This window comes from Arachis hypogaea, chromosome 15 (assembly GCF_003086295.3).
Source record: "Arachis hypogaea cultivar Tifrunner chromosome 15, arahy.Tifrunner.gnm2.J5K5, whole genome shotgun sequence".
Taxonomy (NCBI): Eukaryota; Viridiplantae; Streptophyta; class Magnoliopsida; order Fabales; family Fabaceae; genus Arachis; species Arachis hypogaea.
Genome location: NC_092050.1, coordinates 140,817,020 through 140,889,108, shown reverse-complemented (window position 1 = coordinate 140,889,108; position 72,089 = coordinate 140,817,020). Strand labels below are relative to the sequence as shown.

Here is a 72,089-nt window from a genome sequence, read left to right as displayed (position 1 = left end):
ATTTTATTGATTGTTGTTACGATATTTTTTCTTTACTTATTTTGAATTTTGTTTTTGGAATAATGTATATTAGAATCTTTTTAGAGGATTTATTCATGTCCAAAACTCCAAATAGTAACTATTAATGTTTAGAAATACATTTTATAAAAAAATATTTTACCAAAAAAAATGTTTTGAAATACATTGTTCAATGAATTCACATTAAAAAAATTTATTTAAATTAACAGACTTAAAGAGCAGTCATTGTTTCTTGGTAAAAAATTATTATTTAGTGTCCCTAATTTTAAGAGAAAAGCTCTACATCCATGTAAAAATTACATGGATTGTATCTAAGAAACTTTTACTTCACGCCCCACACTCCCGTTTGTTTTACACGCGCCTCTTATAACCTATATAATAAAGATTTTCATACAACGTAAACCTCTTTCTTCTTCTTCTTCTTCTTCTTCAACCTAATTAAATTTGTTGTTCTCCTCTTTCGTGTTTTTCTTCTCTGCATTATGGATCTGGATTGATTCAACGCAATTATCTTCGTTGTTCATCTTCTTCTTCGTTTTCTTCTTCGATCTGCACTTTTGAATTGAAACAATGAATGAATTAACTTCAAATCAGTTGAATGAGTGTGATTTTGATGATTCTTCTCAAACGCATCAATTTGATGAGGTTTGGATTATTGAATTCTGAATCAAATTTAATGGAATAAAATTTCTAATTTTATTTGAAGTGAATTGAATGGACTGAGGTGATCTACATCTGAATTGAATTCAATTGAATTGATAATATGTAACTGTGAGTAATTGTGAGTGTCAGTAATTGTAAGTAACTCTGAGTAAATGTGAGTAACTTTTCGATTCGGTAAGTACTAAAGAGGTGGTTCATCACTTTCATGTTTTCGGTTCGGTCCGTTAAAAGGAGTCTAACAAAAATTAGACCTATATGTTCTGTTTTCTTCCTTAAGCCCTATATAATTGTTTCACCGTAATTAAGATTTCGATTCACCATAATTAAGATTTCGGTTCACCATGAGTATTGTGTTTGGTTCACCATGAGTACTGTGTTCGGTTCATTTTGCACTATTCAAAACTCTTTCTCACCTTCTACTGCTTCTTCACTAGAGAGAGAAGGAGGAAAAGACAAAAAATACAGCAACAACAACAACAAAAGAATGACGATAGGGTTTCAGGGTTTAGGGTTTTAGGGTTTAGGGTTTATGGGTTCAGGGTTCAGTGTACAGGGGTTTAGTGTGTTTCAAACTTTTGGTTCACCCCGTGAATTAATTTCGGTTCACCGTGTTCATGGTTGAGGGTTTAGGGTTTAGGGGTCTAGTGTTTAGGGTTTAGGGTTCAGGGATTTAAGGGTTTAGGGTTTACAGTAGGGTTCAGGATTTAGGGTTTAGGGTTTAGGGTTTAGCATTTAGGGTTCAGAGTTCAGTGTTTAGGGTTCGGATTTAGAGTTTAGGGTTTCAGGTTTAGGTTTTTGGGTGTAGGATTTAGGGTTTAGGTTTTAGGGATTTAGGGTTTATGGGTTCAGGATTCAGTGTTCAGGGTTCTAGTTTTAGTGTTTAGGGTTTAGAGTTTAGGGTTCAGTGTTTAGGGGTTCATAATTTTTTTGGTAAACAGGAGAGCGATTTGGATTACTCTTCTGAAACGAATCAAACTGACAAAGTTTGGATTATTCAATTTTGAATCGAATTGAATGGAATGCAATTGCTAATTTGAATTGAATTAAATGAACGGAGGTGTACTGAATTGAATTAAATTGAATTGATAATATGTAAATTGTTGGCAGAGTTATTTGAATTTGATTTTATATAATGGCTTATGTTTCATTCACTCAGTACTATACAATTGTATTGTTTTCGGTTCACCATGAGTACTATGTTTGGTTCACCATGAGTACTGTGTTCAATTCACTATGAGTACTATGTTTGGTTCATTCTGCAAAAAACTGTTTGAATTTTATTTTATATAATGGATTATGTTTCGTTCACTCAGTATTATACAATTGTAATGTTTTCGGTTCACCAAAACTAAGATTTTCGTTCACCATGAGTACTGTGTTCGGTTCATTCTATATTATTCAAAACTCTTCTTTCTCACCTTCTACTGCTTCTTCACCAGAGAGAGAATGAGAAAAAGACAAAAAAATACAGTAGCAACAACAACAAAAGAATGACGATAAGGAGAAAACACGTGAAGAAGAAGGAACACGAAAAAGGAGGAGAAGGAGGAACGCGAAGAAGAAGAAGACGCTCCGTGCGTAAACGAGCGTGAAAAGAAGAAGAAGAAGAAGAAGAAGAAGAAGAAGAAGAAGAAGAAGAAGAAGAAGAAGAAGAAGAAGAAGAAGAAGAAGAAGAAGAAGAAGAAGAAGAAGAAGAAGAAGAAGAAGAAGCGTTGGGCAATTTCGTGTGTATTGGGCGCGTGTATTTCACGTTTCATTTAATGGTATTAGGTTTTTTTTATATTGGGCCAACTTGGTTACATGGTTACATGGATGTGTAGCATCCCCGTAATTTTAATGATAATAACTAATAGCTATGGGGTGTAATATTTTATTCGGCGACAATTTTTTATTTATTCCAATCAATCTTTTTCATTGATAAGTTGATTTGTCAATATTGTTTGATAAGATTTTTAATATAAATAAACAATTATCAAGAGGCATAAACAAAAATTAAATCTGATTAATTGTTAGAGCATGAATATTATCTAAATATAAATTCTCTAGTATATTCTTTCCTATCATAATATTAAATGAGTAAATAGTCAAATTGGTCCCCGAAAGATAGCCCATTCTTCAAACGAGTCTCCGTAAGAAAAAGATAATAAAATTTGTCCCCGAAAAATTTAAAATTGGTAACGTTAGTCCTTCTGTCAAATGTTTCAGTAACGGCGTGAACATATGCTGACCTAGCCGTTAGTGTGACACGTAGGCGAAGGCTGAAACGGCATCGTTTTCTTAGTTGCTCCTTTACAACGCTTGGTTTTCATCCCTGTTTCGTATTCTCTCTCAAGTTACATCCTTCTTCCGAAAAGAAAGAACCCCTGCAATCCCTTCATCTTAGTTGTTTTCTCCAGGAAGACGAAGCATTGAACAGCGACGACCAGGCTTGACCGACGACGACAGTGTGCTGGAGTTGTTGGTGAGCAGTTTGCGACCACGTTGGTCAACCGAAAAGGGCACTCCATCGCCTTGCGTGAGAGGTAGGTTAGCTATCTTTTCTTATTTTGTGAGAGTGATTCTGGTTTTATCTCCTGATCAATGTGGTTGTATTATCATTGGACTTCCATTGTTACTGTTTGCAATGTTAGGGTTTAGGAGAATGTGTTCAGGCTTAGGGCTTTGGTGATTAGCCATGATATGACCCTGTTTTTGGATTCTTGAGAACGTTGTTTGTGCTATGTGTATGTGCATGTGTGTGTGTTAGATTCATTTTGGGAGTTGATGTTGAATATGCATTGCCTCTCCATGAAATAAATTTGCATCCGTTGTTGCTGTTTTGGTTTCAGATGGAAGGTCCCCCAATGACCTTTGTATTTCACCATGGTGGGAAGTTCCAAACAGATGAATCAGGCTATCTGTGTTATGAACCAAATAATACTGAAGTATTAATAGGTGTAGATTCAGATACTCTAGACGTTTTCTTTGTGAAGGGATACTACAAGGAGCTGGGATATGCTGAGATGAACAACTGCTTGTGGAAAGTTCCTGGAACGCTGCTGGAAAATGGGTTGAGGAAGCTAGAAAATGACACTGATCTGTTGGAATTGGTTAAGGATTGCAGGAGGAATCATCACCTCATCAACATCTATTTTGAGCATGTTGTGTCTAAGCCACACATGGTTTTCTACATGAGTGAGGATGATGATGAAGTACTTTGTTTGCCAACCATCCCTGAAGAAGCAGAGAAACCGAAGAAGGACCACAATGATGCAATGTCCCAAGATTACTGTAAGTCAACAAAAAAATCACCTAAGCCAAAAAGAGCCAAAACTCAGCCCACTCCTAAGGCTACTCCTCAGCCCACACCTAAGCCCACTCCTCAGTCCACACATAAGCCCACACCTAAAGCCACACCTGAGCCCACACCTCAGCCCACTCCTGAGCCCACACCTAAGCCCACTCCTGAGCCCACACCTAAGCCTAACCCCCAACCCACATGTACGCCCACACCTAGGCCCACTCCAAAGCCCAAAACCAAGCCCATGCAAAAGCCCATCCAGCAACCCAAACCTTGGACTAAATCCCAGGCTGCTAAAGGGAGTAGCAAGGCTACAGCAGCCGACAAGATCAGCAAGAAGGTGAAAGCCACAACCAGTACAAGATCTGGAAGGCAGGCTAAGGCAACTCCACTTGCAGATGATAGTCAATCTCATGATTCAAATTCATATGATAGTGCTGAAGACAGTTTGTACAAGCCTCCAAAAGTTGCAGGAGATTCCATATACAGTAGTGACAGCGATAGTGGAGTTGATGGAGTAGAGTCTTCTTGGGCCAAGAAAGTAGATCACAGAGAGAAACATAGGCCTGCTGCTGACAGAAGAAGGGACAAAGCTATTGACACTGATGACTCCAGCTATGAGGACATCGAATCTGATGAATGCTCTGATGGAGGTATTTAGTGATTAATTGTGTGTCTGTTATTGAATTTACTTGTTTAACAGATCTGATTCCACTAATTTATTTTTTCTACACAAATCTTATGGTATTTTCATGTAATTTCAGAATCAGATGACGAATTTGATTGGGAAGAATCATCAGATGGAGATGAATGGAAGTTAGAAGATTCTGCCCATGAGTTAGACTCTGAAGATGAAGGGCTAGCTGTGTATCCACATTATAATGACAAGGCCAAATTTGGTGATCTGAAGTTTGAGGTAAGTATGGTTTTCAAATCCAAGCAACATTTTATGGCTGCCACTAGAGATTACACTATACAATGGGGTAGGAATATTAGGTTCTGTAAGAATGACAAGGTTAGAGTCAGGGCAGTTTGTAAGTGTGAAGACTGTTCATGGGTAGTATATTGTAGACATAACCCCAATGATGGTTCCTGGCAGATAAAAACACTAGTTGACAATCACACTTGCGCAAGAAAGCGAAAAAATAGAGCTGCTACATTGGAATGGACTGTGAACAAGTTATACCCAAAACTTAGGAAGCACCCTAAGATGAAGCATAGGGAGCTGTATGAGTGGTTTGTTAGGAAGTGCAACGTCAAGCTGAATAGTTCATGCATAACCCGAGCTCTTAAGGCATCTAGGAAGATAGTTGAAGGGGATGAGATTGCTCAATACGGGTTGATATGGGATTATGCACATGAATTGCTCACTGCCAACCCAGGTTCGACAATTCAGGTGGGTGTGATTCCCATAACTGATAATTCGCCTCAGTTCGAGAGATTTTATGTCTGTCTAGATGCTTGTAAGAATGGTTTCAAAGCAGGCTGTAGGCCATTGATAGGTCTAGATGAGGCATTCCTGAAAACATTACACGGAGGACAGCTTCTCACTGCATGCGGACAGGATGCAAACAATCACATTTTTGTGATTGCATACGCAATTGTTGATGTTGAGAACAAAGAGAACTGGAAATGGTTCTTGGAGCTGCTCCTATCAGACCTGGGAGAATATGAGGCAAAGAACTTGTGTTTCATATCAGACATGCAAAAGGTGAGGACTAATTTGAATCACGATTTGATTTTTAAGGACTTTTTTTATTTAATGATGCTTCTTTGAGGACTGTTATGACTGTAAATCTTATCGGGCTTGACTTTTTTTTGCAGGGGTTAATACCAGCAGTCAAAGAACTCGTCCCAGCTATTCCACACAGATTTTGTGTGTGGCATTTGTGGAGGAACTTCTTCAAACAGTGGGGCAGCGTCGAACTTAAGGACTTGGTCTGAGAGTGTGCAAGATCGAGGACCCCGATTGAGTTCGAGAGGAATATGAATAGAGTCAAAAGGATTAATCAAAAAGCTTGGGAATACTTAGCCAAGTGGCCGAAGGAAGCTTGGACCAAAGCCCATTTCAGTGAAGGGCTAAAGGTCGACAACATTTGCAACAACGCTTGTGAATCCTTCAATGCAAAGACGAAGCATGACAGAGGTAAGCCTATTCTGAGTCTGGCAGAGGAGGTACGAAGAATGGTTATGAAAAGCATGTCTGATAATAAACTGAAGCTTCTGAGTTATCAAGGAAAACTTGCTCCAGTTCAGCAAAGTAGGCTAGAATCTCTTATTAAGTTATCCAGAAACTGGACTCCCTACTGGTCGGGTGATGCGAAAGAGGAAGTCTACGAAGTTCAAGGATGGCCTACTAATATGGTAGTAGATTTGGGGAAGCATACTTGCTCCTGCAGGTTTTGGCAGTTGACAGGTTGAATTCATAACTTATTTCATCTTTCATATGCATACCATGATTCATACTTAACTGAATGACTTTTTTTTTTCTGAAAAATATAGGCATGCCTTGTATGCACGCAATATCAGCCATCCAAGAAAAAAAAATGATAAGAGGCCTGAGGAGTATTGCCACGAATGGTTGAGCATGGATGCTTACAGAAGAACATACCAATTCAATGTTAATCCTGTCAAGGGACAAGATCTATGGGAGAAAACTGGTTCTCCTGCACCTGTTCCACCTCCTATCAAACCTAAACCAGGCAGACCAACAACAAATAGAAGGAAGGACAAGGATGAAGGACCCACTGGCACGAAGACAAAAATGAAAAGGAAGTATGCTCCAATTCGGTGCATGTACTGTGGAGAGGTGGGCCACAACAAGAGAACTTGCAGCAAGAAAAAGCAAGACAATGCTCAGGAGAAAGCAAGGATGATGCAATTGTAGCTTGCAGCTGTTCAACAACCACAACCTGCACCTGGTCCAGAAGCAGAAAGGGAAGATCACACTCAGCGCATACAGACACCACCTGCAGTAGCAGTAGCTGCTCCAGATGAACAGACTGAAATTCCTGTTACTCAGCATGCTCAGCTTCCACTGACACAACAGTCCCAAACCTCAACCAATGTCACTCAGGTAATCTTGTAAAAAGTTTTAATTTTAGCATTGGTTACTTGTAGCTATTTTTTATTTCAGACAATGATGAAAACTGTTTGATGCAGACTAGAAAAAGAGGAAGGCCTCCAAAACTCCATGTAACCAGGGCCAGGGCAAAGGAAAATGCCTCTCTAGGAGCAGTTGCTGTATCTGCTGAAACCATCAAGGGTAGCAGCTCCGCAACAGCCAAGAAACTTGCCAGCTTCATGACATTTGTTCCAACTCCGGGTTTCAAACCTTCCAGAAAAAAAGACATGGAATGACTTCAAGACTTGAAGACATAAGATATAGGGCATTTAGTATCTGTTATTTTGTCGGGGCTAAATTTTAGTTTTTATAAACAATGTGGGAGTTGTGGTATCTTCAATAGCCCTGTTTTTTATATAGCCCTTTATGGTATACTGCTTTGAACTGTCAGCTACAACCTTTTGGATTATTATCATGTTAAAACAATGTTCTTATTTGAATCTGAGACAATGGAAACTAGTTCACTATTGGTGATGTTATCATGTTTTTCTATTCCTACTTCACTTAATTTTAATTCTGCTTTGACTGATTTGCTTATATTATGTTATGATCAACAACAAAATTGCATGTAAATAACCTTTTTACTAGTAAAGAAACATGAACATACAAGGTTTTCACAACAACAGAAAACTGTCAAGGTTCACAGCATTATCCTTTTCACCTTTTCACAGTAACTGCTTCACTTCTCACTAAAGAACATACACATAATCATAAAAACCACAATCACAACTATTAATCCAAAATACAGTTGCATCCTAAGTGCTTTTACTTCAGCTTCTAAGGTCATCATTCTCCAAGATATGTTATGGTTTAACAAAGCAGCATCACTCTCCATTTGTGCATCAGTTTTAACTTCTCCTAAGTTCTCTAATCCTTCATAGTCGTCGTCCTCAGCCCACCTAAAGTAATTGCAGTGGCTGCCCTTCTGCACAACATCAGGGTACCAAATTGTCAAAATCCAACTCAAATCATTTGAAGCTTCAAGAAGACTACATTGATAACTCACCCGGTATCTTGGACAAGCATGGAACAATCTATCAGGATTTTCTCTTGTCCCAGACTTCTTGATCACTGTCTTCAGCCCACAAAAGCAAACTTGGTCGGAGTTCTTCCTCCGCCACCGCAGCGAAGAGCTTGAGGCATGGCTTCCGTGTGATTGCGACGCTTGTCCACTGCGACCCCCACCTACGCTACCCATCGTGCAACCGGTCATGAATTTTCGGCCTCTGCAGAATCAAGCTCAAGCTGCAGCAACAATGGCAATTTAAAACGAAGAATGGATTAGGGTTTACAGACCTAGGACTAATTTGACATACATATGGAAACATATTTTGTCACCAGTCACTCTGCGCCAAGCTGGCATGCTCATATGCCACACTGACAGCCACCTAAGCAACAGGTAACGGCGTCACTGACGGAATTGACGGAAATTTGACGGAAGGACTAACGTTACCAATTTTAAATTTTTCGGGGACAAATTTTATTATCTTTTTCTTACGGGAACTCGTTTGAAGAATAGGCTATCTTTCGGGGACCAATTTGGCTATTTACTCAATATTAAATATTTTTGGTCTTCCACTTCACTTGAAAAATTATATAGTAGAATTGGACAAAATTTTACAAACGGGTGTATATTAGGTGTACCATATGGCAAGGGTGATGCTAATCACTTCAAACATATTAATTTGGCCTCTTTTAACATTATACTACTCAACAAATTCTCTAAACCATAAACCCTTTATTGTTGTTATTATTATTATATTTAATTATTTTATTAGTATTTATAATTTTATCAAATTTTTAATTAATTTTTTATAGTTTAAAAATTTGTAATTGAATCTATATACTAGATTAAAACTTTTAGTTAGGTCATCTCTTTTTCTTTAATTAAAAAATACTATTTGTTTTAAAAGTAAATATTTTTGAATTATTAATTTTTTTTAAATAAAGTTAAATTACACAGTTAGTTCTTATATTTCACTAAAATTGTAAATTAGTCTCTACACTTTAAAAATTTGTAATTGGGTCCCTAAACAAAATTAAATTTTGTAATTTAGTCCCCACCGTTCAAACAATGTTTGATTTAATAGAATATTCGTTAGCATATTCGCTATTTTAAACATGTGAGTTATACGTGTTTGACAGTAGGGACTAATTTACAATTTTAGTGAAAGTATAGGGACCAACTGTATAATTTAATCATTTGAAATTAACCAAAAACTCCCTAGGCTATCTGAGCCCACCCACCCCTCCCCAGCTCTCTCACTCTCATTTTTTCACTTTCAAAAACAGCACCCCACCCCAGCATTCTCTATCTCTCACCTCGGTTCACCGTCGTCGTTGCTTCACAAAGTTGAGACAGGCTCGTTTGGCTTCGGTATTCCTTCAACACTTTACCACAACTCCCAACACCATCATCCACCTCTCTCCTTCTTCATTGTTGTTGCCACCATTACTGAGAGTCTTTGATTCAGCCAAAACAGCGTCGTGTTTCCGGCACTACCACCATTGATTTCGGAAACAGAATCACATGCCGCGTCCAGGTCCTCCACGGGCCCGGGTGGTTTTGGTGCTGGTAAAGCGAGACACTACAGAGTTCGGTTTGTGTAACACCCTAACTATCAAAATGTCATGCTTTCGGCTGCCCACTCTGATAGCTCGGGTATTATGATCACTCTTACAATATTTAATACTAAAATATGAGCCTGTTTAAAACTTAAATCGTATTACCACCCAAAAGACTTTCTAAAGATGACATATATCCATACAAATATCAATACTTATAAAGGATACATATATATAAATATATTAATAGTTTTACAAGCATTACATAATCAAATCTTATCCCTTTTATAAAAACTCGTAAAGATAAAGGCGAGGGAAAAATAGTAACTAATAACTAAAACAACAACATCGAGTAAACAAGACGCAATAAAACTTTTCATAAGCCTCGTCATCCGTCTCCTGTAAAGATAAAGCTGTAGGGGGTGAGAACCTAACCACACGATCTTGCCACAGAGTTTCAGAATTGTCATGATAAGATATTTAAAGAGAAATCTATTTTTAAGCTCAGTGATTATTGTTTGTCCTTTGAATCCTTTAACAAAAACTAACTAGTCATCCAAAAACCTTTTTCCTCTGAATCTGTTAAAAAACCAACAACTAGTCTTCCAAAAAGAAACCTTTTTCAAAAATCAATATTTAAATATCCAGAAAGCCAAACCTTTCTTTTCTTTTAAGAAAATCTTAATCAGAAACCAACCACGCAATCAACCAACACAATCATCAATTTAGCACCAAAGCTCATTCTCAAAAGTAGCACACCAGGACAATCACAGGAAAAACAAACAAGGAAAGCACAGGTTTAGATAGCAATTACAGCAAATAGTTCAGGTAGCAGTTAATAACAGTTTAACAATTAGACAAACTAAAACAAGTTTAAACCCAAGCAAAGCATACAAATGCATATGATGCATGCCTGTCCTATGGCTAATGAGCTTATTTGTCTGTTATCCAGCCAACCCGACAAGTCCAAAAACCTTAGACTGTCCCCCGATGCGCATCCCCATGAGTCTATGCATAGCTTTTTCTCATATATATATATATATATATATATATATATATATATATATATATATATATATATATATATATATATATATATATATCAAATCGCTCAATGGGGGTACCATTCCCGGGAATTTATAAGTGTCTGGTCATCCTTACGTCATAGGGTCAACAGAGTTTCGAGTTTCAACCTGGAACAAGTGGTGGCAAGCCACTGCGTCTACCCAGGAAAACTCGTGTCTCAGATAATTCAAAATCATAAGCCATATGAATAATCCACTCAACATTCATCAATGTCTAACTCATTCTCAACATCATCATCATTCATCAATCCATGTCTCATTTCCAAATTCATTCAAAATCATATTTCAAAGAAAATCCTCATCATCCTTCTTTCCATTCCGTTCACTAACAATCCCAATCCAAAGCATAATTCTTCCTTTAATAAATAAATTAATCTTAAACTATATAATGTTTAAAACAAAACCTTTTAAAATAACTACTTCAAACGAAACTTCTAATTTTATAAAATTTCGGCAGCATCTCCTCTAAAAATCGGACTCTGTTACCCTTTTCGGGTCCCATCCAAACACTCCTCAAAACCTTTCTCAATCATTTTCAAATCTCAATCATTTTCTAAAATTCAGTCCGTTCTAATATCAAATCATTTTCAAATTGAATCAATCCCAATAATCAATCTTTTCTTCAAAATCAAACCAACTCTAATATTAAATAATTTATAAAATCAAACTAATTTAAAACCGAACCGCCTCCAAAAAAAAATCAGTTCATTTTCATATCTCAAATCATTTCAAAAACCAACTCATTTACATAAACAAACTAACTCCAAAACTAGAAAAAAAACCACATTTAATAACATTAAACCAAATAACTTTACAAACCACACTTTTATCAATAACCACACACCATTGAAGCAATCAATAATTTAGTACAGCCAACAGCCACATCCATAAGACAAACATAAGTTTTAGGAATAACCTCTACCTCGATGTCGCGTTAACCACACAAAAATTGGAAACGCAGCAACCCTCTATGTTCTAACGAGGATAACAGCATCAACCACAACTCAAGTAGCAACAAGCAACAGCAAATTTAAAGGGGAAATTAATAATGGCTGCAACAAATGCAAGGACAAAACAGAACAGATTATCATAGGAGTAATAACCAGCATCAATTCGATTAGTCAGGATAGTAGGGACATCAACGAAATCAGAACAGTGGAACAAAATAAAAGCGGGACAGAATCAAGAAAGGAAGAAGTGGAGTTACCGGTGAATCTGTCCCGGTTTTGGCGACGATGACAAGGAAAGAACACAACTCCTCTCCCTTCTCGTGTTCCATTCAACATCGCTCTCACTTCCTTGACGGGGGCAGAAGCGGCAAGGACGGGCTCTTCCCCCTTGCGTGTTAACGACAGCAACGGCAAAGACCCCTCCGCTACGTGCAACATCCTCGACCAATATCAATAGCAACAACGCATTTCCCCCTTCTTCCTATTCGTCACTCTTCCTCTTCTCTTCCACCCTAATCGGTGTCGACGATAGTGAGGGAAGCTTCGGCGGCAAACCTATGGCAACGGTGACGGGTCGGGCTGGACGGACCGGCGGCGACAGGCAAGATGCGCATCTCCTCTCCTCGCGGCTGAGCAACCTTGTGCACGTTCTTCCTCTCTCTTCCCTCTGCTCTTCGCGCTTTCTCTTCAGCTTCACCCATGGCTGACAACGGCGCTGCGAGGACGACGACGGCGACTAGGTGGCGAAATCTACTCCTCCTCACGGCTCTCTCTCTCTTTGTCGCCGACTTGTGATGGCGGCTCGTGGCGGATCGGCAGCGACAGTGACTTGGCAAGCGCGGCGATGGTGGCGACGAGGCCCACCAGCGCTGGTGCATCTTCTCCCTTCTCTCTTGCTCGGATATCACTTTCTCTTCCCCCCTTCCCCAATCGATTTTCCCCCTTTCTCTCTTCCCTTTCTTTTCCCGTTTCTGCCTTTCCTTTCTTTCTTACTGTCTGTATGAGTTGTTGTGTATGTGTCTGGGTGAAGGGAGGTAAGGTGAGTGGCGGTGAATGTGGGTAGGGGTTAGGGTAGAATTAGGGTTTCTTATTGGAAATTTAAGATTTGATTTGGGGTAAATGTAAAATTAGGGATTTTTGGGCAAATTGAGGTTTTGTTAAATTTTAATAAAATTAAGAGATATTATATTAAATTAAATTTTAAATTAATCATTTAGAATTATTTTAAAAATATTATTTAATTATCAATTTGTTGATTTGCTTTTAGTTAAATATTCTAATTTAAAATATAAGATAATATAATTAATTTTTTTATTTATAAGAATTAAATTATTAAATTCTAAAATCTAAATTATTTAAACCAAATCATATAAAATTTTTATTATTTTACATTTGCTAAATGTTATAATTTAAATATAGAAAATAATTCAATAATTCTAAAAACAAATAAAATAAATTATTTTAAACTAAATTAATCAAAATTTGTTTTAATTATCTTTAATAAAATAATTTCAGGGATTAAAATACTTAATGATAAATAAATCTAAATTAGCTCTTAATACGATCTTCTAAAATTTCTAGGTCTTACAGTTTGTGAAGGTAGGAAGGTTAGGATGGTCCCTGACAGGATGGCGAAGGGCGGGGAGGTGTTGGCGGACGTTATGGGAAGGGGAGAGGATGAGGAGCTTCCTATGTTCCAAAATGGTGCGTTTGAGGTTGATGGCGGTAATGGTGTTGGAGCGGTGGATGGGACGATGCTAATGGATCATGAGTTCTTGGATTGGTATGTGCTTGTGGGTGGGATCCAGAGGAATACTGAAGGTTCCAGAAGGCTTAGAGAAGGGGGTTGAATCTATGACCTTCTTTAACTTTGATAAAGTGAGTCTTAAAACCAGAAATTAAACTTGGCTTTTGTTTAGTCTGCGCAGCGGATTATGCAGGAGACAATTTCGTTTTGTCTCATAAAAAATAGAAAACAAAACTAAAGCAGAGAGGAAGAAGATGACACAGCCATATATCTTAGTTCAGTTGCCTTGTGCAATGCAACCAACATCCAGTCTCCACCACAATGTTGGTGAAAATTTCACTATCTTTTAAGTATTACATACACTAATTCTCTAGGACTCAACGTAATCCTATCTGAGACACATCAAGCTTCAACATAAACTTCATTTAGTAATGCAACTACCTAAACTAGACACACTAAGTGCTTACCCAACTTAGCAAGGGATACCTCTCAAGTACTTGACACAAAACAGAAAAATAACCAACAAAAATCTGAAATTACTCTTGGCTTTTCTCTCAATTGTTTCTCTCAGCCTTTTCACTCTATGGCTTTTTCTCAATGCCTCTCTTTCTTGCTTTTTACCTCAGACAGAATACAAAGAAAAATATACATTGAAATAGAAACACGAATAGTAAAACATGAAGGAGATGATGATTCACAGCCTTGACTCTATATACTGAACCCAACTTCTGAACTCATAATCTTGTTTTCATCTTGGCAGAGTGCTCCTTTTAGTATAGGTGCAATGCTTCCAAGACCTCAAACTCAGTAATGAAGATTTACTCTTGGCTCTTTCTCTCTCTCTCTTTCGGGTTCTCTCTCCTTAGTCTCTAATTAGATTCAATTTTCCTTTTTGTACCTAAGTTAAAGCCACGGTTAGGGTTCCTCCAAAGCCAACTTCTTGGATCTTGGGCTATCAGAAATCATCCATTCTATCTCTTCAATCAACCTTAAAATTAGGGATTTCAAATCTGGTTCTTTTCTTGACCGAGGAGCACAGAGCAGCAAAAATTTGTTTGCTCAGTAACAATCCCAAATCCAAACCCTTGAAATTGTGCTTTGGCTCCAAGTAATAATTTGAGCCATTGACTAACAGCAGAGATAATCAACCACCATTTTCTTCCTCTTTCCCAAAATGGTATTACATAGAGTAGGAGAAGATGTGAAGAAATTAACTTGCATGCAAATAAAAACTATTTACCTTTAACCTCTGACTTAGCTTAACATGCTTTTGATTAATGTAATTGGATATTGCTTTTTTGATTTATTTTCTCTTTCTTTCTTCTCTGGTGTGTAAGATTGAAGATGCAGCTTTCTCTCTCTCTCTCTCTCTCTCTCTCTTTCTTGTGTTTACCCGAAGTGCACATGTGAATCCTAGCTTAGGTTTGGTTCACTAAACCGCGAGAGTATGGTATTAGGGTTTAAGGTTTGGTGGATCTTTGTTCATTTAGCAGCCTTGATTTCTTTGTTCCTTTCCTTTGGGCTACAACAAAATTCATTTGAGCTTGCACCACTAAATGAAATAATTAGACCCAATTGGGTATTTAACCCAATAAATTAATGTTTGTCATCATCATTAAATTAATTGTATTCTTAACTCAACAATCTCCCCCTTGATGATAAACATAGTTTTAAAAGATATAATCAGAGGAATTGAATTAGATAAGATTAAGACACTTCTCTTTAATGGTATCAAGTGGTTTTGATGTGCTCCCCCTTTCTTTCTCTAGGGCTGTCCTCCTGAAAGTGTCCTCTATATTTGTTTTCTGTTCATGTAAATACATATAGAGAACACAACTATACACAACATACACAGGCTTGTGCAAACATTTTTTATACAACATTTTCAACAGCTTTATCAAAAATCCATCATGCATTTTCTTAACACAGACTTGGTTAAAACATCACCCAACCAATGAAACCAAAGACTTGATCATGGTCTAATTGTATCATCAACACATGTTTAAAGAATCATGCAAAAGTTATTAAGGAATGGAGCAATCATCAAGAATTCCAAAACATAGCACAAGAAAATTAATCATTTCAAAACAGAGCATAAAACTAAAATAGAGCATGAGAAAAAAATTAACCAATCCAAAACAGAGTGTGCCGAGATCATTTTCAAACCAACATATCACACGCATCAAAACAAAAACTTATTCTACTATTCTCCCTCTTGTTATCAAGGGAGAAACTAGAAGCAATTCGACCCTGCAGAAAATGTTAGTACAAAAGCAATGTATTAATCGAATTTAGAAAATAAGTGCAAATGGAATTGTTGTTAAAGATTACAGTCATCCAAAACATAAATAGTATTTAAAATAAAAAACTAAATTGTTCCATGAAATACATAGTCAAATAACAGAAACCAACAACTAGGGACATCCTCGAGCATTCGAGCCATCCTCCTCAGAATCAAGCGGTTCCTCTTGGTCCGTGACCATAGTGTCATCCTCATTAATGTTGTCTACATACTTCAGAAGGACAGCCACTCGGTCTCTTGATTTTCTGAGGGCATTTTCATTTTTCATCGCAAGCTTTCTCTGTTGTTGACTTGTAGAGATTAGATGGTTGGATAGGTTCACAAACTTCTGCAGAAAATCCTTCACAACTCCATAAAGGAGGGATTTATGACCAGTTAAAGCTGAAGTTTCCGAAGTTGAAGGAGGAGGGATGTCGTCTAGCTCATCATCATCATCATCATCATCATCAATGACAATCTTTTCAGTTCTTGTCGCCCCATTCTTTTGTTGTTTCACTGAACCACCTCCTTTTAGATAAGAGTGTCGATTTTCATATGATTCATTGGAAAGGTCAACACCAAATTATTCAAAAATGCAGGTTAAAAACATGCCATAAGGTAGAGACACATTTTCATCACCTTATGCAATCAAACATATGCCTCATCATTAAGTATGCAAAAAAAAATTTCAGATTTAGTGATGATAGCATACAAAACTAATATATCACAAAAGACACTCTCTGATAGGAGCCACTTTGAGGTAAAATGATATGGTTCACAATACAGTGCAGTTGAGCACGAAGAGGGCCAAGAGCTTTATAATTAGGAGTAAGGCCATCAATGAGAGAAATGTTTTCACACACATGAGCTAATGCATCTTGATAAGACATACCCAACCCCTCATCTCATTTACCCGAAGTGTAAGCACAAGCACCAACATCAGTATATTCAAGGGAGTCACCAATAGATTCATTATACAACACTAGTTCACGCCCTTTCACATACGAATGGTTCCCTCATGGTAGGTCATATTGGCATAAAATTCACGAACCAAATCAGGATACATTGGCTTGTTTATTTTAAAAAAATGATTCCAGTCCAAAAACTCAATATCTTCAACAAAGACAAAACCTTTCTTTTTCAGATTTGGTAAGTCAGCCAAAAAAGTAGGGCAAAGGGGTCGATGAACAACAACACCATGGTAAAAATATGGTTCATGGCTAAGCAAAAACCGTGAGGGTTATAGTTAGAATGAGAGTTCATAAAGTGTGATTTGTGTTCAAAAGGGTCAACATTTTGAGATTCCTTCACTGAACGAAGAGGAGTGTGAGATTTAACTCGTTGTGGATGCTGAGGGGTTGGCCTTGGCTTCGGCCTTGAGGGCTCAGAAGTGGGTTCCTCCACAGCAGGACGCTTTCCCTTCGAAGTGCTTGGGCAAAAGGGAGTACTTTGTGGAGCCAATGGCTTAGAAGATGAAGGATACCTTGGAGTTATTTTTGTTCTTGCCATTGGATCGGCGCATGGAGGAGAGAGCAACAGAGTGGGGAAAGGAGTAAAGGTAGGATCTTTGGAACATGAGGATGCTCTAGGTTTCTCTGGGATTCTGGGAAGTTGGGTGAGAGAACCTCTTCGAGTGGCGGTTTTCTTTCTCATCTTTATGTGATACAAGGATTTTGCTATTATCAAAAGCAATTATGGTAGTTGGAGAAACCGAAGAGGTTATGCAAGAAGTTATGAAGAAAGAAGTTTGAAAGCTACTACAAGTATAAAGTTTCTTGAAAACATGCATGTGCATAATCTGTGACAACCCTTTGAAAAGACATGACATCAAGTTGAAAAAGAGTTTTTATTAAAAATAAAAGAAATTAAAAAAAAATTATAACTAACTAAAATTATTTTAACAAAGGACAAAACATAAAGGCCCACAAAATAAATGTAACTCTCATCTGGCCCAAAAGGAGGTTGTGTTTAAGGAAACACATAGGACCACAAGAAACTTGACTAAGTAGGCTGGCCCAAATGATTCAGAACTTGTAATTTAATCTCAGAAATCATGGTTCAGAAGGATGGTTCATCACTTGTCTAGAATTGTCTCCTCCCATCCTGAGAGATAAAAATCTCAACCAACGCATTAGCAAGACTAAAACAGGGAATCATAACTCAGAATGCCTAGATTAGTTCTCAATTTGCTAAATCTATCCTCAGCTAGAGGTTTAATGAATATATCTGCTAATTAATCCTCAAATTTAATAATTGAATGCTAATATTTCTCTTTTGAATATGTTCCCTTTTTTAGTGAAACCTCACTTCAATATGTTTAGTTCTTGAGTGCAAAACTAAATTTTTGGAAATATTTATGGCACTCAAGTTATCACACAACAAGAGAATGTTATCGGCATTCAACTTATAATCATCAAGTTGAGTTTTCAACCAAAGCAACTGAGAACAACAAGAGGAGGCAGCAATATATTCAACCTCGATAGTGGATAGAGCCACTATAAACTGCTTCTTGCTAGACCAGACATTCAGAGATCTGCCCAGAAAACAGCATATGCCAGATGTGCTTCTTCTATCTACTCTATGTCTGGCAAAGTCTGCATCACGATAACCTACTGCAGAAAAATCATTAGTCCTAGGATACCATAATCCAAAATTGGATGTTCCATGAACTTATCTAATGATTGTTTTAACTGCAGAAAGATGTGATTCTTTCGGTTGTGATTGGAACCTTGAACAAATTCTAACACTTTGCACAATATCAGGTCTAGAGGATGTTAAGTACATAAGAGAACCAATCATTCCTATATACCTAGTCTTATCAACATCTTTCTCAATTTCACCCTTGTCTAACATAGAGTTAAGGTGCATAGGAGTTCCCATGGGTTTGGCATTCTCCATACCAAACTTCTTAACTTCTTAGCATACTTCTCTTGGTGAATAAATGTTCCATTTTCAGTTTGTTTAATTTGAAGTTTAAGGAAGAAATTAAGTTCACCCATCATACTCATGTCAAACTCACTTGTCATGAGTTTTTCAAATTTAAAACAGAGTGATTCTTTTGCTGATCCAAATATTATATCATCAACATAAATTCGGACTAGAATAAAAGAATCATTAGAGTTCTTAATGAATAGAGTAGTGTCTGTGGTGCCTCTTTGAAAATTATTTTTTAAAAGAAAAGAACTAAGTCTTTCATACCAAGCTCTTGGAGCTTGTCTTAATCTATAAAGAGTTTTTGAAAGTTTGAAAACATGATTTGGATGCTCTTTATTTTCAAAACCAGGTGGCTAGACCACATACACCTCTCTATTAATAACTCCATTTAAAAATGCACATTTCATATCCATTTGAAATAATTTAAAGCCACAATGGACAACTTAAGCTAGAAGAAGCCTAATAGCCTCCATTCGAGCCACGTGAGCAAAGGATTTATCAAAATCTATCCCTTCTTGATTATATCCTTGCGCCACTAATCTTGCTTTGGTTCTAGCAATGCCTCCATCTTCACCCAATTTATTCGTGAAGATCCACTTGGTGCCAGTTACTTTTTTTCTATTGGGTTTTGGAACAAGCATCCAAACTTGATTCTTTTCAAATTGTTGAAGCTCTTTCTCCATTGTCTTTACCCAAGAAGGATCATCAAGTATTTTTTTTATGTTCTGAGGCTTAATTTGGGATAGAAAGGCTAATTTTGCTTCTTCAATTGCCTTTCTAGTGGAGGATCAAGTTGTAACACCTTGAAAGACATCCCCAATGACAAATTCTTGTGGATAATTCTTCAAAAACTTCCATTCACGGGGTCTTGAGGGAGAACAGATCCGGTCAAGTTAGGATCAATAGAATTGGTATTCCTAGGAATTTCATCAGTTTCAGGAGATAAAACAGAATTATCTCCTGTAGAATCTTCTGCAACAGCAGGTTCAGAATCAGGTTGCCCGGAATTATCATTTTCTTGATTTTGGGCTTCATTTGCTATTCTCCACTTGGTTTCCTACATTACAGTCTTCCAAAATACTTTGAACCATGTTAGTATCACAAAAAGTAACATGTATAGACTGCTCAATTACTCTAGCATCTTGATGGTAAACTCTATAAACTTTGCTAGTTATGGAATAACCTACAAATAAACACTCATATTTTTGGATCAAATTTTTTCAAATCTTCTTTGTTATTTAAAACAAAATATTTGCATCCAAAGATATGAAGATAATTCAAATTTGGTGGGTTTCTTTTCCAAAGTTCATAAAGGGTTTTCTTTAAAAACTTTCTAATAATTGTTCTGTTTAAAATGTAGCAAGCCGTATTAACAGCTTCAACCCAAAGAAATTTCAAAACATCACTTTCACATAGCATGGTCCTAGCCATTTCTTGAATGCTTCTATTTCTTCTTTCAACAACACCATTTTGTTGTGGTGTTCTAGGACAAGAAAAATTTTGTGATATTCCAAATTCATCACAAAAGAATTCAAAATATTGATTTTTAAATTCTTTACCATGATCACTTCTAATGGAAGCAACCTTTAAATCCTTTTCATTTTGAATTCTTTTGATAAAAATCTCAAATGCTGATAAAGCATCATTTTTATGAGCAAGAAACAAAACCCAACCGAATCTAGTATAATCATCCACAATCACCAAGCCATAATATTTTTCACAAAAACTTTAAGTTCTCGTTGGATCAAAGAGATCAATATGTAGCAATTCAAATGGTCTTTTAGTGGAAATATCTTCCTTTGTTTTAAAATAACTCTTTATTTGTTTTTTCATTTGACATGCATCACAAGTGATGTCTTTGTCAAATTTGATCAAAGGAAGACCTCTCACCAAACCCTTTTTAACAAGCTTGTTAATCTGAAACATGCTAGCATGGCCCAACCTTTTGTGCCATAGCTACTTTTCAGAATCTTTTGAGTGAAAACAAGTTACATTTTGATTCTTTAATTCATCAAGAGTGAGTCCATACACATTGTCACATAGTTTAGCTACAAACAATACTTCATTTAATTTTTCACACACAACTTGGCATTCTAATTTTTTGAAAATGACTAAATAACCAATATCACACAGCTGACTTATGCTCAAAAGATTGTTTTTTAGTTTATCAACTAAGAAGACATTATCAATGAAGGTAGAACGGTTTTTACCCACTTTTTCAATTGCAATTATTTTTCATTTACCGCCATCCCCAAAGGTCACAAAGCCACCATCATAGTTGTTAAGACTGACAAAGAAGGTAGACTTTTTCGTCATGTGCCTAGAACATCCGCTGTCCAAGTACTATAGATCTTTCTTCCTCTTGGATGCTAGGCAAATCTGCAATCAATCTTAAGTGACCTTAAGTATCCAAACAAGTTTGGATTCTTTGAAGTTAATCCATCTTGGTTGTCCAAATTCATTAAAATCGCAATCAACCTTATATGTTTTATTTTCCACAATTCTTTTATCAATAAAATATTGAGGAGAAGAATGATCATTTTTATTGCAATTAGAACAATAATTTTTGAGTGCATGTTGCTGAAATTGATTTAAACTTTAATGTTGATAATGATTAAAAGAATGAAATTTTCTGGTTCTTAAAAAGGGTGCATTTCTTTTGACAAATTCATTTTTAACATATGCACCTCTTTTAGCCAAAGGTCTTAAACCAGAATTTTATGGAGCAAATGGACTTCTTGAATGTGAGGTTATTTTGTGAGATTGTGGTTTTTTAAAAGCAATCTCATTTTTTAAAAAGTAGCCCAGACTCGACATGTTTGGAACAAGTTCAGTTCTTGAGGAGGATGCAAATTCATCAAAAAATAGTTTTTCAAAGGCAGCCTCATTGTTGGAATCATATCCAATACCAGATTTATTAAAACAGATTTTTGTTTTTGAGGAAGAAGTCATAAATTTTGCAATTAGTTTTTCAAAACTGCATCCTCTTTTGTCACATAGCCCAACCTGATTTCTCAAACAATGGTTTTTGACTTGCAAATAGTTTGTCCAAGTTGCTTGAACTATGAGCAAACTTTGCTAAATCACAATTTAACTTTTTAATCATTTCATTTAATCGTTCATTTTCAGCAATAAGTTCTTGAGAAGGATCCAGAATATACTTTTCTTTAAGTTTTTCAATTTCAGATTTCAAAAATCTATTTTCTTCAATAAGATCAATGGCACATTCAGTTTCCTTCACTTTTTCTTTCAAGAATTTATTTTTAGCTTTCAACACTTCATTTTTGGATTTGCATTTATTGTATTTATTCAAAATTTCTTAGAATGGTAGGTGAGATCATCAACTATAACATGTAAATCATCCATAGACAAGTCATAGTAGTTTACCTCATCTAGTTGATCTTCACCAGCCATAAAACAGATTTGAGCTTTATATTCAGAGTCCTCTTGCTCATTTGAATCATTCTCTAGATCCTCCCAAGAAGTCATGAGGACTTTCTTCTTTTCCTTCTTCCCTTTGTCCTCCTTCTTGAGCTTTGGGCAATTGAACTTGAAATGTCCAGCCTCCTTGCAGTTGTGGCATATTACCTTGCTCAAATCTTTTTTGTACTCCTTTGAGCTTGATCCTTTGTGCCTGCCTTTGTTCCTCATTAGCCTCCTTAATCTCTTAGCAAAAAATGCAAGTTCGTCATCTGAAAAACTGTCACAAGACTCACTCTCATCAGGTTTTACTTTAGATTTTAGGGCTATTCGCTTTTTTCTTTGAGTCTTGGCTTGTGTATGTGGTTTCATAAGCTAGAAGTTTCCCTTTTACCTCATCATAGGTTAGTGGACCCAGGTTGTTACTCTCAACTAGGGCAGTGACTTTTGCTTTCCACTCTTTTGTAAGGCTTCTAAGGGCCTTTCTCACTAGAGTTTGTTCAGTGTGTGTTAAACCCATAGCATCAAGGCTGTTGATGATGATTGAAAATCTCTCAAACATCTCATCAATGCTTTCTCCATCCTTCATGGTAAATATCTCATATTCTTTTCGCAGCATATCAATACTTGTTTCTTTGACTTGTTTGGTGCCTTCGTGTGTTACCTGGAGTTTCTCCCAGATTTCTTTTGTCGTCTTGTATCTAAACACCTTTCGATACTCCTTGAAGCTGATAACACAATATAGCAAATTGATAGCTTTAACATTCAACTCCACTTTCTTTTTGTCATCATCATTCCATTCAGTTTCGTCCTTTGGAGTCACCACTCCATCAGCACTAGTATTTGTTAGAATTTTGGAACCACTCACAACTATCCTCCATATGTTTATAATCAATTGATTGAATGAAGATCCGCATCCTTTTTTTCCAGTAAGCATAATTCTTCCGATTGAAGAAGGGAGGTCTGTTGTTTGACTGACCCTCTCTTAGCGTGTAGGCCACTATAGTTGTGCCCAAGTTGTTTGTCATTGGACCTTTGCTCCAAGCTGTTTTGAGACCTTGGCTCTTGATACCAATTGAAGGTTCCAGAAGGCTTAGAGAATTGGGGGAGGGGGGAGGGGGTTGAATCTATGGCCTTCTTTAACTTTGATAAAGTGAGTCTTAAAACCAGAAAATTAACTTAGCTTCTGTTTGGTCTGCGTAGCGGATTATGGAGGAGACAATTTTGTTTTGTCTCATAAAAACCAGAAAATAGAACTAAAGCAGAGAGGGAGAAGATGACATAGCCATATATCCTAGTTTAGTTTCCTTGTACAATGCAACCTACATCCAGTCTCCACCACAACGTTGGTGAAATTTTCACTATCTTTTAAGTATTACATACACAAATTCTCTAGGATTCAACATAATCCTATCTGAGATACATCAAGCTTCAACATAAACTTGATTTGGTAATGCAACTACCTAAACTAGTTACACTAAGTGCTTACCTAACTTAGCAAGGGATACCTCTCAGGTACTTAACACAAAACAGAAAAATAACCAAAAGAAATCTGAAATCACTCTTGACTTTTCTCTCAAGTGTTTCTCTCAGGCTTTTTCACTCTTTGACTTTTTCTCAATGCCTCTCTTTCTTATCTTTTACCTTAAACAGAATCTAAAGAAAGATATACATTGAAATAGAAATAGAAACACAAACATTAAAATATGAAGGAGATGATGATTCACAACCTTGACTCTATGTACTGAACCCAGCTTCTGAACTCATAACCTTGTTCTTCATCTTGGCGGAGTGCTCCCTTTAGTATAGGTGCAATGCTTCCAAGACCTCAAACTCAGTAGTGAGGATTCACTCTTGGCTCTCTCTCTCTCTCTCTCTCTCTCTCTCTCTCTCTGACTATATTCAATTTTCCTTTTTGTACCTAAGTTAGAGCCACGATTAAAATTCTTCCAAAGTTAACTTCCTAGTCCTTAGGCTATCAGAAGTCATCCCTTCTCTCTCTTCAATCAACCCTAAAATTAGAGATTTCAAATCTGGTTGTTTGCTTGATCGAGGAGCGCAGAGCAGCAGAGATTTGTTTGCTCAGTGACAATCTCAAATCCAAACCCTTGAAATTGTGCTTTGACTCCAAGTAACAATTTGAGCCATTGATTAACAGCAGAGATAATCAACCACCATTCTCTTCATCTTTCCCAAAATGGTGTTACAAAGAGTAGGAAAAGATGTGAAGAAATCAACTTGCATACAAATAAAAATTATTTATCTTTAACCTCTGACTTAGCTTAATGTGATTTTGATTAATGTAATTGGATATTGCTTTCTTGATTTATTTTCTCTTTCTTTCTTTTCTGGTGTGTGAGATCAAAGATGAAGCTCTCTCTCTCTTTTTTGTGTTTACCCGAAGTGCACATGTGAATCCTAGCTTAGGTTTGATTCACTAAAGCTTGGTTGACATTGGGCTGGTTTGGTGGATCCTTGTTCATTCAGCAGTCTTGATTTCTTTGTTCCTTTCCTTTGGGCTGCAACAAAATTCATTTGAGCATGCACCACTAAATGAAACAATTAGACCCAATTGGATATTTAATCCAATAAATCAATGTTTGTCATCATCATTAAATCAATTGTATTCTTAACTCAATACATACTATGAGGGATTTGATTAGTAAGATTCGAGTTGTTAGAGAGAAGGATTTTGCTTGTGATGAGGCGAAGATTTTGATTATTGCTAATTTAAAAATAATTGGGTTGAGTTAAATTGAGTTCATACATGATTCATGATAATAGCGCACATTAACATGGTAGTTTGTTTAATTACTGTTAATTTTGGTTTTTACTGTGAGTTAACGAATTTGGCCATCAGCAACGATTCCAGCATTGTTATTGTTGAAGCTGTATTATTGTTGTTAAAGAAGAACAAAAACGCTGAAGAGAGGAAGAGGACATTATGGTGAATGAGCGATTTTTTTACGGTAAATGTTATTGAGAGCCTAATTGCAAAATTATATTTTGTACAAAAACCTAAGTACAAACTTCTAAAGTGTAGGGACTAATTTATAATTTTAGTGAAAGTATAGGGACTAACAGTGTAATTTAACCTTTAAATAACGACTAATAAATATCTAATTGCAAATTTTTATCTAATATAAAAATTTAATTATATTTTTTTAAACTCTATAGACTTAATTAAAAATTTGATCAAATTATAAGGACTAACAAAATAATTAAATTTTATTATTATTATTATTATTATTATTATTATTATTATTATTATTATTATTATTATGGATCACCTTTTTCTCTCGAGCATAATGAAACCGTTACTCCCCCAAGCCTTGTAATTTATTTGGTATATAGGTCCAATACATAAACTTGATAAAAATAACAAATCAGTTGATATATAGGTCCAATTCATAAACTTGATAAGAAACAAATCAGTTGAATCCAAGTAAAACGGGCCTGGAGTCTGGAGACCTTTCATTAGTATGGGGTTTGGAAATAGAACCAAAGCTGACAAAATTGAGAGGACTATTTCCGCACAGTTAGTAGCAAACTCCCTCTGTCCCTCAAACTTGGACAACAGCAAAGTGCGAATCTCTAAAATGCTGTCATCCTCAACTTCAAGGATCACTTTGATCTTTAGGTGTTCCCTTCTCCAAAACCCTAATTTTGTTTCCTTCTCTTCCTCTTCATCTTCAATCTCATCCCTTCACTCTCATTCTACTCGCCAAGTTGATGAAGCTGTTGATTCATTCACTCGCATGCTCTCTATGCGTCGTACTCCTCCCATCATCCAATTTAACAAGATTTTGGGATCCCTTTCCAAGACGAACCATTTCCACGCCGTCGTTTCCCTTTTTCAGCAATTGCAAGCCAGAGGAATCGCGCCCAGCATAATTACTTTGAGCATCTTAATCAATTATTATTTCGGCATGGGTGGTGCACGAAATTGTGATGTCCAGGCTCGAACAATCCCTGGTAATGGCTCCAAAAACTTGGTGCTCTGTTCTCAATACATAATTGTCACAACTTCGATACAACTAACCAGCAAGTGCACTGGGTCGTCCAAGTAATACCTTACGTGAGTAAGGGTCGAATCCCACGGAGATTGTTGGTATGAAGCAAGCTATGGTCACCTTGTAAATCTCAGTCAGGCGGATATAAATTGATAATGGAGTTTTCGAAATTAAATAATAAAAGAGGGATAGAAATACTTATGTAAATCATTGGTGAGAATTTCAGATAAGCATATGGAGATGCGTTCGTTCCTCTGAACCTCTGCTTTCCTGCTATCTTCATCCAATCAGTCTTACTCCTTTCCATGGCTGGCTTTATGTGATACATCACCACTGTCAATGGCTACTTTCGGTCATCTCTCGGGAAAATGATCCAATGCCCTGTCACGGCACGGCTAATCGTCTGGAGGCATCACCCTTGTCAATGGCTTCATCTTATCCTCTCAGTGAATAATATGCTCACGCACCCTGTCACGGCACGGCTACTCATCTGTCGGTTCTCGATCATGCTGGAATAGGATTTACTATCCTTTTGCGTCTGTCACTAACGCCCTGCAATCGCGAGTTTGGAGCTCGTCACAGTTATTCATTCATCGAATCCTACTCGGAATACCACAGACAAGGTTTAGACCTTCCGGATTCTCTTGAATGCCGCCATCATTCTAGCTTACGCCACGAAGATTCTGGTTAAGAGATCTAAGAGATATTCATTCTAGCTTAATTCATGTAGAACAGAAGTGTTTGTCAGGCACGCGTTCATAAAGGAGAAGGATGATGAGCGTCACACATAATCATCACCTTCATCACGTTCTTGGGTGCGAATAGATATCTTAGAAGCGAAATAAGATGAATCGAATAGAAAACAGTGGTACTTTGCATTAATCTTTGAGGAACAGCAGAGCTCCACACCTTAATCTATGTAGTGTAGAAACTCTACCGTTGAAAATACATAAGTGAAAGTCTAGGCATGGCCGAGATGGCCAGCCCCCAAAGTCTAAGAACAATGCATTCAAAGATGATCCTAAGATCCTAAGATGATCAAAAGATGGTCAAAAAGACGCCTAATACAATAGTAAAAGGTCCTATTTATAATAAACTAGCTACTAGGGTTTACATGAGTAAGTAATTGATGCATAAATCCACTTCCTGGGCCCACTTGGTGTGTGTTTGGGCTGAGCCTGAGTGTTGCACGTGTAGAGGTCCTCCTTGGAGTTGAACGCCAGCTTTTGTGCCAGTTTGGGCGTTCAACTCTGGTTTTGGCTCCTTTTCTGGCGTTGGACGCCAGATTTGGGTAGAAAACTGGCGTTGAACGCCAGTTTACATCATCTATTCTTGGCCAAAGTATGGACTATTATATATTTCTGGAAAGCCCTGTAAGTCTACTTTCCAAAGCAATTGGAAGCGCGCCATTTCGAGTTCTGTAGCTCCAGAAAATCCACTTTGAGTGCAGGGAGGTCAGAATCCAACAGCATCAGCAGTCCTTCTTCAACCTCTGAATCTGATTTTTGCTCAAGTCCCTCAATTTCAGCCAGAAAATACCTGAAATCATAGAAAAACACACAATCTCATAGTAAAGTCCAGAAATGTGAATTTAACATAAAAACTAATGAAAACATCCCTAAAAGTAACTAGATCCTACTAAAAACATACTAAAAACAATGTCAAAAAGCGTATAAATTATCCACTCATCACAACACCAAACTTAAATTGTTGCTTGTCCCCAAGCAACTGAAAATCAAATAGGATAAAAAGAAGAGAATATACTACAAATTCCAAACTATCAATGAAACAGAGCTTCAATCATATGAGCGGGACTTATAGCTTTTTGCCTCTTGAATAGTTTTGGCATCTCACTTTATCCATTGAGGTTCAGAATGATTTGCATCTATAGGAACTTCAGATTTCGAATAGTGTTATTGACTTTCCTAGTTCAGTATGATGATTCTTGAACACAGCTTCTTTATGAGTCTTGGCCGTGGCCCTAAGCACTTTGTTTTCCAGTATTACCACCGGATACATAAATGTCACAGACACATAACTGGGTGAACCTTTTTAGATTGTGACTCAGCTTTGCTAAAGTCTCCAATTAGAGGTGTCCAGGGTTCTTAAGCACACTCTTTTTTTTTTTGCTTTGGACCTTGACTTTAACCGCTCAGTCTCAAGTTTTCACTTGACACCTACACGCCACAAGCACATGGTTAGGGACAGCTTGGTTTAGCCGCTTAGACCAGGATTTTATTCCTTTAGGCCCTCCTATCCACTAATGCTCAAAGCCTTGGGATCCTTTTTATTTTCCCTTGCCTTTTGGTTTTAAGGGTTATTGGCTTTTTCTGCTTGCTTTTTCTTTCTATATTTTTTTTTTCGCTTATATTTTTTTTTTCTGCAAGCTTTGTTCTTTGCTGCTTTTTCTTGCTTCAAAAATCATTTTTATGATTTTTCAGATTATCAAATAACATGTCTCCTAGTCATCATTCTTTCAAGAGCCAACATATTTAACATTCTTAAACAACAATTTCGAAAGACATATGCACTGTTCAAGCATACATTCAGAAAACAAGAAGCATTGTCACCACATCAATATAATTAAGCTAAGTTCAAGGATAAATTCGAAACTCATGTACTTCTTGTTCTTTTGAATTAAAACAGTTTTTTTATTTAAGAGAGGTGATGGATTCATAGGACATTCATAACTTTAAGACATAGTTACTAACTACTAATGATCATGTAATGAAGACACAAACACAGATACGCACATAACATAGAAAACGAAAAACAGAAGAAATAAGAACAAGGAATGAATCCACCTTAGTGATGGTGGCGTTTCCTTCTTGAGGAACCAATGATGTCCTTGAGCTCTTCTATGCCTCTTCCTTGTCTTTGTTGCTCCTCCCTCATTGCTTTTTGATCTTCTCTTATTTCATGTAGCATGATGGAGTGCTCTTGATGTTCCACCCTTAGTTGTCCCATATTGGAACTCAATTCTCCTAGGGAGATGTTGATTTGCTCCCAATAATTTTGTGGAGGGAAGTGCATTTGAGGCATCTCCGGAATCTCATGGTAATGAGCTTCTTGCGCCTCTTGAGCTCCATGAATGGGCTCTCTTGCTTGCTCCATCTTTTTCTTAGTGATGGGCTTGTCCTCTTTAATGAGGATATCTCCCTCTATGTCAATCCCAGCTGAATTGCATAGATGGCAAATGAGGTGAGGGAAGGCTAATCTTGCCATAGTGGAGGACTTGTCAGCCACCTTGTAGAGTTCTTGAGGTATAATCTCATGAACTTCCACCTCTTCTCCAATCATGATGCTGTGGATCATGATGGCCCGGTCTATAGTAACTTCAGACCGGTTGCTAGTGGGAATGATTGAGCATTGAATGAACTCCAACCATCCTCTAGCTATAGGCTTGAGGTCCAATCTTCTTAGTTGAACCGGCTTGCCTTTGGAGTCAATCTTCCATTGAGCTCCTTCTACACATATGTCCATAAGGACTTGGTCCAACCTTTGATCTAAGTTGACTCTCCTTGTGTAGGGGTGTGCGTTCTCTTCCATGTTTGGCAAGTTGAACGCCAACCTCACATTCTCCGAACTAAAATCTAAGTATTTCCCCCGAACCATTGTAACATAGTCTTTTGGATCCGGGTTCTTACTTTGATCATGGTTTTTGGTGATCCATGCATTGGCATAGAACTCTTGAACCATTAAGATGCCGACTTGTTGGATGGGGTTTGTTAGAACTTCCCAACCTCTTCTTTGAATTTCATGTCGGATCTCCGGATACTCATTTCTTTTGAGTTTGAAAGGGACCTCAGGGATCACCTTCTTCTTGGCCACAACATCATAGAAGTGGTCTTGATGGGCTTTAGAGATGAACCTTTCCATCTCCCATGACTCGGATGTGGAAGCTTTTATCTTCCCTTTCCCCTTTCTAAAGGATTCTCCGGTCTTAGGTGCCATCAATGGTAATGGAAAAACAAAAAGCTTATGCTTTTACCACACCAAACTTAGAATATTGCTCGCCCTCGAGCAATAAACAAAGGAATAGAAGTAGAAGAAGAAGAAAGATGGAGAGGGAGAGGGAGATGTGGTTTCGGCCAAGAGGAGTGTAGAGGGATGTGTTGTGTGAATTTGATGAAGAATGGAGGTCTTTATATAGGGAAGGGAGGGGGGTATTGGTTCGGCCATATGGGTGGGTTTGGGTGGGAAATTGGTTTTGAATTTTGAAGGTAGGTGGAGTTTATGAGGTAGGTTTATGGGGAAGAGTTGATGGATGTGAGTGGTGAAGAGGTGATGGAGAAGAGAGATTGAGGTGATTGGTGAAGGGTTTTTGGGAAGAGTGTTTATGGGGTTGTGTGAAAGAGAGTGGTGAGAAGAAGTGAGTGGAGGTAGGTGGGGATCCTGTGGGGTCCACAGATCCTGAGTGGATCCTGTGGGATCCACAGATCCTGAGGTGTTCAAGGATTTACATCCCTGCACCCATTAGGCATGTAAAAATGCCTTTGTACCCAACTCTGGGCGTTCAGCGCCAGGTTGGTGGCCATTTTGGGCGTTCAACGCCCATTTGTGTGCCATTTCTGGCGTTGAACGCCAGAACCATGCCTGTTCTGGCGTTTAGCGCCCAGAAGCTGCCCATTTTGGGCGTTCAGCGCCAGCACCATGCTCTGTTCTGGTGCTGAACGCCAGACAGATGCTCCTCCAGGGTGTGATTTTTCTTCTGCTGTTTTTTATTCCGTTTTCAATTTTTTTTATTTATTTTGTGACTCCACATGATCATGAACCTACAAAGACATATAACTAAGGAAAATATAGTTAGATAAATAAACATTGGGTTGCCTCCCAACAAGCACTTCTTTAGTGTCAATAGCTTGACAGTGGGCTCTCATGGAGCCTCACAGATGTACAGAGCTTTGTTGAAACTCTCCAACACCAAACTTAGAGTTTGGATATGGGAGTTCAACACCAAACTTAGAGTTTGTTTGTGGCCTCCCAACACCAAACTTAGAGTTTGACTGTGGAGGCTCTGGTTGACTCTGTTTTGAGAGAAGCTTTTTATGCTTCCTCTCCATGGATGCAGAGAGAGATCCTTGAGTTATAAACACAAGGTTGTCCTCATTCAATTGAAGGATTAATTCTCCTCTGTCCACATCAATCACAGCTCTTGCTGTGGCCAGGAAAGGTCTTCCTAGGATGATGGATTCATCCTCTTCCTTTCCAGTATCCAGGACTATGAAATCAGTAGGTATGTAAAGGCCCTCAACCTTTACTAATACATTTTCTACTTGTCCATAAGCCTGTTTTCTTGAGCTGTCTGCCATCTCTAGTGAGATTTTAGCAGCTTGCACCTCATAGATTCCTAGTTTCTCTATTATAGAGAGGGGCATGAGGTTTATCCCTGAACCAAGGTCACACAGAGCTTTAAAGATCATGGTGCCTATGGTACAGGGTATTATGAACTTTCCAGGATCCTGTCTCTTCTGAGGCAATGTCAGTTGATCCAGATCACTTAGTTCATTGATGAACAAGGGATGTTCAACTTCCCAAGTATCAATACCAAATAATTTGGCATTCAGCTTCATGATTGCACCAAGAAACTTGGCAGTTTGCTCTTCAGTAACATCCTCATTCTCTTCAGAAGAGGAATACTCATCAGAGCTCATGAAGGGCATAAGGAGGTTTAATGGAATCTCTATGGTCTCTAGATGAGCCTCAGAGTCCTTTGATTCCTCAGAGGGAAGCTCCTTATTGATCACTGGACGTCCCAGGAGGTCTTCCTCCTTGGGATTCACGTCCTCTCCTTCCCTTACAGATTCGGCCATGGTGCTTATGTCAATGGCCTTGCACTCTCCTTTTGGGTTCTCTTCTGTATTGCTTGGGAGAGTATTATGAGGGATTTCAGTGATCCTTTTACTCAGCTGGCCCACTTGTGCTTCCAGATTTCTAATGGAAGACCTTGTTTCATTCATGAAACTCACAGTGGCCTTAGATAGATCAGAGACTAGATTTGCTAAATTAGAAGCATTTTGTTCAGAGTTCTCTGTCTGTTGCTGAGTTGATGATGGAAAAGGCTTGCTATTGCTAAACCTGTTTCTTCCACCATTATTAAAGCCTTGTTGAGGCTTTTGATCCTTCCATGAGAAATTTGGATGATTTCTCCATGTTGAATTATAGGTGTTTCCATAAGGTTCACCTAAGTAATTTACCTCTGCTATTGCAGGGTTCTCAGGATCATAGGCTTCTTCTTCAGAAGATGCCTCTTGAGTACTGTTGGATGCAGCTTACATTCCATTCAGACTCTGAGAAATCATATTGACTTGCTGAGTCAATATTTTGTTTTGAGCCAATATGGCATTCAGAGTATCAACTTCAAGAACTCCCTTCTTCATAGGCGTCCCATTGTTCACAGGATTCCTTTCAGAAGTGTACATGAACTGGTTATTTGCAACCATGTCAATGAGTTCTTGAGCTTCTGCAGGCGTTTTCTTTAGGTGAATGGATCCACCTGCAGAAGTGTCCAATGACATCTTAGATAACTCAGACAGACCCTCATAGAATATATCCAGGATGGTCCATTCTGAAAGCATGTCAGAAGGACACTTTTTGGTCAACTGTTTGTATCTTTCCCAAGCTTCATAGAGGGATTCACCTTCTTTCTGTCTGAAGGTTTGAACATCAGCTCTAAGCTTGCTCAGCTTTTGAGGAGGAAAGTACTTGGCTAAGAAAGCCGTGACCAGCTTATCCCAAGAGTTCAGGCTATCTTTAGGTTGAGAGTCCAACCATAATCTAGCTCTGTCTCTTACAGCAAAGGGGAAAAGCATGAGCCTGTAGACTTCAGAATCTACTCCATTAGTCTTAACAGTATCACATATCTGCAAGAATTCAGTTAAGAACTGAAAAGGATCTTCAGATGGAAGTCCATGAAACTTGCAGTTCTGCTGCATCAGAGAAACTAATTGAGGTTTCAGCTCAAAGTTGTTTGCTCCAATGGCAGGAATGGAGATGCTTCTTCCATGTAAGTTGGAATTAGGTGCAGTAAAGTCACCAAGCATCTTCCTTACATTATTATTATTTCCGGCTGCCATCTCCTCTTCCTGTTCGAAATTTTCTAAAAGGTTATCTCTGGATTGTTGTAATTTAGCTTCTCTTAATTTTCTCTTCAGAGTCCTTTCAGGTTCTGGATCTGCTTCCACAAGAATGTTCTTATCCTTGCTCCTGCTCATATGACAAAGAAGAAGGCACAGAAAAATAATAATAATAATAGAGATCCTTTATACCACAGTATAGGGATCCCTTTGTGAGTGGAAAAAAAGAGGGGGAGACAAAGAATGTAATGTAATGGAAGAAACACAACTGTGAGGAGGCTTTGAGATGTGAGATGAGATGTTAGTAAATAAATAAATAAATAGAATAAGATGGGGGGAGAATTTTCGAAAAATATTTTTGAAAAAGAGTTAGTGATTTTCGAAAATGGTTTTTGCAAAATGTTAGTATTTTTTTTCGAAAATTTTTAAAATCAAAAATAAAAATAAAAATAATTAGTTAATTAAAAAGAAATTTTTGAAAAAGAGGGAGGATATTTTCGAAAATTAGAGAGAGAGAGTTAGTTAGGTGGTTTTGAAAAAGATAAGAAACAAACAAAAAGTTAGTTAGTTAGTTGAAACAAATTTTGAAAAGATAAGAAGATAAGAGGTTAGAAAAGATATTTTGAAATCAAATTTTTGAAAAAGGTAAGATAAGAAGATATTTTTTGAAAAGATATGATAGAAATTAGTTTTGAAAAAGATTTGATTTTTAAAATCACAATTAATGACTTGATTCACAAGAAATCACAAGATATGATTCTAGAACTTAAAGTTTGAATCTTTCTTAACAAGCAAGTAACAAACTTGAAATTTTTGAATCAAAACATTAATTGCTTTTGTTATTTTCGAAAATTTGATATGAAAATTAAGAAAAAGATTTTTGAAAAATATTTTTGAAATTTTCGAAAATAACTAATAAATTTGAAAAAGATTTGATTTTTTTGAAAAAGATTTTGAAAAAGATAATATTTTCAAATTGAAAATTTGAATTGACTCATAAGAAACAACTTGATTTTAAAAATTTTTGAAAAAGTCAACTCAAATTTTCGAATTTGATGAGAGAAAGGAGGGAAAGATATTTTTTTTTATTTTTGAATTTTTATGATGAGAGAGAAGAAAAAAAAACATGAAAATTATGCAATGCATGAAATTTTTAGATCAACACATGTGATGAATGCAAGAATGCTATGAATGTCAAGATGAACACCAAGAATACTATGAATGTCAAGATGAACATCAAAGACACAATTTTGAAAAATCTTTAATGCAAGAAAAACATGCAAGACACCAAACTTAGAATTCTTTAATGCTTAGACACTAAGAATTCAAGAATGCATATGAAAAACACCATACAACACAAAACAAAAAATCATCAAAATCAAACAAGAAGACTTACCAAGAACAACTTGAAGATCATGAAGAACACTATGAATGCATGAAATTTTCGAAAAATGTAAGATGCACATGCAATTGACACCAAACTTATAACATGACTCAAGACTCAAACAAGAAACACAAAAAAATATTTTTGATTTTTATGATTTTCTAATTTTTTGTATTTTCTTTTAATTTTTTCGAAAATTATTGTGAAAAATAAAAATAAGGATTCCAAAATTTTTAATATGAATCCCAGGAATCTTATGCTCTAAAGCTCCACTCAAAAGGTCAGGCATGGCTTAATAGCCAGCCAAGCTTTAGTATGTAACTCAGACATGACACGCCTGACATACTCATTCCCAAAGGAATTAGACATGGCTTTACAGCCAGCCAGGCTTCAACATGCTCCATGAAACACTAGAATTCATTCTTAAAAATTCTGAAGAAAAATAGATTTTTGAAAACATTTTTTTTTTCGAAAACAAAGAAAAATTTTTAAAAGATTTTTGAAAATTTTTTGAAAACAAAACAAAAAGAAAATTACCTAATCTGAGCAACACGATGAACCGTCAGTTGTCCAAACTCGAACAATCCCCGGCAACGGCACCAAAAACTTGGTGCACGAAATTGTGATGTCCAGGCTCGAACAATCCCTGGTAATGGCTCCAAAAACTTGGTGCTCTGTTCTCAATACATAATTGTCACAACTTCGATACAACTAACCAGCAAGTGCACTGGGTCGTCCAAGTAATACCTTACGTGAGCAAGGGTCGAATCCCACGGAGATTGTTGGTATGAAGCAAGCTATGGTCACCTTGTAAATCTCAGTCAGGCGGATATAAATTGATAATGGAGTTTTCGAAATTAAATAATAAAAGAGGGATAGAAATACTTATGTAAATCATTGGTGAGAATTTCAGATAAGCATATGGAGATGCGTTCGTTCCTCTGAACCTCTGCTTTCCTGCTATCTTCATCCAATCAGTCTTACTCCTTTCCATGGCTGGCTTTATGTGATACATCACCACTGTCAATGGCTACTTTCGGTCATCTCTCGGGAAAATGATCCAATGCCCTGTCACAACACGGTTAATCGTCTGGAGGCATCACCCTTGTCAATGGCTTCATCTTATCCTCTCAGTGAATAATATGCTCACGCACCCTGTCACGGCACGGCTACTCATCTGTCGGTTCTCGATCATGCTGGAATAGGATTTACTATCCTTTTGCGTCTGTCACTAACGCCCTGCAATCGCGAGTTTGGAGCTCGTCACAGTCATTCATTCATCGAATCCTACTCGGAATACCACAGACAAGGTTTAGACCTTCCGGATTCTCTTGAATTCCGCCATCATTCTAGCTTACGCCACGAAGATTCTGGTTAAGAGATCTAAGAGATATTCATTCTAGCTTAATTCATGTAGAACAGAAGTGTTTGTCAGGCACGCGTTCATAAAGGAGAAGGATGATGAGCGTCACACATAATCATCACCTTCATCACGTTCTTGGGTGCGAATAGATATCTTAGAAGCGAAATAAGATGAATCGAATAGAAAACAGTGGTACTTTGCATTAATCTTTGAGGAACAGCAGAGCTCCACACCTTAATCTATGTAGTGTAGAAACTCTACCGTTGAAAATACATAAGTGAAAGTATAGGCATGGCCGAGATGGCCAGCCCCCAAAGTCTAAGAACAATGCGTTCAAAGATGATCCTAAGATGATCAAAAGATGGTCAAAAAGACGCCTAATACAATAGTAAAAGGTCCTATTTATAATAAACTAGCTACTAGGGTTTACATGAGTAAGTAATTGATGCATAAATCCACTTCCTGGGCCCATTTGGTGTGTGTTTGGGCTGAGCCTAAGTGTTTCACATGTAGAGGTCCTCCTTGGAGTTGAACGCCAGCTTTTGTGCCAATTTGGGCGTTCAACTCTGGTTTTGGCTCCTTTTCTGGCGCTGGACGCCAGATTTGGGTAGAAAGCTGGCGTTGAACGCCAGTTTATGTCATCTATTCTTGGCCAAAGTATAAACTATTATATATTTCTGGAAAGCCCTGGAAGTCTACTTTCCAACGCAATTGGAAGCGCGCCATTTAGAGTTCTGTAGCTCCAGAAAATCCACTTTGAGTGCAGGGAGGTCAGAATCCAACAGCATCAGCAGTCCTTCTTTAACCTCTGAATCTGATTTTTGCTCAAGTCCCTCAATTTCAGCCAGAAAATACCTGAAATCACAGAAAAACACACAATCTCATAGTAAAGTCCAGAAATGTGAATTTAACATAAAAACTAATGAAAACATCCCTAAAAGTAACTAGATCCTACTAAAAACATACTAAAAACAGTGTCAAAAAGCGTATAAATTATCCGCTCATCAATGGGTCGTATGATGCTTGCTTTCTCTATATTGGCCAAAATTTTCAGGATGGATTTTCAACCTGATACGGTAACTATGACAACAATCTTGAAAGGTCTCTGTCTCTGCGGTAGTGTTGAAAAAGCAGTGCGCTTTCATGACAGAGTGCTGGCTCATGGATTTCACTTCGACCAAGTCACTTATGGGACCTTGATCAATGGCCTCTGTAAGACCGGACACACATCAGCTGCTATTCAAGTGTTGAGAAAGATCCCACATTATGGCGTTGCTCCTGATGTCTTCATGTACAGCGCAATTATTGATAGCCTCTGCAAGGATACACTTGTAAGTCAGGCTTTTCATTTATTTTCTGAAATGCTTGCTAAGGGAATTTCTCCCGATGTTATCACATACAGTTCTCTCATTTTTGGATTGTGTCTTGTGGGTCAATATAAGGAAGCCGTTGATTTACTAAATCATATGATGCTTAAAAACATTACTCCTAATGTATATACCTATAGTACTTTGATCGATGGGCTATGCAAGGAAGGAAAGATCAAAGATGCTAAGAATGTGTTGGCTGTGATGAAAAAACATGGTGTGAAACCAGATGTGGTGTGGTTACTTATAATAGCTTAATGAATGGGCATTGTTTGGTTAATGAGGTAAATAAGGCAAAATATATATTCAACACAATGGCCCAAAGTAGAGTTTCACTCGATGTTCAAAGTTACAGTATCATGATTAATGGCTTCTGCAAAAGTAAAATGGTCAATGAAGCCTTGAATCTCTTTGAAGAAATGCGTCGCAAAAACTTGGTTCCAAACACGGTAACTTACAGCACTCTTATTGATGGCTTGAGCAAATCAAAGAGAATCTCCCGTGCTTTGGAGCTTCTTATCGAGATGCATCATAGAGGTCAACCCGCTAATGTAGTCACTTACAATTCGTTGTTGGATGGGATGTTCAAAAACTAACAACCTAACGAGGCATTTATGTTATTCAATCAAATGATAGAGTGTGCCATTGATACAGATATATTCACTTACAATATACTTATAGATGGCCTATGCAAAGGTGGAAGACTTATAGATGCAAAAGAGATTTTTCAAGATCTTTCCGTTAAAGGCTATCGTCCAAATGTGAGGACATACAATATTATTATCAATGGGCTCTGCAAAGAGGGCTTGTTTGAAGAAGCATTGGCACTCTTGTCAAAAATGGAAGGCAATGGTTGCTTACCAGATGCTGTGACTTTTGAAACTGTTATCCGTGCTTTGTTTGAAAAAGATGAGAATGACATGGCAGAGAAACTTCTTCGGAAAATGGTTGCTGGAGGCTTATTGAATTGATAAAAGAAAGTAAGATACAATTAGTATTTAATGAATAATGCATAATTATTCTAATTTAGGAATATATAATTAATATTTAATACATTATTAAACTAATTGTCAATTGAGAATATTTTTAATTATTTTAATTATATTAATACAATTCTAATTCTCATTCATTATACAATAATTTTATTAGTGGCAAGTTGTTACGTTAATGGTGATCCATTTATATTGATATCAATTGATCAATTGATAATAATATTAACAATAATAATATAATTATTTTTAGAGAAATGTTAGGGGCCATCAATTTTAATGTTTTGTAACCATAAATTGGCCATTAATAGCATTTTTAATGGTGTGAGATTACATCTAATGGTGGGAGATCACTCACTTTTATTTTGATGGTTAAGTGTTGGCTAGAAAACACAAAAGTTGCTGGCCTCCTAGACTTTTTCTTATTTTTATTCTAATAAAGGCTATATATAGTGTTTTTTGTAGTTCATGAGCCTAGATTTGAGAGTCAGCTTATTTTTTTTTTAATTTATTATTCTTCTTTTACTACTTCATAGAATAAAATTATATTCTTCATTTTTCATCAAAGTTAATCCTTTTTAAGGTATAATTTATATTTTTTTATAGTATTTTTTATATACTAATTCTATTATATTATTATATTGATAATTTAATGATTATTCTTATTCCAAATTATTCTTTTCGTTCTAATGTTCCAGTGCGATCGTCTTTTGCCGCAATCGTTTACAATGTATCACATCCATCAAATACCACCTCAAGTTGTATTCACTGATTCGGGTTTTATTTACATGAATGTAAGCGTCCAACGAAGGGCAGTAAGCTCTATTTTACCGAAAGATGATTGAATCTATTCACATATTATGACAAACATGATGGAATATGGGTAAAATTAGTTTTCTTGGGAGAAACTTGATTTTTTATTGAGGAATTGTTTCCACAGAGTTTCGTAGGCCAAGTTTGTAAAAATGAATCGGTAGGGGAGCGTTCCGCCTTAGAGGAAAGGACCCGCGCGAGCAGTGGTGGACGAAGCGGAAGCGAGAATGTCGGCTTGAGTAACGCAAACGTTGGTGAGAATCCAATGCCTCGAAAACCTAAGGGTTCCTCCGCAAGGTTCGTCCACGGAGGGTGAGTCAGGGCCTAAGATCAGGCCGAAAGGCGTAGTCGATGGACAACAGGTGAATATTTTCTATCCCTTCCAAACTTTCTACGTCTGCTCGGAAATTTTTGAAGTGGAGCACATAATGAGATTGAATTTTCTCAATTTAAGTTCGGTTTTGATAAATTCGTGTCAAACTCGGAGATGCAATTTCAACGATTGGTAATATATTCAAATTTTCTTATTTTTTAAGTTTTTTGTAATTAAAATATTTTTATAATATATTGTAATTTTTTTTTTCAGAAATTACCGTCCTTCTTTTACATCAATGCAATGCCATTGAGAAAAATAAAGATAAGTTTAGTTTTTCGGTGTGACAATTCTATACCTTACCGCATTGCATGGATAGAGGATGATGAAGTTTATTTAACAAGGGAATGGTCTGAATTTGCACGAATTCTAAATGTTCAAACTTAGATGGTATTTTAGTTGGTTGTCGTTACGAGAATGACTCTAATCTATACGTGTCTAAGGACTATAATAGATTAAATATTATTTAAGTAATTTAGTTCTAATATTAGTATTTGATTAAATTAGTTTTAGAAAAATTTAGATTTAAATTGTTACCTCAATTTATATATTACGACTATTCTTCTTGGATATGTTATTTTTAGATTTTTTAATATAAATTTTTTTCAATTTTTAAGTTTATTTTATTTTTATTTTTATTTTCTCTCAGTATAACTAAGAAAAAAATAGTTAAGTTGAAAAAACAGTAAATAATAAATATTATTTTTGATATAACAATTATTTTAATCAACTATGTAAAATTATTGTACACAAATAATAAAATAATTAATAATTAAATACGAACAAATCAACAATAATATTTATTATAAATTTTACACGTTCAATAATTTTCTTAACTGTGTTTAAATTTTGATAATAAGTTTAACTTACTTATTTTATATAATAAATGCATTGGAGATTATATCATTATTTATAGAATACGAAATTTTGATTTTATGTTATTTGACAATTATTTATTTATTTAGTATTATATTTTTTTTCTTTTCTTTAACTATTTAGATAATATATATATACTGAGCAAGTATTTTTATTGAATTAATCATAAAAGTTAACAAACATGACATAATTTTCACCTAATTATAGCAAGTATCTCCATTGAAAATATTGCCTAATTATTGTCGTATACAATTAGTGTGTATATATATAGACACTAAATAATAGTGATGTTTTACAATTATTTATCATTTAGAGGATTCATAATTCAGACATAGTTCCTCTTGTGTTTTTTATTTTTCATACCTAATGGCTACTAGCTACGATTCTATCAATAGTGTTATTTATGGTAGATTATGTGATGAAAATGTTTAGAAAATAAAGGCAAGAACTATAAGGTTATGAAAAGTCTTATTCAAATTTGACAAGAGTAAGACGACTTACATAGAAATTATTCTAATGGATATAAGGTTAGTTGATTATTTTTCATAATTCTTTCAAGTGATGCTATGTCCAATTTATAAATATTTTTAATAACTTTATAAGTGCTAATAGCTTTTATATTTAATTTGTTTTTAAAGTGTGATAAAATTCATTATTCAATCAAGAGTTATTTGGCAAACATGTTTGAGAATGAACTGATTGATGGGTGGGTCTTTGTCTTCTCAAATTTTGTGATTGAGGAATTAAGCGGAATTTATCTTCCAACTGCACACGTGTATAGAATAACTTTTAAAAAGGAGTCATGTATAGTAAATACGATCAATGATCGTAAAATTTCTGACAATCATTTTAATTTTCTTGCTCATGCTGATATATTAAAACAAACAAATGAACAGTCTAACTTATTTGGTACGTAGTTAATTTGTATTAACCTACACAAAATTATTTTTTTATTTTTATTTTTGTTAAAAAATTATATAATAGCATCATTTTATCGATAACAAATTTTAACATTTAATTTATGCAAATGTTTGAAATTGTATTGTGACTTTTTTAAAGGTATATCATTTTATTAATATATTGTTAATTTTATCATTTAGTATAAAATAAATTGATAAAATCTCTTTAATTTATTAGTAACTTATTATATTATTCATTTATTTGTTCTTAATTTGATATTTTTAGTTCAATTTTTTTAATTAGATGTTATTGGACTTTTGACCGAAAAAAGAGAGCTTATATCATGGTCAAAATCAGGGAGAAGTGGCTATTACATTGTGGTTGATCTTCATGATTTGTAGTATGTGAAATTTTAATATTTCACAACGAGATTTTGTTTTGTAACAATTATCTATTCATATGCAAAATTTTTTTTCTTTTTTATGATATATTACTATTTATTTCTCTTAATTTCTGCTTTTATTTAGAAACTAGTGTATGTTCCCGTGTCCTGCACGGAATAATACATAAAATTATATAAATTTTTTATTAAAATTTAAATGAAAAATATCTATAATAATTATTATTATAAATATTTTACAACATAAAAATATTAAAAATAATTAATATCTATTTTAATCAATTTGGATTGGTTGAATGATCATCTCATTTGTCCGTTTAAACAAGTATTTGGAGTTCGAATCTCGCCTTGTGTGTATAACAATCCATTAGTTATTAACAGACCCTTAATAAATAGAGCATCAATATGTGGTGGATTAGTCATCGACTTGCCGAGTTAGGAAATCCGTAGAAAAAAATTGTATTTGTCTTTAAAATAGATTAATTTTTCATTAATAGCAATATTTATAGACTTTTGTCTTTTGTTGAAATTTACTTGGGACAATTTTATTTGTTGGTTGGTATCATATTCATTCTTGAAGTCAAAACAATATGATCAACATTATTACTTGTTAAAACTTCACATTTTATGAAATGATTTCTAAATTTTTAAATCAATTAATATTTCTTGGTAACATAGTGTACCAAAACACCATCATTGAGTATTAGTTAATGCGAAGAGAAACAATAACAATTTTTGTTATTCAATATATAATTTATTCTATTAAAAAATAAATTAATATTTTGTAAACTTGTAAATACATTTCCTTATAATTTCTTATACTATTTTATTTGACAATATTTATCATTAAAAAATAGCAAATGACCATACTATTTTGCAATATATATATATATATATATATATATATATGATGTACAAAGTAATTTCTTATCTTGAAATTAATTCTGGTTAGTGAGATGAAATTTAAAATATTTTTTTATTTTCTTACTCAAATTTAAATTTAAATTTAGAATTGATTAACAACTCATTTTTTTAATTTCAATAAAAAAATAAATTGGTTAATTACAAAATATTCAGCATTTAATAATTTCAATCATTTAAATTTTAATTACCAAAAATTAGATTAAAAATTAATTATAAACTGAATAATTGATAATATATATTATATTAGTACGTAAATAATAGTATTCAATGTATTAATTGTTTATTTTTTTTTTGACAGAATTAATGTATAATCTATTGAGGATTGATTTATTATCCAAAATTATTTTCATAAACTTTGTAATATGTGAAAATAGTGATCTTATTTTTTATTATTATTTAAAAAATTCTTCATAATTTTTTAATTATATAATTAACTTAATTAACAACCTTTATTATTATTTTTATACTAAAAAAATATCAATTTTATACTATTTACATATTTTTTCACTACTAATAAATAAATAAGTATTTGCACTATTATACTTATTGTCCTAGATACTGATTTAAGTTACTTATTTTATATGTTAAATAATATTTTGTATATTAAATTTATTAAATATTAAGATGAAAAAATTATTCAATAAATTATATAAATAGTCATTACAGAAAAAAAAATATCATATATAATAATCCTTGATATATATAGTGTCATATATATAATAAGATTATCTATTTTAATTATGTGAGTGATTATTGTTATTTTCACTTTTTCGTTACATTAGAAAATAATATTTAAAACTAAAAAAGAGATAATTATTTTTTTAATTTGAATTAAAAAATATCTTGTAAATATATCCAATTTTTACATATACTAAGTGTTATAATATTAAATAGTATAGTATTTACTATAACAATGATTTAAAATATTAATCCAAGATATATTTGGGCCTAGTAAGACCTCAATGCAAGCAAGATCAACTAAAATTCATTGTTAGGTCCCAGATCCGACTTAGGTTCATTACCTTAAATGCCCAATGCAGATGAAGTCCACCCCTCCCCTATTAAATCAGCTCAGATTGGATCCCGTTGCTAGTTAGATATGGTAATGAGTACTCAGGGGAGCGAGAAGCCCATTCCCATCCCTCACTCCTATTTAAAAAAAAAATACTTTCGTTCCTTCTCTGTCATTGCAAGTTCCTGTTTAATTACCCCTTAGGGAACACAGATCTCCTCGGATAACTACGAATATTCTTTGAAAACTTTTGAAAAAAATTAACACAAAAAGACATAATATAATAATCATAAAATAATCAATTCAATATAATTCAACACAATTTATAACATATTCGTTATGAAAAATAACATTTTAAAAGGAGAAAACATAAAAACATATTCCAACATAATAAAATAACATAATTTTTTGGGACGATACTGAGCGACGTAGTGATGGACTTGAGAGGCAGAGAAAGTGAGTTAGAGAGAGGATGAGGCTGAGAATGAGTCTGGAAGAAAAAGGAAGAATTTGAATTGGAGGTAGAAATTAGGGTTACTAAATTCAAGAAATGAATTTATGTATATATAAATTAGGATAAATTAATAATTTTATATTCGCGTATATTTAATAGGTTTTATGGGGTGGGTACTTATGTCCATGTCCCCATTAGGGGTGACAAACGGGAAAGCCTGCCCTGTCTTGCCAAAAGCCTGCCATTTGGTGGACTGTCCTGCCCCGCCCCGCTTAGTAAGGCGGTCTTGAATTTCTCCCCCGCCCCGCCTAATGGTACGCTGGCGGGTTGACGGGTCTCCTTTTTTTATAAACCATTAAATATTAAACAATATATATATAATTTTACAACAATTTCAATAAATTTATAATTTCTAAAAACATAAAAAGATTATAATTTTTAAATTCACACACATTAAAGTCATTATAATTATAAATATGTAATAAACATAATTATAAACTAAATTTATTGAAACAAAATAATAAAATCAATATTGTCCAAAGCAAATTAAATATTGTCCAAAATATATAATTAAACACCTTCAAGTTTATAATCAATCAAACATAAAACATAATCCAAAATATAACTTAGAACATCTTCAATTATCATCTTTATCCTCTTGTAGATCAATAACATCATAGAAATTTATAAAAAAATGTCCTGACAAAATAAAAGCTTGGCCCAGCGAGAAAGCATGCCCCGCCCTGTCCTGCCAAAGCCCATGAATTAGGCGGTGCGGGGGTAGGCAGGATTTTTAAGTTTGGCAGTCTCAAATTTCCAACCCAACCCACCTTTTGGCAGGTTATGCAGGCCAGCACAATGGGTTTCGACCCATTTACCACCCCTAGTCCCCATCTAACCCCAAAACGCGAGTAATCTCTACAAATATCTGTTTCAACTGTTTTTGTGAAAATTTCTATTGCAAGCATTCATTAGTTCGTGATGTGGAGCTATTCTAGTCACTCAATAAATTTTTAAATAATCAAAGTTTAAGTTATATCATTTTTATAAAGTCACATGTATCATTGTTATAACAATATTAATAGAAGATAAATAGATAAACACTAAGCTATTGTTTGGATATAAGATGGAAAATAAGAGAAAATAAAGACAATGAAAAGGAAAAAAATAGAAAGAAAAGTATATATTTTTGTATGTTGTTTAGATGAAGAAAAAATGAATGGAAAAAAAATAGAGAAAAAATTTTCTTTTGCTTGGATCGAAAGAAAAGTAAGAAGAAAAAAAATTACAATAGAGTAAACTTATATTAATGTTTTTATATATTATATATAAATTATAATTCAAATGGTAACTCTGTATTTTTACCCATGTTTGCACTTCTGCATCAGTTTTTTTTCGCAACTTTAAAGAGAAAAAAATTTACATTAGTTTTGCATACACTTTTATGTTTTCCATTCAATTTCTTTGTTGATCAAAACAATGAAAAATTGATTTTTTTCGTCCATTTTTTTCTCCAATATTTATTTTCCTACAAATTGTTCTAATCCAAACAATATATAAATAAGTCACATTTTTCATATGTATAACAATAACTAATATCACATATTAGGTTAATTTACGTTGATAAATCAAAGTCACCCCAAAATTGTCTAAATCTCCCAAACCTGAAAATATTACCTGGTTGTCTCCATTTACATTTCTATATAAATCGAATTTAAAGAATTCGAATTAGGGTAATAAGTAGTAAATCAAATCTATAGGATTCGAATCACTTGACATTGTGATTCGAAAGTAAATTGAATTCAAAGAATTCAAATTATATCATCCCCTACTAAATCGAATCTATAAATTTCGATTTATATGGTCTATGCTAAATCGAAGCAATAAGATTCAATTTATACTCACTTAGTAGCAATCCACCTCATTGTAAATCGAATCTCCTTCATTTGATTTAGTAGCATAGATAGCATCCAAGTAATTCGAATTTTATAGATTCGATTTACTACAAAAACACATAATTCGAACTCCATAAATTTGATTTACATAGATATGTATATTGAGACATGCACGTAGCCTTTTTTATTTCGGAGGATATACGTAAAATTGGTTTGCAAATGGTTTACAAAGGTGATTTACCCCACATATTATGACTTGTGAAATCATAATATTTTGAGAAGTGATGTATAGACAACTTATGTCTAAAAAATTTTAGAAAAAAATAAAAATATAAAAAAATTACATGTTGATCCATAAGTTTTTTTTTTTTAAAATTTGTCCATAGTCTATGATTAATAACTTTAAAATTATATATATGTTATTTATTTTATATATTTTTTATTTTATAGAGACATATAATTTTGTTATCGGCGATATTAGTGATTATAAAGAGATTTTTACCTTTAAATAAATTATAGAAAAATTAAAAAACAAAATTGGTTGTTATTTAATGACAATTTATATTTAATTTTTAATTTAAATTAAAATTAAATTATGTATTCAATTTATATTTGTTTATTTATCCTAATGATTATATATAATAGATAATATATTTAAGCATGTTTTGAAAGAAATTATTGAATTTTATATAATTGAAAGTTAACTATGAAATTGAAAGTAAGATGAAGTGAAATACAATAAACATATGAGGAGTGAAAGTAAAATAAATAATTAAAAATAAGATAATAAAATAATTAAAAAAAGTAAAAAAAAAATAGAAAAACAATGCATGTAGTTAATAAAAATACACTGTAAAAAAAATTAGTATAATCAATGAATATAAAAGATGAAAGACAAAAATTAAGATATATTTTTGTTAAAAAATTCAAGAAAAATATTGTGAAGAAAAACATATTAATTAATCAAATTTTATGAAAATATTATAAAAAATTTAAAATGTTAGTAAATAAAATAGTAACTCCTTTAAGAACTATTAATCAAAATACATAAAAATACATTCTGATTCCTAGATATAGAAAATAATAAAAGAATAATTCAAATTAAATTTATTTATTTTATTATTTGTTTATTATTTATTAAATAATTTAATATTTATTTAATTTTGGTCAAATTAAATAATATAATTGATTTGTTATAATTAATGTTGTTCACCTAATGGTATAATTGAAACATATTGAAACTCTAAAGGTAAAATTAAAATTAAATGTTAAGGATAAAATTAAAATAAAGTTGCATTTACTATCTTGTAAATTTTTTTTAATAAAAATCTCATTTATACATTTTTAAAATGCATCACTTTAATACAATGATACTTTTATTAAAAATAAAAATTATGATAAATATCTCATATATTTGTTAGTAAATTATATACAAATATTTTTTAAAGCATATCACTTTTATTATATGAAAATAACTTAAATACCTTTAAATGTGATTATGATAATTTATTAAATATTATATTTTTTTTTACTAATTTATATTTAATAATTTACCTCTAACTTTTAATTATAATAAAAATGTTCGATATAATGCCAAAACAAAAAGCTAAAGCGACATAAATTTTTTACTAATAAAAAATATATTTTTTTATTTTTTAGACACATATCTATTTTTTTAAGTTATACATTTTGATTTATATAAATTAATGATAATTAAATGTAAAAAAATATTAATTTACATGTCCTGAACAAATCAAAATAAAATAAAAAATTTTAATTATGATCATTAATTATAATTATATATATTTACTTCAAGATTTATACTTCAAAAACTCAATATATTAATATTTTGTATTTTTATGTCTCAATTTTAGACTATCACAAACATTAGTTACTCTCCAATAATGATAATACTTTAAAAAAAATAAACATAATTAAATGATCTTAAAATTATATAATAATTTTTAAAATAACAAAAAAAATATATAATTACCTAAAATATAATATTTGTATAGTAACTGAAATTTAATTCCCAATATGAAAGTAATATATAGTATCATTTCGTAATGAAATAAGTGTTTAATCAAAGAATTGAATATTTATATAATAATATGACAAAATAAATTAAAGTTTGAGTTTAACCATAGCAAGCGCTCAATTTTAAATTTTTATAAATTAATTTATTTTTGTTAAAGTGAACTGCACAATAAAAAATTCATAAAAAATTGATATATTAAAGTAGAAAAATTATCTCTAAAATTTATTACAATAAATAATAAAACTGTAAAAGTCATGTATCTATATAAATTAAATTATATTAAATTATAAGATATCTAGATATTTAATCAACCTAATTAATTAGCTTGTAACTGATCTGTTTTAATAATTTAAAAAAATTGAATAACCCTTTTTAGAAATATACCAATCTAAATAATATAGATTGAAGATAAGAAAAATATAACTAAATTATATAATATAACATTCTATTCCTAAAAATTTATTTTATAGCAGATCTAATGTCAAAATATTTATCATCATCTGTTATATAATCTAATTTCACAATTATTTAAACATTATTTTAATGAAAAAATTGCATTATTTATTTTAAAAAAAAATATTTACTCACTATTATAATTTAAATAGAATATAAAATAGATATTAAACCAATTTCTTTTAATAATTACTCAGCCACAAATATCCATCAAGGACATGAGATTTAAGAGCATACAAAGTAAATATAATACGTACAACTTTTACACTACCACGATAAAATGATTATCATAAGTCTTTTTAATATAAATTAAACAGAACAACATATAATAATAAAGAAACAATCAAACCCAAAAAAGTTATAGAACACCTACCATACACCACGATTGTTAGTATTGAGGAAGTTTTAGCCATTTATTCTTTTATTAGCTGTCTTTTTATCTACTCTGCACTTTATCTACGAATATGTTAAGAACTAAACCTATACTTCAACCTTTCAAAATCTCATATATTCTTGTCAAACACAATATTATTATGTCTTTTTTTTTTTTATAAAAACCATTGAATGGAAGAACCGTCGGTAAAAAGATGAGGTTCTCTTATAATATGTATGACTTTTTATGATAATAAAATAAAAATGAAAAGTATGAAATAATATTGTGTATATTTAAGTTAATTTTAATCTTTTTTAATAACCAGATTTATCATAACGTAATTGATAAACAATGGCAGTTAATACAGATTGAATATGTTTTGAGTATGTTATACATTTTATGATTTTATATGAAACAATATTAGTTTTAATTTGTATATTTATTATTGGGTATTAAAAATAAAAAGTATTTGTATTGTTAGCATTTTTCAAACTTTTCTCAACTCTGACCGTGATTAGGCCTAAAAGATCACCTACGTCATTAGAAATAAATGTAATCCAATCAATTTTCATCTGATAGTGCTATACATTCGCATAATCATAGGAGAATTAACTTTAGCGAGATAACAATATGGTATTTAGTTACTACATGAGTATTTTTATATATAGAATTATCAATCAATTATGTATGGCTTCTGATGAAAATATTACAACATGGATAGATATTGTTTGTTAGGTAAAAGATAACAGATTAATAAAGAAAATTAATTATAATGGGTATATTCATTTTAAAAAAAAATTTTATGTAATACTATAAAAATATCATGGTCACCATGAATTATTAGAGGTTCAATTTCTATCGACAACTGTAGAATGCCTAAATTGAGACATTTTCAAACTATAATATTTATCAAACAAACAATTAATGAAACACTCATCCATACCTTCTCATTTTGAGTATATTTATACATAAAAAAAATTGAAATAGCAAAAGTGATAAAAATGATGATTTTTATAATTTTGTGTGGCTATCTATATATATAAGACCAGAAGTCCATGATTATCTAACAAAATTAATTTTATTTATTGCATTCAATTTGAATAATTAAAAAATCATCTTATTTTAGTTTAGTCCTTAATTCACATGATTTAAATTTAGCTCAATAAATATGATTTAATTATTAATGAAAAATATCTCAAAAACCTATTTTATTTATAGATTTATTATTTTAATAATTAATTAATTAATATAATCTAATTAATTAATACAGATACTTTGCATAATTAGTTTGATTTAATAAATTTAAAAATACTAATAAAACATTAAAAAAAATAAAAAATACTACCAAATCAAATTGATATAAATTATAATAAATTATGTAATATTTAAATATCTGATCAAATTAATTAGTTGATATAGTTAATTTATCATAATAAATTGTATTTAATGAGTTAAAAGAAACAAATTGCTAAACAATCTCATAAGCATGTCACGTCAACTTCATCATTAACTGCAGAAACCTAATTTTATATAATAGAATAGATAGTAAATAGAATATATGAGAATATGATATGTGACATATTTTAATTATGAAATTGGTATTATATAATAGATTTTTTTTGAATTCTTATTGCTTGTTCGTTACTAATTTTTACGTAATTACTTAATAATTTTTGCCTATAAAACTATTAATTACCTAATATTATGATTTAATTAATAAAAATGATGACATTAATATTTTTTCATAAGTCTTATTATTATTTATAATTAGAAAATAGTCATAAATAAATTTATTTTCTTAATGAATGCTAATTTGTTGTCAAATTCTATATTACCTTTAAAATTTTAGCGTAATTGAGTCTAATTTATATATTTTGAAATGAATTTACACAAAAAAATTAATATGTAAATCACATTATTATTACAAAATTATTTTTTTAATATAATTAGTGGTGCTTATTTGAACCCTTAAATTTAGCTTCTAATGATATTAAAGTCAACCTATTTTATTCTCTTGTGCCTTCAAAGAATTTACACGACTGACATAAAAATATGACAATTAAAAAAAAATTCATTACAATGGGTATATTCATTTTAACAAATATTCTTCTATCTAATACTATAAAAAAATACATTGGTCACTTTGAATTGCTACAGGTCAACTTCTATCCACAGTAGTAAAATGTCTAAATTGAGATATATTCATCAAACAAACAATCAATAAAACACTCATTCATACTTTTTCATGTTGGGTACATTTATATATAAAAGAAATTATACATAAAGAAAAAAGAAGAAGAAAAAAAAAGAGTTGAAATAGCAAGAGCGATAAAAATCACGATTCTTATAATTTTGTGTGGTCATCTATATATAGTAGACCAAAAAATTATTATTATCTAACAAAATTAATTTATATTTATTGCACTCAATTTGGATAAGTAAGAAATTATTTTATTTTAATTTAGTCCTTAATTCACATAATTTGAATTTAGTTCAATATATATGATTTAATTTGATTTAATTCAATTATTTTATTCATAAATTTATTATTTTAATGATTAATAAATTAATCAAATTAATTAATTAGTACACACAATAAATTTGGTTTAATAAATTAAAAAAATAAATTAAAAAATACTAACAGAATATTAAAATAAATAAATTAGAAAATACTACCAAATCAAATTGATATAAATTATAATAAATTATATGATATTTAAATATCTAATCAAATCAATTAGTTGATATAGTTAGTTTATCGTAATAATTTGTATTTAATGAGTTAAAAGAAATAAATCGAAAAACACTCTCATAAGCATGCCACGTCAGCTCTATCATTAAGTGCAGACAGCCGATTTTTATATAATAGAATAGATAGATGAGAAAAAAATAAAGTGCACACTGTGGAATCAATTTGCAACCCAATTACTCAATTATCTATGGGATCATCAAGCAATCGACTACATATTTATTCTCCAATTTGTAAAACTTAACAAATGCATTAGTAAGCATATTGGTCTAACTTTTTATTTAATATATTTGTTTATGTTATATCTGTAATGATATTATATCTGTAATGATATTATATCTATTTTTATGTATATATCTTTTAAAAAAATGCTCTTAGTATTAGCACATGGTATATTAAATAATATTTTAAAATTAACTTTAACATATGATAAAAATAAAAAGAAAACTAAATAGATATTATAAACACAGGCACAACTCATTTAACCCAACTCCAAACACAGTCACAGCAAAAAATTTTTTAATTTACCCATTTAATTACTTCACCTACTTTCATAAATTTAAGTAGCAATTCTTCTCTTAGGATCATAAATCTCATTATAATTGGGGTCTAACTACTATTGTTACAACCAAACCCACAAACAATCCTAAACCCAAATAAGTAAACAAACCTAGCGGCCACTTAACGACATAGAGAACAAACTCGTCGCGCCGTCATGTACTCGCCATTGCCGCCTACCTGTCGCACCATCATGTGCTCGCCATTAGAGTAGATTAATAAAAATGATTAATAACTACATTAGAGTTGATACACTTAACATGAGATTAAGAAAAAACAAACAATACATGACATGTTACTTTTTTATTAATCAAATGATTATAATTCAAATTAATTTTAACAAAACAATTTAAAATTATAATTTTAATTTTATCACATGCATGACACGAATTATTACGCTTGTTAATGTTATAAAATAGACTTATATTAAATTATTTTTATATAAAATTAATACTTAAAAATTTTTAAATAATAATTTAGTTAAATTTATTAAATTATTTAATAATTTTTAAATATTATTTTTACATAAAAACATTTGTATATAAGTTTTTATCTATAAAATATTATTTTCCCGGTGTTTTTTAAGTGAAATAAAAGAAGTAAAGAAAACGTGATATAATAAAACGTCATTGTTAGCCACTGAAGCCTAATTCAATTGGTAAAATTATATGTCTTTTAATACGCTGTATCCAAGTTTAAACATTGACAAATACGCCAAGTGTTGAATATGAATTCTTTAGTATTGTATAAATGAGTGTATAATGTTGTGGTACCTAAAATTGAAGATTGTCGATTTCATTTGAAAAAAAAAAGGGTCATTGCTATGCTAATGAAACTTTTTTTTTCACATGACGAATTGAGGTGGCATACTCTAGAGCAGACATATATTTTTTTTTTTTGTTTACTCAAACGGTATCTCCAATCCAACAGGTTAAGGATTAATTTATCGCGGATCTGAACTCTATTTAAGGGTCTGTCGCTGGCCAATAAGTTGTTGCGTACATAAGGCGGAGTTCGAACTCCCAACACTTATTTAAATGGACAAATGAACAGACTACTCGACCAACCCAAATTAGTTTAGAACAGACATATTTACCTAGTCTTGGACAACGGATGGGCTCGAGGCCCTTTTTGTGTGTGCTTTTATTGATTGTTGTTATTATATATTTTGTTTGCTTGTTTTGATTTTTTGTTTGGGAATAATGTATATTAGAATCTCGGGGGGAGGGGGGATTTTATTCATTAGGACTCAGATTTGATCTTTTGTACGTTGTCCAAAACTTGAAATAGTAGCTATTAAGGTTAAAAAAACATGTTCTTCAATGAATTCACATTAAAAAAATTTATTGAAATTAACAGACCTAAAGAGCAGTCATTGTTTTTTGGTGAAAATTTATTATTTAGCGTCTCTAATTTTAATAATAATAACTAATAGCTATGGGGTGCAATATTTTATTCGGTGACAATTTTTTATTTATTCCATTCAATTTTTTCTCAATGATAAATTGATTTTTCAATATTGTTTGATAAGCTTTTTAATATAAATACACAATTATCAAGAGGCATAAACAAAAATTAACTCTGATTAATTGTTAGAGCATAAATATTGTATAAGTATAAATTTTCTAGTATATTCTTTTCTAATATAATATTAAATATTTTTGGTCTCCTACTTTATCCGAAAAAATATATAGTAAAATTGGACAAAATTTTACAAACAGATGTATATTAGGTATATCAACAAAATTATGATAAGTGTGATGCTAACCACTTCAAACATACTAATTTGGCCTATTTTAACATTATACTACTCAATAAATTCTGTAAACTATAAATCCTAAAATTATCTGTGGACACTACTTTTTTAAAGGTAACATGCCTTTTTGTTGTTGTTATTATTATTATTATTATTATATTTAATTATTTTATTAGTATTTATAATTTTATCAAATTTTTAATTAGATCTTTATAATTTAAAAATTTGTAGTTAAATTTATATACTAGATTAAAACTTTCAGTTAGATTATCTCTTTTTTTATTAAAAAATACTATTTGTTTTAAAAGTAAATATTTTAGAATTAATAAATTTTTTTAAATAACTAATAAAGATCTATACAAATTTTTATCTTATATAAGAATTTAATTATAATTTTTTAAACTCTAAAGACTGAATTAAAAATTTGATCAAATTATAAGGACTAATAAAAAAATTAAATTTTATTATTATTATTATTATTATTATTATTATTATTATTATTATTATTTAATGGATCACCTTTTTTTCTCGAGCATAATGAAACCATTACGCCCCCAAGCCTTGTGATTTATTTGGTATCTTGGTCCAATTCATAAAATTGATAAAAAAGAAACCAATTGAACCCAAGTAAAACAGGCTGGAGTCTGGAGACTGGAGACCTTTCATTAGTATGGGGGGGTCGGAAACAGAACCAAAGCTGACAAAATTGAGAGGACTATTTCCGCAGAGTTACCAAACTCTCTCTGTCCCTCAAACTTGAGAGTCTTAGACAACAGCGAAAGTGCGAATCACTAAAATGTTGACATCCTCAACCTCAAGGATCACTTTCATTTTTAGGTATTCTCTTCTCCAAATCCCTAATTTTGTTTCCTTCCCTTCCTCTTCATCCCTTCACTCTCATTCTGAGCCCCCATCCCTTCGCCACGTTGATGAAGCTGTTGATTCCTTCACTCGCATGCTCTCTATGCGTCGCCCTCCATCAATAACCCAATTTAACAAGATTTTGGGGTCTCTTGCCAAGACCAACCATTTCCCCACTTCCATTTCCCTTTTTCGGCAATTGCAAGCCAGAGGAATCGCTCCCGACTTATTTACTTTGAGCATCGCAATCAATTGTTGTTTCGGCATGGGTCGTATGACGCTTGCTTTCTCTGTATTGGCCAAGATTTTCAGAATGGATTATCAACCTGATACGGTAACATTCACAACAATCCTGAAAGGTCTCTGTCTCTGTGGTAGTGTTGAAAAAGCAGTGCGCTTTCATGACAGACTGCTGGCTCATGGATTTCACTTTAATCAAGTCACTTATGGGACCTTGATCAATGGCCTCTGTAAGACCGGACACACATCAGCTGCCATTCAAGTGTTGAGAAAGATCCCACGGTATGGCATTGCTCCTGATGTCTTCATGTACAGCGCAATTATTGATAGCCTCTGCAAGGATACACTTGTAAGTCAGGCTTTTCAGTTATTCTCTGAAATGCTTGCTAAGGGAATTTCTCCCGACATTATCACATACAGTTCTCTCATTTTTGGATTGTGTCTTGAGGGTCAATATAAGGAAGCCATTGATTTGTTAAGTGATATGGTGCATAGAAACATTACTCCTAATGTTTATACCTATAATACTTTGATTGATGGGCTATGCAAGGAAGGAAAGATCAAAGATGCTAAGAGTGTATTGGCTGTAATGGCAAAACATGGTGTGAAACCAGATGTAGTTACTTATACCAGCTTAATGGATGGATATTGTTTGGTTAATCAAGTAAATAAGGCAAAATATGTATTCAACACAATGGCCCAAAGTAGAGTTTCACTCGATGTTCAAAGTTACAGTATCATGATTAATGGCTTCTGCAAAAGTAGAATGGTCGATGAAGCCTTGAATCTCTTTGAAGAAATGCGTCGCAAGAACTTGGTTCCAGACACGGTAACTTACAACACTCTTTTTGATGGCTTGAGCAAATCGAAAAGAATCTCCCGTGCTTTGGAGCTTCTTGTCGAGATGCATCATAGAGGTCAACCTGCTGATGTAGTCACTTATAATTCGTTGTTGAATGGGATGTTCAAAAACCAACAACTTAACGAGGCATTTATGTTATTCAATCAAATGAAAGAGTGTGCTATTGATCCAGATATATACACTTACAATATACTTATAGATGGCCTATGCAAAGGTGGAAGACTTATAGATGCAAAAGAGATTTTTCAAGATCTTTCTGTTAAAGGCTTTCGTCCAAATGTGAGGACATACAATATTATGATCAATGGGCTCTGCAAAGAGGGCTTGTTTGAAGAAGCATTGGCACTCTTGTCAAAAATGGAAGGAAATGGTTGCTTACCAAATGCTGTGACTTTTGAAACTGTTATCCATGCTTTGTTTGAAAAAGATGAGAATGGCATGGTGGAGAAACTTCTTCGGGAAATGGTTGCTAGAGGCTTATTGAATTGATAAAAGAAGGTAAGATACCTCAACTCAAATTGAAATTACATCTCGTTGTTGCTGAATATGTATCATAGTTTTGTAAATTCTGTGTCTGTTGGGTCAGAGGACTTTGGCAATGCCATAACATTAATTAATTTTGCACTTTCGATTTTTGCAATTGCTATCATCCTTTTTAATTCCACTACTTTATTGATTCTTTAGATGATATTCCTAGTTATAGTTTATAGATTTAGTGTTTAAGATCTCTTTATAGCAATAGAGTGTTCTTTACTGTTATTCTATGAGATCATGTATTTATCATGCTACAAACTAAGCAAAACTAAAAAGATTGAAAATTTTGTTTTGTTGTTTGTTCTCTGCTATTCTGTTGTGCAACTTATTTTTCCGCACCTTTGTAGGTACCATATATATATATATATATCAAACTAATTCCTGACTTTTTATCATAAGCAACCGTGAGCTATTCTTTATTTGATTGAACCCTCTGGGGATTGTTGTAAAAGGAAATTTAAATAGGTAATAAGGATTTATTCTTAGGCTATATAGTTTTCACTTCCATCTTAAAAATAAACCCACCTTCTAAAATGCATGTCCCCTTTTTTCATCAACCTAAGCAACATCGAGTCAAGGTTAATATGGTTCAGTTATCTCAAGATTTTGCGAATGCTCAATATTCTATTCAGATTGTTATAGAATTTATATTCAAGAATACTATCTTCTTCCAATTCTGCAGAATCTATTCTGCTTTCGTTGTCTCAAAAAAATGTTAATACATTGATGAAGATACTGTAATATGGCAAAATGATTAAAGAATTAAAGAATCATTGAATTGCTCTATGATAGCTGTAAGTACATGCGTTTTGGTTGCAATTGATGACATGAAATCTCAATATAATCTCATCAAGCAAGCCCCCATCCCAAAAACAATAATAAAAAAATTTTCAGCATCAAATAAACAAAGATTCATATACATGAATTTTGTTGGACTATTAATCTAAAATAGAGCAGCAGCCAACAAAGCAAAAAAGCTTGGAACACCAAAACGGATGAGTCCTGTCGCACTTGATGATTCAGCAGGTGGACCAAACATTTTAGGGTCTAGATTTATATCTGAAACCAGCAAATGTAGTTTGAATTTTGTTATTACACATGTATATCAATGAGTCTCAGATAAATGTAAAATTAATAAACTAATTGATTTGAAATTAATAATAAATTAATTTATTATTGGATAAATTTATTCACTACTATGCATTATTAAAAAATATAGATATATTTATCGCTTTGTATTTGTATCAGTAAAGTACTACTCTTATAGTTCTAATGTCTAGGTTAAGTCTTAGTTCTGTTTTTAATATTTGAATCGACATGTTTTATTTCTAAACATATTTATTTCGTCCTATTTTAGTTTTTTAGCCAATTTTTTTTTTAAATACACTTTTTCTATTTTGATTTTTTTAGGTAGCGACAAATATCATATCGTAATTAGAGTGATTATAGTGGTGGTGGTTCTAATATTTTGAAAATGAAAATAATAGAAGAATAAAAGAAATAAGAAGGCAATAATAATGGAAAAATAATATTTTTGAAAAAAAAATTAGTTTCAACCAAAAGTTTAAAATAGAATGAAAGAAAATGTTTGTGGAAAAAAAAAAGTTTTAAGCGTTAGGAACTAAATTAAAATTTAACTGAAACCTTAAAGTCTAAAATTTTGCCTTGTATAAATTATCCATGAAAGGATGGTGGTAATTTTTCCTCATCTACTTTGAGAGGATTTAGTTGTTTTCAAATCCAAAAGGATGATATTTTTTCTATTTTTTTTAGAAATAATTTTAAAAATTAACTTCAAATAAATATATTTGTCATATATAAATTACTTTAAAACTGCTTAAATTTTATTTAACTTGTTCACAAATATTTCAAAATTCAATGCTTTTTTTTTTTTAGACATGAAAATTTCAATGCTTCAAACACAATAGTATTGGTTGATGATTTACCTGATACTGGTGGGCTTTGTACTGCAATGAAAACAAAACAACGCAAATTGAAGGTTAAAACCAAGCCATCCATTAAGTGAACAAAATTTGAAGAATACAAATTATAGACATTATGTTAAGATTTTGCGAATGCTCAACACAAGTACACAATTCGGTGAACATTATGAAACGTATATATTGATTGGGTTAAAGCGAGAATAATATAATAGGGAACAATTTCACGAACTATAAAATGTTCATCTATTTGTTTTAATTTGTTTATTAGTAGATTTATAGCTATAATGGTTTTGTTTTCTTAATTTGATTATGGATCTTTCAATGGAAAATGTAATTTCTCTGTTGTTAAATTTCTAAACCAAGAAAAAAAAGATATAATAATGGAAATGTTACTATGAAAATAAAAGGAAAAAAAATTATAACAACAATCAATATTCCTATTTTAATGTGAAACAACAAGATAAATATTGCATTAAGTTGTGCAACTTGTGATATTGGAAAACAATCATTTTATATTAATTTAAAAATGAAGAACCACCTGTATTATATAAAAAAATAAAATAATCACAAATTTATATTTATAATCACACTTCAAATAATAATTGAATTTTATATTTATAATCGAACTTTATAAAAAATAAAATCAAACTAAATTCAAATTTATAATAAAATTTTATAAATAATATAATCAACTAAATTTATATACATTTGTAATTAAAATACAAATAAAAGTACAAAAAATAGATATCTGAATGGTTCCTAGCTTTTTATATTCATGAAAAAATTGATTATTTAATTTAAAAAATATTTATTACTCTACTACAAAAATTTCATTCTTTAATAAAAAAAAGTAATTATTTTAGTGATTAATTACTCTACTAAAAAAATTATGTAAAATACTTATAAATATACACAAGTACACCTTTTTAATCTAACTAAATTTAAAAATTTTGGTCATTTTAAATTACTAGAACATTTAGCTAATTTGTAACCACATAAAATGTAACCATTTAAAAATTGCACGCACGTCTACACATAAAAAAAAAATCTATAATAATAATAATAATTACCATTGTTGCATGTAGAAATCTCAACAGGGACAGAACAAGCATTAGGAAGCTTCATGGCATCATCCCTAGAGATTTGCATGGAATCAAGCATCTGTTGGTTGTTGAAGAAAGCGCACAAACATTCTTGGTCATTTGATGTTGCAATTTCCCTCAAAGGTCCACAACATTCTTCAGGAACATTACTTTGGTCCTTCAGGTATTTATTACAAGCCACTAGCTTTTGCATGCATTGTGCTTCTTTCACTACTCCCATATTTTTTCCAAGTCCTCCAAGAAGTTCTTCAAGGCTTTGAGAGATTCCTTGATGAACTATTGAAGAGAATATGAGGAAGAATGAGAACATAACCTTGGAAGCCATATTATTATTTATTATGATTATGTTCTTCTTCTTTTTCTTTAAAAAATTAAAGAGCAAGAAGAAGAACACACACAAAACAAAGGAAATGAATGGTTTTTGGTTTTCCTCTCAATTCTCCTAGTGCATCATTGTGGCGGAACTTGGTTTATAATTAGATGAACTTTCTATTTTTAAGTCTGTTTTTGAAGACTAAATTCAGCCACTCATCTTTTTTTTTTCTATATATAGATGTGCTTAATAGTTGGATGCTTTTATTATTAGCCATTAATTAAACTTTTTGTCCTCCCACGTGAATTTTGTATTGTTTGACGCTTCATCTACCCTTGTTTTTGAATTTGTTTATTTATATTTGAACACTTTCTCTTATGAACATAGTAAAATATAAAAGATAAATATTATAGTGATTTTCTTCTCATTTTTTCACTAAAATTGTTGGTCACCTAATATTTTTTTTAATTAAAATATTAGAGTTACTAATCTCTAAATGCTCTCATCTAATCCGTGATTTTCATCAAAGCATCAATTAAGATCCTTAATGAAATATTTCTCTCAAAAAAAAAATATTGTCAAAAATCTAATTAGGTTCTTATCTATGGATTACCTTCAATTTGCGAAAAAAATTCGTTAATTATTCTAATAATTTTTAAATTGGTAAGGATCTAATTTTAAAACTAAAAGTATTATAAGAATTCTATTTAAAAAAATTATAGAAATCTAAGTATAAATTTAATAAAAATATAAGAAATAATAGAATAATTAAATCTAAATAATATTTATAAAGTTGCAAAAATAACGTGATCCATAGAGACCATTGAAGAGAATCAAGCACAAGCTAAGTCAAGATTTGACAAAATTGAAATTTGAAGTTGTTGCCTTCTCGTGTCTCATGGAACAAAGCTAGCTAGCAAATAATTCCATTATGAGGCTCTTAACTAAAACATGCTACATACCATGGCATATACATGCCAATGGCATGCATGCTAGCTCTAATTGCCTTCGTCATTTTCTAGTGAAAGTTAATTAAATCAAAGTTCGTTGTCTCTATTATTATTGCTTGATGGAACAAAAGAATAATAACACTCTTCGGCACCACCTATGTCGAATTAACGACAACATCAATAAAGAGACTCCTCCTACTTAATGTGCCGTCTGAAGATCTTATGCTCTCTCTCTATCTTCATGCATATATAGTAAAGAATATACTGCCACACTTTCGCTAGCTATTCACACCCAACTATTTCTACATCGTTTTCAATTGTTCAACAATATATATATTTTATAGTGTAATTTACACTTAATTAAACTCTCCTAAACTTTACCTTATGAATGTGTGTGGTTCAAGTATTACACATTGTTGTAAAGATTTCATTCCCATGGAAATTAAAGATACTCAATGAAAAAGTGAGAATTGAAATAATGGTATTTTGATTCCCTGAAATTTATTTAGGAATAGTTTTTCAAACTTCGAACCAAACATGGAAATATGATATTCTCATCTTAAAATTCTTAGGAATTATTTATAATTCCTCCAACCACACACACCCTATATACACACATTATTCTAATATTAACTATATTAACTTGTACACAAAAAATCAATCATCAAATCTATTATCGGTAAAAAATGCATATTAAAAATGAGTTATACTATGTGTACATCAAAATTAGTCACCAAAGTCAACCACCAGTATAAAATATATGCTGAAATATAAATATACATTGAAAATAAATTAAACCACACATGTATTTATACACAAATATATTAGTTGGCTGATTTTAGTGGCTAATTTTGATATACAAATAACATTTCTCATTAAAAATAACTTAAATAATACATATATTTATACATACCGATTTTATAAGATATGAGGCTAACCAAATCAACCATACATTGTTGTAGATATGACAATCAAGAGGTGTCTATATATATACCACCAAACCTTAAAATTTTGTTTGATGAGTGTCCTAAGACCAAAAAACAGTTGTCTTAGCTTTGTCCCGTTTCACAATAATCAGTTGTATAATTTGGAAAATTATTGGATAAATTTTATTTAAAAAAATATCTCATAATATTTATCTTTTTTTTTAAATATATAAATTTATTTCAATACATTTTAAATATAAAATAATTTTATACATGCATCTAACTATATAACACCACGCGGCCATCCAAAAAGAATTACTATTAAATGATTGTGTAAAATACTTTAAATGCAACAAAATTAAACTCTAATAAATATATTTATCTTAAAATTCATATAATTTATTTATTTTTGTTTTAAATTAAAAATGTTATTCGGCGATTATGTAAAGCAATTCATAGTCATGCTAACTGTCTCAAACATCAACCACTGGTATAAATTATACATGTATTTATATATAAATATATAATAGTTGATTTTGGTGTGTAAATAATATTTTTAAATAATTTAATATTTCTTATTTTTTTGAAATAATTATTAAACAAGACTTAATAGTAATGATCATTATAATTTCAAGTATGCTAAGTGTATATTAAATCAGCCACAAATAAAATATATGCTAGAATATAAAACGTATATTAAAAGTGAATTAAACAACACATGTATTTACACATTCATAATGATTAATTTGATAACTGATCTTTAATATACGCTTTGTATTTTTGACATGTCATATTCCGAGATAGATTATTATGGCCGTAGTATTTGGAGAATCATTTAACATTTGTAATTAGCAAAGCATATCCAGCTTAAAATGTGAAAATATATCCATGTTTCCAACTCCATATTATTCTATGATCAATTTGCATTAACTTTAGCCATCACATTTTTTGTCCACTCTTCATGCCCCCCTCTGCTATAATACCTTTGCACATAGCTCCACTTTAACCATTTAGAAAAAACTCGTCAACGTAAAAGAAACCATAGAGCTTTGCTGAATAATTCAACAGCAAGAATGGCATCAAGGCCAAATAAGAAACTAGGCTCAAACAAGAACCTAGAGAGTTTATTAGACATGGATCAAGCAGGAGGAGTTGCAAAAAAATTGAATAATCAACTTAGACCACAGAACTCTGTTCCTGGAACAGGGCTAGAATTTAGTAACCTTTCTTATAGTGTCATAAAGAAGCAGAAGAAGGATGGGGTTTGGATGAAGAAGGAAGCATATCTTCTTCATGACATCTCCGGCCAGGCCAACAAAGGCGAAATCATGGCGATCATGGGGCCGAGTGGTGCTGGAAAATCCACCTTTCTTGATGCCTTGGCAGGGAGAATTGCTCAAGGGAGTCTTGAAGGATCAGTTAGAATTGATGGAAAACCAGTAAGAATATTCAACTAATATACTTTTTTCTTCAAAGTTAAGTACTAAAACTATCTAGGGAAAATTATGTTGCTGATAAAAAGACGAGTAATAATTCAAATTAGTCTCTAAGAACATTTTTGTCGAAGACCATAGTCCTCAACAAATTCAATTACCACATTAGTACCTAACCTTTTATTTTGCTAGAAAATAACTTATGTTATATTTGCTAAAATGTTTAAACAAATCAGTTTATATTGTTATTTAATAGGGATATGAAAATCTCTGAAAAAAATTTAAAATTCTCATATCAGTCTCTTCACGCAGAAAAACAATTTAAAACGGGAGATTCAAATGTCTGACAAAAATCGGCGACTAATTTAAGTTATTATTCTAAAAATATTCATGGGAAAAACAATTTTTTTTTTATTTAGTTGGTGAGTATGTTTATGATATGATATGATGTGATGTGATTTATGCAGGTGACTACAAGTTACATGAAGATGGTCTCATCATATGTGATGCAAGATGATCAGTTGTTCCCTATGTTGACAGTTTTTGAGACATTCATGTTTGCAGCTGAGGTTAGGCTTCCTCCATCAGTTTCAAGGGAGGAAAAGAGGAAGAGGGTTTATGAGCTTCTTGATCAACTTGGCTTGCAGGTATATATGCCTGTTATTTGTACATAGCCTTTAGATTATTAGGATTTACTGATGAGAGTTTCTGTCTCTAGAGTGCAACACATACATATATTGGTGATGAGGGAAGAAGAGGAGTATCAGGAGGGGAGAGAAGAAGGGTGTCCATTGGCATAGACATAATTCATAAGCCATCCCTTTTGTTCCTTGATGAACCAACCTCAGGACTTGATTCAACAAGTGCCTACAGTGTTGTTGAAAAGGTTAAGGACATAGCAAGAGGAGGTAGCATTGTCCTCATGACCATACATCAACCTTCATTTAGAATTCAAATGCTCCTTGACAAGATCACAGTCTTAGCGAGGTAATATACCTGTTATACATACATTCAAAAATATCTGTAAGTTTTATTTTGTTTTAATTTTGTCTCAAAAATTTTCAAGAAACTTAGAACGAATTCAGAAACAACTTCACAAGATAACCTTCAACACAAGCAAGTCAGACACAAAGTTCTGTCATTGGCTCTAGTTCTCATACATTATTGCTGGATTGGTCCTAAGCTTCTTGAAAGTTTAGTTATCAGGATATATTTGATGTAAATCAAAAACTTTTAGAACAAAATTAAAACAAAATCAAAATTTAAGAGTGAGACAAAAAATATACTTATCTGTAACATATTTAGACGTAAGAGTGGATATCTCTAGCCCTATAGAGAAAGAAAGATAAAGTTGACTGTTTTGGGAATCAACATTTAACGGAAGAAGCTAACAATACAGGGGAAGGCTTGTATACATGGGAAAGCCAGATTTACTGGGTGTATTCCTTTCTGGATTTGGAAGAACAGTACCAGATGGAGAGAACAGCATGGAGTACCTATTAGATGTCATCAAAGAATATGAGCAATCCACCATTGGACTTGACCCTCTTGTTCTTTACCAACGGGACGGCCTCAAACCAGATCAAGCCGCCAAAACACCTGTCCCAAGAACACCAAGAACAGCTTACACAAGGAAGAACAACCCTGCTGGTGCTTCAAAACACATGATTAGCCTAAAATCTCAAGGATTCACGGCCGGAACATCGGTTCCTGATTCCTCAAACTTCAGCTATGGCTATAATTATGAAGACGAAGGCGAAGATGATGAGGAGAATTTTGACAATTCTCTTGAGAGAAGAAGTGCTACTACTGCTCAAACTCCAAGGACTATGGCCAGTGGTGTCCATCCCCGGCTGGCTTCGCAGTTTTACAAAGACTTCTCTGCCAAGGATTTCTCTGTTTGGCTCTACCACGGTGTGGTAGGGACACCTCGCCGCGCGCCCTCTTGGACGCCGGCTAGGACACCAGGGGTGACACCTATGTCAGCTTCTAGAAGTGTTATGACAAGCCAACATCAAGATCCTTATTATGCTCGTGCGAAAACACCTTCACTAGTTAGCCAATCCATGAACATCTATGCAACTTCATATCAAGAATTTGATATTGAAGAAGAAGTGCTTGATGAGCCAAGCCATGGATCAAAGTATGCAAATCCATGGCTTCGCGAGGTAGTCGTGCTCTCATGGAGGACAATGCTGAATGTTATTCGAACTCCAGAGCTATTCCTGTCCAGAGAGATTGTCCTAACTGTCATGGCACTTGTCCTATCCTCTATCTTCAAGAATCTAAGCCACACAACTTGCTTAGACATCAATAGGCTCCTCAACTTCTACATCTTTGCAGTATGCTTAGTCTTCTTCTCTTCGAATGACGCCGTCCCTTCCTTCATCCTGGAGAGGTTTATCTTCATTAGGGAGACTTCTCACAACGCTTATCGCGCATCATCCTATGTCATTTCTTCCCTTCTTGTTTACCTCCCTTTCTTCGCCGTCCAGGGACTAACTTTCGCAGCCATAACAAAGCTTTTGCTCCATCTTAAAAGCAAACTCTTGTACTTTTGGCTAATCCTTTTTGCTTCTCTTATAACCACCAATGCATATGTGATGCTTGTGAGTGCTCTTGTTCCAAGTTACATCACAGGATACGCGGTTGTTATAGCAACAACCGCGCTGTTCTTCTTAACATGTGGCTTCTTCCTCAAGCGAACTCAGATACCAGTGTATTGGAGGTGGTTGCATTACATTTCTGCTATCAAATACCCTTTTGAAGCATTGTTGACGAACGAATTCGACAACAACAACTGCTACACAGGGAACCTAGCCGATCTGTCTCCGGGTCCAATGGGAGATTTGAAGTTTAGCCAACAACACAATTTCAGCAGTAACTGCATTTTGATTGGGAAGGATGTGTTGGAGACAATGGATATTCAGTTGGATAATGTATGGTATGATATCTTGATCCTGCTAGCTTGGGGTGTTCTTTACAGGTTCTTCTTCTACTTGGTACTGAGATTTTACTCCAAGAATGAGAGAAAATGAACCAATCATATATATACTATGTCTACATTTTTGGTTCTTGATGAAGTTTTAGACTTCTATGTACCATTTTCCTATAGTTTGTTGAAAATGTGAAACAATAATAACAAATATATATTATCATGATGATATATGTGAAAAGTAGCTACTGAGTTTTTCAGCTTTACTGTTCTTAGTAGTGTTGAGAGAATCTAAACAGAAAATCTACCCTTTTATTCTGCTTTTCTTCCATTAATTTGTGGAACAAATGCTATTCCATAAGCCATGTTTGTAGATTCATTTCAAAAGAAAGTAAGGCATATATTCCTGTCATGTAAATGTGCCTCACTCTTAATCAACCAAACATGTATGAAGATCAACAATTGGTGCAATATCAAGATTGATTTAGTTTTTGATGAACTCAGTGCAAAATTTAAAACAAACATCCAAATATGCCGAAGCCAATGTATATGACTTGAACACTAAAATCCAAGATAAATCTGAATATGATTCACTGTTATACATCTACAAACACTAATTATACAGCATGCTGCAAGTTTCTGCGGCGAATTGTGAGATCTTCAGAGTGAAGTAAAATGCTATAAAAAAAAAAACAATAATAATTATAGAAAAGCTCTGGAACAAAGCAAAAATAATGAAGGGTGGGGGAATTGGACAAAAATTCTTAAGAAAATTAATCTAGAGATTAAAATAATTGGATCTTACAATTACAAAAGGTATATTTTTCGGCACATCCTCTTGGTAAGGGATTAGTTAATGGCTGGTAGCGAACAGGAACCGGAGGAGTTCATGGAAAGACTAATAGTATCTGATCCAGGATTGCTGCTTTCAGGGGAAGATTTCTTGCTTAAAGTGTAGGGAGATGTGCTCATAACCCTGCATAAAGTACAAAAGCAAGCTTTATCCTTAGAAAATCCATTTCCAAGAGAAATTTATTAGGGATTGTCTAGTTTTTGTTTTCATTTTCAATGTTGTCTGTTTTCATAATTTTGTAATGGAATGAAAACAGACACCAAACAGATTCACAATATCTTGGATCATAATGTAAGATAATAAGATAATTTACCTTTCCTTTCGCTTCTCCAAGAACCGAGCCAACGATGCTTTGCGTGCCTGAGGCAACCCTACTATAAATATTGAAGGAAAAAAGAAACACCACCTTATTATTAATCATAGTGTGTTACATTACCTTGCAGAAGGTATACATGAAAAAAGAAAAGGTAGTGAAATAGGTGAAATATGTACCTGTGTTAACCATTTTTTGAGATGCAGATCTTATTGAAACAACATTAGGAGATTCCAAATTGTTGGTAGAGGTAGTCGAAGATCCAACTGCCACCGACGCTCCTCCAGGACGAGAAACGGTGAGAGAAGTCAATGGAAGAGGAATTGGCATGCCTACAATGAAACCATTATCTTTGGAGGGAACAGACATTGCTGGCTGCAATTTAGTTGTAGAAACTGTGTTGTTCTGATTTAGAGCAGAGCCATTTCCAGCAAGTAACATGATAGCCTGGGCCTGACAGAAGATAACAATCAGAAAACTAGTGAAGGAAACAGCGAAAGTGAAAACAGGAAATAGGATTTTCATTTTCGTTTGTGCTATTTTAGTCACACAATCCGGTAAATAGAAAAACATTGAAAATTCGGTAGCATTTCTATAATTAAAATGGAAAGCTAGCCTTGGAATTTTAACATACCTTCTCAGGAGATATGTCATCATAAACACATACTGAACCGGCATAGAAAATGGTCAGCTGAGTAGGTGTCCCAGAAGACTTGGAACAATTCCTGAAGAAAACACAAACTCCGAAATGTTAGATGTGCCACTCCATATTGATCAACAATATCAAACTACCCTTTCAATATCCAATCATGTTTTGCCAGGTACGAAAAAAACAGTTAACTATGACATCCAAATATCCAATATCTCAAAAAGAAACTACTTCTGTTGTCTACATGGAAACACTTGACTGGATGTAAATGTAAAATTCTTGAACGCTGACAATAAATAGAAATTAAACTAATTAAAGAAACAATAACTCCTCAGATGTAATAAAATTATATAATACCTTAACTCGGTAGTTCCAACAATGGAACTCGCAGATGGAAGAGCAGATACAGGTGTGCTGGTTGATTTGGAACCGAGTGCTTGTGGTTTTATAACTGAAGCAACCATGCTATGTCCGGTAGTAGTAGCAAGGTTAGATTGAAGAACAGGACTTACTTTATTTGTTTGGTTGGAAAGTGAAAATATTCTTGATTCCTGTTGTTGGCTAGCTAAATGTGAACCAGAACATGGCGGTGGATACACTGTCATTCCAATGTTGTTTCCGGCTTGCTTTCCTATGGATAAATTCCTCTAAAAAAATATATATATATATCAAGGCAAGAAGGTAAGATTTTAGTTGCGAAAAAAGAATCACACAGCATCAAAAGATTCTCACACAGTTCTCATTTCTTTCTTTAGTCATATAAAGGATTATTAGCATGCACAAGTTAAAGACGAATTACACGCATTTCCTCGATTTTTGGCGAAGTTCAACCTAACTCCCCTCTAGTCCTAGAAATATAATATCCATTGTCCTCTCCCGAGGTTTAGCTAAATTTTGGTAAATAATAAAACACGCAAATGTTCTACCTCAAAGTGAAACTATTCTTTTTTATCAGAAATAAAGGCTAGTTTTCGATTAGAGGATGAAACAAACCTGGACCACACTAAACAATGGTTTCTGGTCAGTGTCATAAGCATCCTTAGTTGATATGGTCATATATCCAGATGAAGCTAGGGGATCCATAATTGTCTTTCTCTGATCTTCCAGTGTCGTCTTGAAGGACAAGTACTGAGGAATGGCTGAGACTTTGTTTGAGAATGTCCACTGCATTCCTGAACCCCTCACTGCTGCAGCAAAATTAAGGGGAAAAAAAATGGTTGAGTAATGGAAACAAGTAAAACAAAAATGCATCTGTGAATAAATATGATTATAATGCATTGCATGGATACCTCAGTGATAGAGAAGATGTTCTACAACCTATATTTCAACCCTGTGTCAGGACAGAAATTCAAAGATATTCAGGCAAATATAAATTTGTTTGGAGAAGAAGACAGGCAAAATGCCTATGTCTCTAGACAACACTTTTCCGTATTTTCCATCTACTCAAAATAGAATCTAATTTGAATACATTGACAGTGTCAAATTCTAAACGATCATTTAATCAGATTCATGTATTTAAATGGCTTTTGAAGTAGTAGGTTTGAAAATTAATTACTTTTGCGAATGTGACAATACACGACTAGTTGTCTATGTAAAACTCTTTTACACTGACAATACATGGCAATTAAATTCCTCAAAATATGGAAATAGTGGAGAAAGATTTTTTCAGTGAATACTAATCTGAAGTCAGAACAACTTCAGAAACTAAGATGAAACACCAAGAATTACTCTTTACTCAAATAAACTTATTCATTAGAAACTTTGGCAGCACTTTTCATTATAAGAAGCTAAAAGTCCTTGTAGTCTTCACATATTATAATTAAATCACATGCTATCATATGTAATGTCGGTAGCATATGGCAAGAAACAGTTAAAAATAGCTGAAAGTTTAAGAAACCAAAGTATGAAAACATTAACTAGTCCCTGAATCTTAGCAGTTAGCACCACACAATAAAAAACCAGTGACCCTTCTTTTTCTTATATTATATCTCTAGTCCAATATTAAAGAAACAAGAATATAATACTCTACTAAATGCTATCATGCTTTATTGACTTGGAATATTTTATGCTGTCGCTATGCTATTTTTATTAAAATGTTCCCTTCTCTAAAGTATTAATTTATGCAAACATTATTGCACCAAGCCAATCACAAACATCAAAGTCTCAAGGCCATTTGACACGTAGCAATAGCATCAAGTGTGCCCATGTTAACCTTAGATATAAAATAATATTAGCGAGAGTAATGCTAAATTAAATTAGTAGTTTTATATATTAAACAAAAAAAGATGACAAAAACCTAGTCTAATTAATATATTTCTTTTAAAACTATTCACACATCAGTATCCAAAATAATTAATAGAAACATATCTCTTGTCAAAATCATTTAAATATTGCACTTGAATCTAAAAGCTGAAATGGAAGCAAGAAAAAGAAGTAGCACATTTTACAATATAGTTAAAAAACAACCAAACAAATAGCACCAAACAACCTAGACCACGTTTTCAACTACCATCCAATAAGAGAAGAATGCATTATTATTCACCAACAAGATAACTACCTTTCTCTTACTTATATAAACTCTGCAGAATAATTACTTAGTGTTACACAAATATCCACTATTTTTTTAACATCAAAAAGAAAAAAAAAAATAGTAGTTCTAAATACTGTTGAAACATGTATTTAAATTATGTTCAGGGAATTTTTGTGGAGATATCTTGTCTATTTTTGTATCTAATTTCATCTCCAAATAACTTTATATATATCTTGTTGTCTTTGAATTTCTGTCTTAAAATAATTATCAAAAAGGACATAGATGTACTCAACATGTAAGAATTTCTCACCTCTCCTAACCCTATAAAAAAAAGTGATCACTATTTACTTGACCCTTCAGAACACACTGACACAAGAAGATTATTAGTTCACATTAAATACTATATGGACCCATAAATGTACTCTAGTGACCATTTTTCCTTGCACAGCTACATGATAGATACATCACTTCATTAATGCAATTTATTTAATATAAGAAGTTGTAAGATAAGTCAGTAAATGCATTCACTTCATTTATAGACCCATAATCCATTTACCTTTATGAAAAAGGGCAGTTAGAAACTCTTGTTTTTATCCAGCAGAGGAACAACAAAAATATCAACCAAAGACTCAAACCTTGTTGTTTTTTCCCATCTCAGTTATTATTTATTTATTAGGTTTTTTTTTTACATGTTCTTCCCTATTTTAGCTTCTGAGAAATTAAGAAAAAAACAAAACCTCATCCATAATAATAAAACAAACGAATGAAACCCACGAATTCAAGCGAATGAAAGAAATTAAGAAATCACCATATAACAACAGATAAATTGAGAACAAATTAAGAAATCACAAATTTCATTATATTCTTTCCCGCAACATGAAGGACTAAAACAATGAATAGAGAATTCTGAAAAGCAAAATAATATCCCAAAAACAGAAAATAAATCAGATTCGGCCTCAAAGCAAATGCAAAAACTTTTTAAGTTTCACAACAACAAATAACAATTGCAAAAGGAAAAACACGGACCTGAGAAATGCAAATTCTTCTATAAGTTACGAATAATAATAATACCAAATCAAAATTTAAAAGGAAAAAAAAACTACCTGCATCGTCTTTGATAGTAGTCCCTGCATCACTTTTGGAGCTCAAACCAAAAAAATCTCTCTCCATATCGCAAAACTCAGATACCCAAAAGTGTGTTTCTCTTCCAATTTACACAAAGATCAAAGCTTTAACAAGTGCAGAGAAAAGAAGTTAACAATAATAATTAAAAAACAGTTTTTTTTTCTTTTTTCCTTTGTTCTTGCAGTGAAAACTTGCTTCTATTCAGCTGAGATAGAAACGGAGTAAGAAGAAGAAACGGAAGAGAGAACATATAACAGACACGCACATATATAGAAGAACTGAAATGAACCCGGTTTGCAGCGTTAAATTTGAACCGTTAGATTGAAGGAGATTCGATCCAATATGATGTTGTTGACCGGTCTGGAAACCGGTCTTTGCCGGTAAGTGCCCACGTGCACTCGGTTCTTTGTTGGTGGTGACGGGTTACCTTATTTATTTAATTTTTTGTCATCTAAGGGTGTCCCTCGAGTCCGCACCCGGGAGTGGATTCCGTTAAGAATTTTTGTTTGGTTTTTTCTTTTTTTTTTTTTTTTACCAAAGATAGGAGATTCGAACTCGCAACCTCTTAATTGAGTATGAAAAAACTATGTCATTTAAACTATAACTCATTGGCATTTTTGTTTGTTGTTGGCCAGTAAATCTATATATGATGAAATTTAAATTTTTGATATTTATTTAAGCAAATT

At 32.9% G+C, this 72,089-nt stretch overlaps 4 protein-coding genes and 1 non-coding gene across 13 annotated transcripts; 3 read left to right on the top strand and 2 right to left on the bottom strand.

The window, feature by feature from the left end:
• The first annotated feature begins 32,652 nt into the window (after positions 1 to 32,652).
• LOC112752553 (small nucleolar RNA R71) lies at positions 32,653 to 32,760 on the top strand. Its single transcript, XR_003176985.1, has one exon. It is a non-coding gene; the product is annotated as a small nucleolar RNA R71 (small nucleolar RNA).
• A 21,670-nt stretch (positions 32,761 to 54,430) lies between these two features.
• On the top strand, positions 54,431 to 56,614 carry LOC112750934 (uncharacterized). Its single transcript, XM_025799866.2, has one exon. It carries the CDS (start codon positions 54,630 to 54,632, stop codon positions 56,283 to 56,285), a length of 1,656 nt encoding a protein of 551 aa, XP_025655651.1. The 5' UTR covers positions 54,431 to 54,629; the 3' UTR covers positions 56,286 to 56,614.
• Positions 56,615 to 57,084: 470 nt separating this feature from the next.
• On the bottom strand, positions 57,085 to 59,906 carry LOC112750935 (non-specific lipid transfer protein GPI-anchored 3). Its single transcript, XM_025799867.3, has 3 exons — positions 59,344 to 59,906; positions 58,277 to 58,297; positions 57,085 to 57,389 (listed from the first exon to the last, which is right to left on the bottom strand). The coding sequence occupies exons 1-3, from the start codon at positions 59,699 to 59,701 to the stop codon at positions 57,274 to 57,276; spliced, it is 495 nt and encodes a 164-aa protein (XP_025655652.1). The 5' UTR covers positions 59,702 to 59,906; the 3' UTR covers positions 57,085 to 57,273.
• A 2,579-nt stretch (positions 59,907 to 62,485) lies between these two features.
• Positions 62,486 to 66,193, top strand: LOC112750932 (ABC transporter G family member STR). Its single transcript, XM_025799859.3, has 4 exons — positions 62,486 to 63,004; positions 63,466 to 63,645; positions 63,717 to 63,985; positions 64,398 to 66,193. Exons 1-4 carry the CDS (start codon positions 62,639 to 62,641, stop codon positions 66,034 to 66,036), a joined length of 2,454 nt encoding a protein of 817 aa, XP_025655644.1. The 5' UTR covers positions 62,486 to 62,638; the 3' UTR covers positions 66,037 to 66,193.
• Positions 63,390 to 71,720, bottom strand: LOC112750933 (protein TIFY 6B). Of its 9 annotated transcripts, none has more exons than XM_072216974.1 (9): positions 71,382 to 71,601; positions 69,038 to 69,078; positions 68,742 to 68,932; positions 68,106 to 68,395; positions 67,734 to 67,824; positions 67,279 to 67,552; positions 67,100 to 67,160; positions 66,739 to 66,909; positions 66,396 to 66,611 (listed from the first exon to the last, which is right to left on the bottom strand). In XM_072216974.1, the coding sequence occupies exons 3-8, from the start codon at positions 68,916 to 68,918 to the stop codon at positions 66,783 to 66,785; spliced, it is 1,020 nt and encodes a 339-aa protein (XP_072073075.1). In that variant the 5' UTR covers positions 68,919 to 68,932; positions 69,038 to 69,078; positions 71,382 to 71,601; the 3' UTR covers positions 66,396 to 66,611; positions 66,739 to 66,782. The 9 variants fall into 9 exon arrangements, with proteins under 9 accessions (XP_072073074.1, XP_072073075.1, XP_072073076.1 ...); XM_072216975.1 differs by having other exon boundaries at positions 68,742 to 68,935; positions 71,382 to 71,553; XM_072216973.1 differs by lacking the exons at positions 66,396 to 66,611; positions 69,038 to 69,078 and adding an exon at positions 63,390 to 63,994 and having other exon boundaries at positions 71,382 to 71,644.
• Between the last annotated feature and the right edge of the window lie 369 nt (positions 71,721 to 72,089).

What these genes read in the sequence shown, in the direction of transcription:
- LOC112750934 (XM_025799866.2), top strand. Translation starts at nt 54,630, where the DNA reads ATGTTGACATCCTCAACCTCAAGGATCACTTTCATTTTTAGGTATTCT.
- LOC112750935 (XM_025799867.3), bottom strand. Translation starts at nt 59,701, where the DNA reads ATGGCTTCCAAGGTTATGTTCTCATTCTTCCTCATATTCTCTTCAATA. An exon ending in GATTTCTACATGCAACAATG is followed by an intron (nt 58,298 to 59,343) that starts GTAATTATTATT and finishes TTTTCATTGCAG; the next exon opens with TACAAAGCCCACCAGTATCA. An exon ending in ACAAAGCCCACCAGTATCAG is followed by an intron (nt 57,390 to 58,276) that starts GTAAATCATCAA and finishes TGCTGGTTTCAG; the next exon opens with ATATAAATCTAGACCCTAAA.
- LOC112750932 (XM_025799859.3), top strand. Translation starts at nt 62,639, where the DNA reads ATGGCATCAAGGCCAAATAAGAAACTAGGCTCAAACAAGAACCTAGAG. An exon ending in TTGATCAACTTGGCTTGCAG is followed by an intron (nt 63,646 to 63,716) that starts GTATATATGCCT and finishes TTCTGTCTCTAG; the next exon opens with AGTGCAACACATACATATAT. An exon ending in AAGATCACAGTCTTAGCGAG is followed by an intron (nt 63,986 to 64,397) that starts GTAATATACCTG and finishes CTAACAATACAG; the next exon opens with GGGAAGGCTTGTATACATGG.
- LOC112750933 (XM_025799860.3), bottom strand. Translation starts at nt 71,448, where the DNA reads ATGGAGAGAGATTTTTTTGGTTTGAGCTCCAAAAGTGATGCAGGGACT. An exon ending in ATGACATATCTCCTGAGAAG is followed by an intron (nt 67,553 to 67,733) that starts GTATGTTAAAAT and finishes ATCTTCTGTCAG; the next exon opens with GCCCAGGCTATCATGTTACT. An exon ending in TCAAAAAATGGTTAACACAG is followed by an intron (nt 67,161 to 67,278) that starts GTACATATTTCA and finishes CAATATTTATAG; the next exon opens with TAGGGTTGCCTCAGGCACGC.